Consider the following 62903-nt stretch of genomic DNA (forward strand, 5'->3'; position numbering starts at 1 on the left):
GTTACAAGTAAAGTAACTTTTTCAGTAACTTAGTTACTAATAACTAGTTACTACCCAACACTGGTAGTTAGTTAATCAGTTTAATCCTGTTTTATACCTTAAAAATTTGGAACCAATTGAATTCTGGTTAAAACGTATAAAGTTGCTAAAAGTTTAATTTATTTTAAACTCTTTACGCCTATGCTTACGCTAGTAAAAATGACTAATAGATGGTTTATATTACTTTTGAATTCGGTTTTTATTATTATTACGTAAAAAGAGCTACAAAATAAGTTATAAGAAAGAGTTGTACATAAAAATGTCTACATATTGTTTAAAATCCTACGTATCATTTATTTTTCAAAATGTCAAGGTTTTGAATTCTATACGGGATTTCAAGTGGATTCTCAAATGAGGTTTCCATAAGGTTTTAAAAGGATTTTAGTTGGATTTCGTTTTCATCAATAGTATCTATAATCCTCTAATAGCTTTCCATTTGGATTAGAAACTAATTTTTTTATCAAATTTTAATAGACACTATTATATGACTTATATGCATCCATTACCTAAATAGCACAACATATGACCCCAATATTACATGATAATTTTTACATCTTACATCTTATTGTATGATACCAAGTAAGTCACCTATTTTTGCAGAGTTGGATTGTTCTCGTACGATATCTAAATTCGATATAATGCCAGTACTGCGCCAGTTTCAAATTTCGCATTATTATTATTATTTATTTGAAATATATATATATATATAAGTCTTTTGTCTTTTATTGTCTTTTTGAGTACAGTATTAAAGAATCTGATATAATTAAAACATACAAATTATAAACAAGCATCTCTAATCCGCATTATAATAATAATAATAATTATTATTATTATTGTTATTATTATATTACTATCTTGAAACGAAAGATTGCGCAACGCTCTATATTAAATGTAAAGATAGAAGACTAAAAAAAGTATATTTGTACATATGAATATTAGTTTCTTTGAGCAATCTTTTCAAAAGCGGAATTTTTAGGATAAACATTTCTACTAAAAAGTAAAGAAACATTTTATTATATATATATATATATCTTATATTATACACTTTATATTGATAGATCCTATAGTCATATTATCCATAAGATATTTCGTCAACAATATTCTTAAAATACTTTGTCCGATTAAAGTACGTAAATTAGGGTGTGTAGCGAATAGCGGGCGGCAAAGACAATATCGTCATGGAATGTATAGAAAAGTTGCACCCGGCACACTGCAGCGTCTGTTGAAAAGGAAGTAGTGGTAATAGGCTGACTTGCAGAGTGCAAGAAAGATGAGTATATTAAGATAGAAAGTGGTTTGAATGAAAGAGAAAGATAACAAGATGGTACGTTTCTGGAGTCGTTGAGATGCCAAAAATAGCGTCCTAATACGATGACGCCCTGGTTGGTCCAATCCTAGATTTCAGTCTGTTTGCAAACTCGGACAGAAAAGAACGTCCTCTTTGCTCAATTATATCTTGATAAAAATTTAGTCTGTTACACGTTGAGTTTTTTTTTTAAAGAAGTGAAAAATATTTCGCTAATTTTTTGACAGTAAAGAAATTGTAATTGAAAAGAACTTTTGAAACATGGCGGACGTAGATAGTGTAGTGTACACGACAACGGAACGAAAAGTTCGTAAAGTGAAGAAAACTTCTAAGCGACGTGAAAGCCACGATCAGAATGCAGAAGTTACTATTACCGAGATGGAAAGTACACCGAATCATCACCGAGCCATAGAAGATGTGTATGTGCTGGCTGACAGATGATTGTTCGCCAATTTACTATTATATTTTTTTCAATAAAATAAGGATTTAAATTTTCTAAAGTAAAAGAACAATGGTTTCATTATTACAATATTTGTGTTCAAAGGAAACAAAAAGTATTATTTTCTAAATATATTCAAAATTAAATTATTTACTTCTAAAAGAACAGATACATATTTATTATTCAAAATCAGAGTTCAAAATAGAAAATTTACTGGATTGTTAAACAAACAAAAAATTTACCACATAGCAAAATTTCTTGTGTCTGAATACTGTGATACACTATTTGCAATATTATCGTGCAATATGCATGGCAATGGATTTTTGCTAAAGTATGAAGAACTGCTGTTTTTCGAATGATAAAAAATGAATTGATAAAATCTGAAGACTAAATAAATTTTAAAACTGAATATTTAATTCCCTGGAGTTGATAATGAAAAAAAGCTTAACTCAAAAGTTATTTGAAACTAAATTTTTGTCTTTTTTATTAATGATTTATGATTTCCACTTTTCAAAGACTAAAATGTGTTATATAAAATAAAGAAACTTATTTTACCCGCACATAATTGAATAATCATTTAAATGATTTGTTAAGACAACCAAATTTTTTTGGGTTCTGTGATGTCCAAATTTTAAATAGAAAATAATTACTTATACTTTTAAAAATTCTATTATTTTTGTTTTAGTATTATTTTTGTAAAACAAAAATTTGTCGAATTCGATTTTCTAATGTATTTTCATGTTTTTCAACCTCAGGAATCCAAAAAAAGAAATTACAACTTAACACTTTTTTTAAAAATTATTATAATACTAAAAAAATTACCATAAATTGGTCACAAAAAATTTCCATGAGAATAAACAAAGTGTTTATGAAATAAGCACAAAAAATTCATACTTTAACTTGGCAGCGGTTTTTTTAAAATTATGAATGTTAAAATAACTCAGGCGCGAATTTTCGGTCGGCCCAAATTTGGTCCAGCTTAATGTGTTAATAGTTTGTCCAACTAGAAAAATTATAATTTATTCCTTATTGTTGCCTGTTTTTCATCCAACTTTAAATATCTATGTACCAAAATTATTTAAAAGTTATAAACATTAAGTTAAATGTATATTTTAACATATTGGTTATTATAAAATATTTTCTACACACATAGGATAAATTATACAGTAGCCGGCCACTTAAGGAAATCTTTTCAATTAACGCTGTGTAAAAAGTGCAATTAATATTTTTTAATTTCTTATACGTGTGATTGTTCCTTATGATTATAGAAAACTACTAAACCAACCGGATTTGCAAATAAAAATTTTTTATTCTTTAAAAAAATTTGCAAAGAAACAAGTAAGAAAAAGTAGTCTGCCACCCAAAACAGATAGAATGACGGATACTTTCGAAAATCGTAGAAAATCTTTTATTTCACTTACAAAATCTTAGGCTTGTTTATGTTGGTATTAAAAATGTTTAGTAACAAACAAATTGTTTCTATCTCTCTTATAGTTTCGTTGTTATTCAAAATTGAAAAGTGACCGACTACTATGTCTGGTTTACCCTATTTAAAATATCTTACAATCGCAGGGATCGAACATCTTAACCTAACGCACCTAAACCTAAGAAGCTAACCATTACGCTACGCTTACAACAAATACAAAAGATAGAAATTCGTTTATATAACTTACAGCTGAGGAAAAGAAAAATTTATGAGGTCGACAATATGATTGAAGAAATAACAATTTATAATGTTGTTAATAATAATGATGATATTCATAACACTGAAAAAGTATGATTTTTACCTAGATAACTGTATAAAAATTATGTACGCAATAAATTTTATTCTAGTTGAGGGATCCACCGTCTATGCGTTTTAGCATTAGTCAAATTATCCGCAGCAAAAATTATACTAGGTTTTTTCTGTGAAATTAATAAATAGATCATTTTCTTATTAAAAAGATTTATTTTATTTATTTCTATGATTTAAGTTAAAAATTTTTCTAATGTATTTGATAATTCATTAAGGCTCACAAAGTTGGCTTATAAGATCGGCCCAACTTTAGACATTTATACATATGTAGTGGTAAAAGTTGGTCATCATCTTAACCCTGTTTATTTCTATCTACTAGTAATCTAAATTTATTATCTCTTCAGAACTCGTTCTACTGAAAAATCTCTTACCCCTATACCTCAAATTATTTTACCTCACCTTATTTGCCGCACTTACAATATAATTCTTTTACAACATCCACTTTTCATCACCAACGAAAAAACCTTTAAAATTTTAAATAGTTAAACTTATTTTACAATTCATAGAAGTATAGAAGATAAAATTTTTTGAAGAAAGTGACAAATGTTTAATTGTATATATTTTGCAAAATAATTAACATTTTTAAAAACATTTTAGCACACTGATTTATGATTCTAAACACTTTCAAACGTTAAAATTATGAACATAATTTATTCTCTACCAGTAAAATTTACCGTCGATATTTCTTTCAGCACTGTAAAACGAAAGGTATTATTTATTATTTTTATTAAAAAACAATAATATAATATATAATATTAAAATGAAATAATAATAATCGATATTAATTTTAATCTGATGTCGGAGGAATTCATCTGAGTATTTTTCATCGAGTCGGAAGGACGTTGGACATTCTATAATTAATAATACATTATTTGAAAGTTTTAATAGTAATATGCGTTTTCTTTATTAAAAAATTTTTTTCGTAAAGTTTAAAATTAATTTACTTGAAAATAAAGAATTTATAGGTAGAGAAAATATAGTTTAAAGTCATTTTTCATAGAAACTACATAACATTACCCTCCATTTAAAAATAAAAAATAAGCACACATGAGAATTTATTTTTTTTCACCAAAATTTTGTTTTTTAGAATATTATTTAAAATAATCTTTGATTTAATATGAGGGAAATATGTAAAGAATAAATGTACCATTTTTTCGATCAGCTGTTACAGCGGTTTTTATGTAATCGTCGTCACTGATTTTAAAAATATAGTTTCGAGAAAAATGCCTTTAAAGTTGAAGGACACCTTGCTTACTGTTGCGCTCGGAACAAAAAAAATTTAAAGCTCTGTATTTTCGTGTTCAGTGTCAGAATTGACTTAAAACTTCCAAGAAATGCTCTTAAAGTGTCCTACTTTAAGTACTGTGAACTTGTACCAAATGTAAATCAAAAGCCTTGCAAATTATCTTGTTTATTTTATTATCTTTATTATTTTGTTACTACTGTGAGTATTTTGCTACAAAAAAGCAAAAATAAATCCTCTATGTCTTTTTAGCGGAAATCAATTTATTTTAGTTTCTTTTTTTTAGTAAAAAATGTTAATATTAAAGATTAAAATCATTTAAAAAATAATAATATCAGCTTGTGTTAATTCTCAAGGAAATGGAGGTAAGTTGACCATACGTGTTAGTATAGGCCTTTCGAATTTTCGTCGAGTTATATAATAAGTTCCAGATAGCACGACTTTATATGGTTACGAATGTATTTTGACGTGCGACGATATTTTATATGACACAATTCTTACTAAAATTATCACTGAAATTTAATTTAAAGAAAATAGAGATATTTGTGTGTTTCGGGAAAAAGAACTCCTAAAATTTTCTCTTTTCAGGTAAGGTTTTTCATTTTTTTTTTAAATCAAATTTTCCACGTGATTTTGTCAGATTATAACCTAATATTTATTGTTTTAATAACTCAAAAATATCTCAAAGTAAGATGTCCTCCTTGGTGTGTGTAAGTTAGTAAACGTATCTTTTCATTACTGTCATAATTCTAGCTAACTTAACATTACGACCAGCCTATTAAAAGCTAACTAACAGTTGCAAACATTTTGAAATTGCTTATACTTGTTCCAAAATTTAGAGAATTTAAAATACTATTTTTGTTTATTATTGTACTTTACCTGCTTTTTTATTACTATATTCATAACTTTCCCTCTTACGCATTGTCTGAAAAGCAATGTTAAATCCAAAAAATATTATTAGACATTATTTATAAAAAACAAAATATTGGTAAGTCAAAATACATTTTTAACCATGACGTCGCGATATCTGGCACTCACATATAACGAAAAGTCGAGTGGCCTACTTACACGTATGGCCAACTTACTCGTACTTCTCAAAGATGACTCAAGCTGAAGTTACCATTTATATGATCTTGTTTTCTAACGTAATCATGATTTTCTAATATAAAACATAAGAAGTTAAATACCTATGCTCGAAACAATTGTTTTTGTTTTATATATATATAATATGGAATTTAAATCCTGCCAGGCGGTCAGACAGTGCACTGAAAATTGACTTGAAAATAAAATATGTTTTTCTACATGAAAAATAAGTAAACACATATTTTTCTAAATGTTGATTGAATGTTTTTTAAATTTTTAAAGAAATTTTCGAGATTTAAGAAATCAGCTCTTTATACAATTTTTATTAAAAATTTTCTCAATTTCCAACATTTTTATCTGTTTCTTGTACCACTTTCTTCTGCTTTCTAAACACTTAAAAAATATACAAGGAAAAATGAAGAATTTCGATTTTTTTTCTACCAATTTTCAAGTGATATCAAAAAGATCAAGCTTGCAAAAAGATTACAATTGACTTGCTTAGAGTGACAAAAAGAAATAATTAATTTTTAACTTCAATTTATTTTTTTTTCTATTTTAATTATTAATTTTCATGTTAACTATTAATATTACTTGGAAAAATCTTTGGGAATGTCAGGAATCGAACCAGGATTCGAGGCACGAAAGTTGAGAACACTACCCAATGGACACCAGGATGTCTAAAAGTCATCTTTTTTTCTCTGTGTATATCCTGGGCAAATAATGATAATGTCTCAGAGACATCATAAAGACAACTAAGGACAACTAAAAGACATTTTTTCGATGCAATAAAATTTCTATAAATTAATCACATATTTTTAATAATTTATTTTAATTTAAAAAATCTGACTTCAGATTCGTAATCAGTGACCAAAAAAATCCCTAGGTACCAAGTTCTATGCAAATATAATAATTTTTTGGCATTTTGAATTTTTCAAAACTTACCTAAAAAAAACTCCTATAACTCCTATAGTTAATCTAGGTCATTTTCTGGTTTACAGACTGAAATTTGTGATTTTTTTAATGAAATTTGTAATTTCAAACATTGATTCTAGACCTTAAAAATTTTTTAACCTTATATTTCCCTATAACTTTTCGGGACGCATGATTATGTTCTAAAAATCATTAGTCATAATTTACATTTTATCGAATTTTATTTGTCCTAATCAGTTTTGAGCCGAATTTTAATTTGTTCGAAATAACATTTGGCATAATTTTCATCAATCCGATTTTTTATATGGCAGAATTTTTATATAACGGAAAATTCAACTCACAGAATTTTTATTTCTTCGAATTTTTATTTGTCAGAATTTTTATTTGCTCGAATTTTCATTTAACATAATCGGCATTTTAAAGAATTTTTATTGGATAGAATTTCATTGAATAGAATTTTCATTTGTTCGAATTATTATTTGATATAATTTCCATATAATCGATTTCTCATACTACAGAATTTTTAATTAACCGACAAATCATTTAATAAAATTTCTAATTGATAGAATTTTCATTTGTCCGAATTTTCAAATGGCCGAACAAACAATCGACAGAAAGATTTCGGCGCGATTTTTAAAATCAACCAATCACAATTTTATGAATAATTTTTGATTGGTTGATTTTAAAAATCGCGCCGAAATCTTTCTGTCGATTGTTTGTTCGGCCATTTGAAAATTCGGACAAATAAAAATTCTATCAATTAGAAATTCTATTAAATGATTTGTCGGTTAATTAAAAATTCTGTAGTATGAAAAATCGATTATATGGAAATTATATCAAATAATAATTCGAACAAATGAAAATTCATCTAAATGAAAATTCTATTCAATGAAATTCTACCCAATAAAAATTCTTTAAAATGCCGATTATGTTAAATGAAAATTCGAGCAAATAAAAATTCTGACAAATAAAAATTCGAAGAAATAAAAGTTCTGTGAGTTGAATTTTCCGTTATATAAAAATTCTGCCATATAGAAAATCGGATTGATGAAAATTATGCCAAATGCTATTTCGAACAAATTAAAATTCGGCTCAAAACTGATTAGGACAAATAAAATTCGATAAAATGTAAATTATGACTAATGATTTTTAGAACATAATCATGCGTCCCAACTTTTCTCTATTCCGCTTTTATTAAGTTTTATTTTCGTCCAAGAATCATTCATTTTCGTTAATTCCTTCGAGAGATATTAGGTTTCAAACACAGTTTCAGAAAAAGTGCGACCTATTACGTCACACAATCTGTTTGTTTCATAAATCAAAATATTGTTGTTTTTATTTCAAGTATTGCAAAAGATTGTCATCTTTTGAAAAAATGTAACTTTGCTTTTCCTGAAGTTAAAATAGAATCGGGTTGCAATTTTTGTTGAAATCATTAAAACTGCAAAATTACTAAAACTTTTATTAAAATAAATGTTAAATAAATTTTCCTCAAAGGAAAAAAAATTACAAAGTAAAAATTTTATGGCAAACTGTACATTTTTTACATTTACGTTTAAAGTCTTGAAATTGAATATTAAACGCTAAATTATTAGTACATGGAATGCTAATTTGTTTCACGATGACACAAATAAAACTTCTAAACTTAATTTATATTTGCAAAAACAAATAACAAAATACCCAATACAACTATTTCACAGCCAGCACATACAGGAGAATTTAATTAAAGGTACATATAAATACATTAAAAAATATTAGTTTATGCAATAATAATATTTTATACAGTTTCTACACTGTCAAAACATTTTTTCATTATATACAAATTTCTATTTTGAATTCAAAGATTACTGATTTTTAAAAATTTTAATTTGTATGAAAAGTTTATAAGGGGGATTATTCCTCAATCGCCCCAGTAAAAAATTAAAAGTGGTTGGATGGACTTGATACATTGGTAAATTGTTGTCCTATGTGAAAGTAAAAAATTTATAAAATATTAACTCATTTTAAATTTTTTTTAGAAAGTTATAGGGGTTAAAGTTTTGACGTTTTGTGTGAAACTGTCATTTTCAAATTCATATAACTACGATAAAACTTTATGGATTTTAATATTGAAATAGGGTTTATGTGAAGGATTTATCGTCTACTTTTCGATGCCAAAAAAATTATCAAAAAAGAATATTACCTCCCTTTTAATCGAACTAAATCCTTTTTCAATTTTGAACCATTTTGGTATTTTAAAAATGGTTCTGTATTTATATTGAAAAGCAGAAAATTTTGTCGATAAAACGATCTAATTTCGAATAAAATGTAAAAATATAACAATTGATAAACCCTGATGTTTACTATTGTTGTTCCACTTGTATGTTTACATAGCTTATATGAAAAAACCTTAACTTTAGAATAAAAATAAAGAAAAATTAAATACTGAAATAGGTCAAAATTGACAAACAAGGGTTCATTTTAATTAAAAAGAGGTTAAAATTTTTTATTTTTTTTTCAAAAACTTTTTTTGTCACTGAAAAGTACTTAAAGAATCATTCAATACTCACTATTTGAAAATTAAAATCCATAACGTTTTGTTGTAGCTATACTGATTTCAAAATGACAGTGCCACCTAAAACGTCAAAAATTTAACCCTTACAACTTTACACAATTTTTTTAAACCAGTTAACATTTTACAAGCTTCATATATATATATATATATATATATATATATATATATATATAATAACAATTTACCAATGTATCAAGCCAATCCAAGTAAATTTTTTTATCATAATTTATTTATTTATTTATAATGAAGTTAAAGCGAATTTGACAGAGTATACTGATGTTTACATATCAATAAACTATCACTGATTATCAGCAAATTTTCTGCTGGTTTAATTAGAGATAAATTATGTAAGAAATTGTTTAAATATAAGTCTTGAATTATAATTCATATTAGTTGTGCATGTTACATTACACCGAAAAAAAAGTATTTTAAACTTAATGAATATACTTGGCACCTATTTTAGAATATTTTATACTTAATTTCAGTATGTAATATTCTTAAAATTAGAATATATTCTTAGTATTGAGTATATATTCTTAGCATTTAGAATATATACTAAGTACGAAGAATATATTCTAATTTTAAGAGTATTACACACTGAATTTAAGTATACAGTATTCTAAAATAGATGCCAAGCATATATTCTAGCTAAATTTCAGAATGTTTTTTTTCGGTATACATACCTCTTGTAGAGATGTTATAAAAGTGTGAAGAAAAGTTATTTTAATTAATTTAATTTCAGAATGAGGAAATTGAAATAACTGCTACTAATTTTTGTTTATTAAATATGCTTTCTTAACAAAATTATATTTATGTTCAATAAACGATATTCATACGTTTCTGTTGCATTGCGCTGATAGTTATTTATAATACAACCCATGTAGAAATTTTCTCAACGTTGACAATAAAAAATGAAATTGTTGAGTAGATTTTAATATTTAAACAACATGTTACAGAAAATAAACAAAATAAACTTGAGGTAATTACTCTATAAATAAGACGTTCTCTGAAAAAAAACTTTTTAGGCATTAAAAATTACATGAAAAACACTACTGATAAATTAAAATTCATAAACTGATGTTAAAAATATTCAGTTTTAAATCTAACAGCCACTTACGAAGTACTTAAATCCTATTTGTCATGGCACCACTAGAATTCATCAAGTTACTGGACAGTTTTTCTCGTGTTGGCTGATTCTAGCTAAACTTGCAAATTACTGTATAGTGGCTGACCAACACTCTTGGAAATAATTTAAGTTAAACTTGATATTTCCACGACTTAAAGCTATCCAGTTTTTTTAATGGCTTAAGTAAATTCTTAAGTACAGTGAAATATGTCAAGCATTTATTCTAATACCACTGATCAGAACGGCCGAGTTGCGTTAAGCGTGCATTTCTTTTGTTCCCGCCCAGCGGACCCGTGTTCGCTCCCCGGTACCCCCAAGATTTTTTCGTTGAAACTGCCAGAATTGTTTTAAGGTTCATGTTATGACACTCATGTTAATATAATAATTATAATTGTTTTCGGTGTTGTTAATAGTACAGTCAAGATGTGGATGTGTTGCTTCAATCGTTTCACTTATGTAATTTTTTTTAAAACCAGTTTAATTGTGAACCAAAAATTACATATAACGAATTACTATATTTAGTGCATTATATTTTGATAGAATAATTTTTGTTGATAATTGGAATTTATTTTAATTACATAAAATAAATGTGTTTACTACATTAAATCTTATTATTAAATTAATTCTAGAAATATTTAAAAGAATTAATTTGACTAGTTTTTCAAAAGTCCTATTGATCAATAATTATCAAGTTGTACTGGATAATAACTTAATAAAAATAGCGTGACATGACATTCGAGTTTTTAGCGAGCTTGCTAGTAAAGTAACTAGACGAATTCAAGCACGACTGGTCAGTTCTTTTATTACAGCTAGGACAAATTTCTACTAGGGATTCAAATCCGTATAACTTCTACAAAATTTTATGGATTTTAATTTATCAAGAGCGTTTGTTTTTACATTTTCTCTTGAACCTAATGTTGTTCCATTTTTATATTTATACAGTTTTCTTAGAAAAAATCTCAGCTTTCAAATAAAAATAGAAAAAAAGAAATTTTAAGTGAGAAAAAGGGGTTAAATATAAAAAATAAGGGTTAATATTTAAAAAAGGGTTAAAATCTTTTTTTTAAATACTTTTTTGGCATTAAAAAGTACATGAAAAACATAATAAAAAACTCTACTAGCAAATTAAAATTTATAAAGTTCTGTAGAAGTTATACGGATTTCAAAATAACCGTGTTATCTGAAAACACAAAACTTCAATCTCCTCTACATTTTATAATTGTTTAAATAATAAATTTATATTTTGAGGTTTTGTTACTTTAATGTAGGACAACAATTTACTAAAGTATCAAGCCAATTTCAGAGCTTGTTTGTGAGTAGCTTTTTTTAGAGAATACCTTAAATTTAAATTAGTATAATTTTGACTACTTTTTAATTATTACTTCAGTGGTTTATTAATAAATTAATAATTATTGTGCTCTATTTTTTAATGCATACAATTGATATTTTCTTCGTATATTTATAAATAAATTATTATATAACTTTTAAAGGAGTTTTTAAAAATTTTAAGATTGATGGCATAAAAAAAGTGTTAGGATAACTTATATTTTTTTCAAAGAACCCCGCACTAAATACACAAAAAATGGCTTACGGTTAAATTTGGCTATATTTTGAGAATTTTTAGTTGATAGTGTCCTGATTGAAAAAAAATTGTCCGGATGTCACTGAATAGTTTAGCTAAAAAAAAATGTCGAAACAACGCTACGCCTAATGAACTTGCGTATCTTGTAAGTGGGCTTGTTCGAAAGTCTTTGTTTCATCGAATATTATGAAAAACTATTATTAAAAAAATTAATTCAGTGACCTGGGGACAATTTTTTTTCAATCAGGACACTTTCAACTAAAAACTCTCAAAATATAGCCAAATTTAACTGTAAGCCATTTTCTGTGTATTTAGTGCGGGGTCCTTTCTACTGTTAGTCCCCTATATGTAGCTAAGACTTAAAACAATCCGCTGGCAATGCAATCGGAAGACGTAGTTTAAAAATGTTAAGTGCATGAAAGTTATTTATTTATAATTGTATACTTTTAATTGAATGAAATTAAATAATTTTGCACAAAAAATGAAAATCTATTTGTTGCCTAATTACTAAACTTTATTTTGAAGAAACTCATATATTTTAATATTAAGTAACACATTAGTAGCATTTAATATTAATTTAATTTTTAAATTATGTTTTAGTTGATTTTCAGTGATGACTATACAAAGGCAATGAATAAAGACTGGCATAGTGGACACTTTTGCTGCTGGCAATGCGATGAATCACTAACAGGACAACGATATGTCTTAAGAGATGAACATCCTTACTGCATAAAGTGTTATGAAAGCGTTTTTGCAAATGGATGCGAAGAATGTAATAAGATCATCGGAATCGATTCAAAGGTAATGTAAACAAATTACAAACACCATCAATTTTTAAACGCAAATTAGTGCTGCACAATTCTTTGTGACCCCTTTCAACTAATTCTATTTATTCAATATAATCATGTTTATGTTCTTCTTCTAAAAACCAATGTCCCAAGTAAAACAGTCTGTATAAAGTCTACAGACATTTCGAAAACTTCTTTATTTGAGGCCCAAAGTTTCTGTATTTTAAAGAATTTTGAACCTATCTACGTTGTTTATCAGTGGTTTACATAAATTGCCCTGGATAACACTCATTTTTCTTAATTTCACATTGGACAAAATTCTGGAAATTTCTTGCTACTTGTTGACATTTGAAATATAATTCTGATGGTGGTATAATGTCAAATATTTCCCTGTGTACATTTTCTATTCTGCAATTGTGCATCTTCACTGCAACTTCTGAATTACTCTTCATCCTCTTTCGGACATTTTCTTCAGTTATACGTACGTATACTCATGTACACAATCATGCGGCTGCACCCGAATTACGTGTGGTCCCTCGAATTGCGTCCCGAGAGGTAGCATTTAGATATTGAATTGCATGCCTTGGTCCAAATGGGTCAGGCGGAATTACGTGCGCGTTGTAAACTGTGAGCACCACTGGCTTTAAGACTTCGATACTTGTTGAAAATTTTAAGGTTTCTTTACAAAAAAAATTAAAAAATGAAATACAACGATGAGCATGCTCCAAAAAAATGTGCAAGGAATTCGATAAAATTAATAAAATAAGTATATGATATAGTTGAAAGTAATTTAAATCACAATCACGAACCAGACAGTGAGAAAACAATAAATCGGCAAAAATTAAGCAATAGTTTAAAGCGAAAAGCTGGCGACTTTAGATATAAAAACAAATAAAAATGAAAATTTCTTTATGGTACATGATAAGTCGAATAATATAGTTAAACTTTCAACTGCATTGTGATAAGCTGCCAGTCCTAAGCCTGGATGAATGCTGATTCCACTCTTACCAAATCGCTCCGTTTTTCCGTTAATGGACCGTTCACGAAGTTTCAGGTGAGTGTAGAATCAGTAAGAGTGTGAAGGGAAATAGTTGATAGTTGGCACGCAATTCGACATTTACCTGATACCCCTGGGCAAGCAATTCGATTGGGAGGGGATTATACCTGGGATTTGGCACGCAATTCGGGCTCACCGATACTCATGTACACGATCATGCATGTGACTTTTTTCAACAAATTATAACTGGTACTCGATAATACGTAACTCAAGAAAATATACACGATCTTGTACAAGAGCATGTACAGGAACTTATTGCAATTTGTGGTGTTGAACATGTAAAAATTCCTGTACACTGAAAGAAATTTCATAGGAAAAAATAACAAAATGCGTATTACATTTTAATATATTCTTTTAGAATTTAGGGAAAAGTGTACTTTTTATTAAAATTCAATATACTTTATATTAAAGTTCCAACTTAAAATCTTTTTTCAAATATTAATAATTATTGTAGAAAGAACGTAAAAAGATTACCAATATTTGAAAATATTATATTAAATTCTCATAGAGTTGTTGCATTATATGGAATGTAGCGTTCTAATATTTGTAAAACTTTATACGAAAAATTCAGAATGTCGGAAGAAAAGGGAAAAAAAGCGGAAACTGTCGGACGTTTGCGTTAATTCTCGGGAGGAAGAGGAGTGAGACTAGGAACAACACATTCACACTTATGATACAGGTTAATACACATACTAATGAACACGCACGTTCATTTCGCTTATATATACATAGACATTACACGATCGCAACGAAACCTACACTTACAATTCTATACGCATAACGATAAATTTCGCTGGGGGTCGGCATATATCGTTTTCTTATATACTAACTACTGAATATTTTTACCACTTGCGAGAAAGAAGTTTACTTATAATAACTTAATAATAAAAAGTAGTTTACTAGTGCCAATGGTGTAATTTTATAGAGGTTATGCTGGGTTCATTTTTATTATTAATTGTTTATATAGATTTTTCTTTTTTTTCAGATTAAAAATTATGATTGTTATAAAAATTTTTATTGCAAATAAAAATTAAATAATTGTAAAGATGACATCAAAAAATAAAAATTAATAAAAATAATAATAAATTTAATAATTAATAATAAATTTATTATTATTAAATAACTTTAATAAAACATTTTTTATAAATTGAAAATAAATTAGGTACGTTCTGCTGGTTAACAACACTTTCGAAAATCGGATCAAGTCGTAGAAGTTCGAGTACACGGAGAGAAGAGATTTAGTCTATTCTACTAAACACGTTTAGTCCAGATTCTACTAAACAGCGTAGTCAGAGGGACTACTATAGTTCTGTCACACAAAAAAAATTTACCGACAGAATAAAAATGCACAAATCTGATTGGTTGTCCACAATTAACCAGATTACGGACAACCAATCAGATTTCTACATTTCATTTCTGTCGGTAAATTTTTTTCTATCGATAATCGTGTAAATTTTTTTACTAAACAGTATCGTTCATTTAACTGAATGTTTAGTCCGTCCAAAATGAACGATACTGTTTAGTAGATTTAACTGAGATAGTAGTAAGATCTACTACGCCCTTCTCTCCGTGTAGGACACGAAGCCGCAAACAGACAGAACTTCGGTTAAATTCGTAGTCTCTCGGGAAAATCCGTGACTTTTAATATAAAGTTTTACAAAATGTGAAATAAATATACGGATATATGTTATTTTTCTTACTATTTTGTGAAATTATTTATTATAATATTTCGTATTCTGTGAATTCATAAAGAAAATACTAATTTTTAAAATAAATATACTAATTCTTATTTCTTAAAATAATAGTTACTCTTAAATTCATTATATATTTTCATAAAAACTGTAATAGTAATCAATATATAGGTGCACTTTTTCCCTAAATTGTAACATTTATATTAAACTCTAATATGAGTTTAATACTTAGTAGTATGAATTTTCTTTCAGTGTAAGGAACTGGTACGAGTTTAGCTACTGAAATTGTTCAGGAAGATGTACAAGATCATGTATACAGGGATTTTCAATAGAGTCCCGAACGGTTACATTTGCGATTGCATTGCGTGCCGTTTCCCAGCCCGCCTTCCGGAGGACTATGTGCTTAACGATTCCTACTTTTCCCTTTCAGAAATTTTCTTATGTACATAATTGATAATAAATTTAAAATCAGTTGTCAATAAACGTTTGTTGTATTTGTTAGGAATACTTTATTTTGTGTCTGTTTAAGTTATATTTTTGAAATGGATAAATTTTTCACTCATAGAGGTTTATAGAGGTTTTGTTAATAAAAGTTTTACTTTTACGTAATAAGAAATTTTATTTATTTAACAAATATCCAAAATTTTTATCGTTCTAAGTTTAATGAAAAAAGTCTTTTATTATTGTTTGTTTTTTAGTTTTACTATTCTTAACATAGATAGCAAACGAGTCAGGATTAGCGTGGATGTGTGTAAGGTCTTCGAAATAAATGTATATTTGAAAATATAATACAGTTTAATTAATGATTTGAAAAGTAGAATAATAACGCACAATTGTTTGTATTAAAATTAAGATTTGCACAACGCTCAGATCTTATAATCGCAGTAAATCAACCGCTCAAACACACTGTTATTTTGATTTTGATACTGACCGCAAGGGATCTACACTATAAAAAATTTTTTGGTTAAAATTCCCCAAAATTCTAGTGACGCAAATTTGCAGGACATTTTGTGGAAAATTCCCTAAAATTTTCTGGGGAAACTTTTCCCTAAAATTTTAGGGAATATTCCACAAATATTAGTGAATATTCCCAAAAATTAATATCAGTAGTTTAAAAAATTGAAATAAAAATTTTAAAATTTGATTCATGTACCATTTATATCTTACTTACATTATTTATTGGTACCTATTGATGAAAATTTGTTTTCTTGAAAATTATCAAATATTATCATGAAGTCTCAAACGTAAGCGTAATTAGGAGAGATTTAGAAGTCTAACGCTCTACTAACTACGCCACTGAGGCTCATGAAAATAAAATGATAATTTCAATATATAAGATGAAACTATGTAAACATGCTTTGTAACTTTAAAAAAAGGAAACAAACGTTGAAAATAGTTGTGACTTATGTTATATAATAAATAAAATAAGATCTTTTAAACAAATATTGATTAAATTTTAATTTAATTCTTTAGAAATATAAATTTTTGTCTACTTAAAAATACTTATTTAGTTAAGTTATAATAATTAACTTATCTATGAAATGAATAAATTATATTACAAGTTACGGGTGCAGTTCCGAATAGCACATACCTCCGATTTCGATAAAACTTGGTATCCCTACGTAATTTGGTGCGCTGATTACGAAAATCATAGTGAAAATTGGCGGAAATTTAATTATCATGGTAAAAACCATAAAAAACACCATAAAATCATGGTTTTTTACGATTATCTCGTAAAAAACAAAAAATTTCGAAAAAAGTTTTAGACAAAAGTTGTAGATCTCTAAAAAACACACATTTCATGTTTTATGCATTTTTTACCAAAAGTCATTATTTTTCGAGAAAAACGCAAAAAACTTCTAAAATACAATGAAAATTACGGAAACTGATATTATAACCCAATCTGATTTCATATTAACTTTAAAATTTTTTATTAAATAAAGGTTTAAGTTAGCCCTGAAAAGGGCTGATTGATAAATTGTTGACTCACTTGTTAGCCCTGAAAAGGGCTGATTGGTAGTTTATTGATCATGTAAAGTACTGACTCACTTTTTAGCCCTAAAAAGGGCTGATAGAAAAAATGTTAGTCCTCAAAAAGGCTGATTGTTTCTGATAAATCAGTTTATGTGGCCTGGATAACAGAATTTAATGTCCTTTAATAACTGAGAGAAGGGATCTATTTCTAGTTTTTTAATTCGTCGACGCCAAAGAAATTCGCATAAATGATCAGCTAACTTGTTTTTATGAACACCGCCGCGACTGAGAGATCGTCTCATCCAGCGCCAAGAAGACTCTATGTTTTGTGTGTGAGCTCCTGTTTCGTGGTTAACAAATTCTTCGGAATGGTTAACAGTTTTGTGGACATAACCTTCATTTTCCAGGTTTATGTAACCCTTCCAGCAATCGGTATGGATCTCTGTCCCGACAGCAACGTGCTTTTTAATCAAATCAATTAACGTAGTTTGATCACGTCTGTTGTCAGGACAGATTTCCAACCGATATTTGGAAGGATGTCCCCTGTGGATCATTCCCAAGATCCAAGAACCTTCAACTACACGACCTCTCTGATATTTTCGACGTCCGATCTTACATTCGTCGATTTCAACTATTTCACCGATGCCTCCAATTTTTCCCTCTTCTTCCAGTTGCTGATCAAGTGCAACCATGCAAATTTCTCGACAGAAAGAGAATCGATCAGCAACTGTCTCTCGTGACAATTGCTGACCTTCGATTATACTTGATTCTCTTAAAGTCTGCTCAAAACTAAAATTGATCGCAAAGCAATACGTCATCAAAATGCAAGATGCTGCAGAAATATGGGTATTCTCAAACCACGTGTTCTCTGCAACACTCACAGTGTGATTATATTTATTTTTTTTTTGGCACACGAATTGACCACATTGGTATTTATCCTCGTACAATTTCATATTTTTTTGGTGCTTAGTACAATACCTTTCGGATGGTATGAGCTCAAAATCCCGCAGCCATTGAAGTGTTCTTCCGCGATTTTGCAAAATTGAACTCAATTTGAAAATATTCCAGGTCTCGTCCATTGCTGCACTCTAAATAAAAGTATACGCTAAAATCAAGCGAAATAGGAAATCATATCCAACCAAAAACACCATGATAATGAAAACCTATACAACAGTCATGGTTAGACATATTATTTGACTCGCATATAGTATCATATTCACCATTACTCAGGATCCAACGAATTCCGCAAAATACTTTCGGCCATATCCACCCCCTCTCGCCAAGGTTTTTTTAAAAAGAAAAGCGAGCAGTACCTTACGCGGCCGAAGGCCGTGTTTACTATTTTGCGTTTACCGCTGCTGTAGACTCCACCATACAATTTCTGCAAAATACTTTCGGCCATATCCACCCCCTCTCGCCAAGGTTTTTTTAAAAAGAAAAGCGAGCAGTACCTTACGCGGCCGAAGGCCGTGTTTACTATTTTGCGTTTACCGCTGCTGTAGACTCCACCACACAATTTCTGCAAAATACTTTCGGCCATATCCACCCCCTCTCGCCAAGGTTTTTTTAAAAAGAAAAGCGAGCAGTACCTTACGCGGCCGAAGGCCGTGTTTACTATTTTGCGTTTACCGCTGCTGTAGACTCCACCCCACAATTTCTGCAAATTACTTTCGGACACATCCACCCCCTCTCGCCAAGATTTCTTAAAAAGAGAAGCGAGCAGTACCTTACGCGGCCGAAGGCCGTGTTTACTATTTTGCGTTTTTCTCGAAAAATAATGACTTTTGGTAAAAAATGCATAAAACATGAAATGTGTGTTTTTTAGAGATCTACAACTTTTGTCTAAAACTTTTTTCGAAATTTTTTGTTTTTTACGAGATAATCGTAAAAAACCATGATTTTATGGTGTTTTTTATGGTTTTTACCATGATAATTAAATTTCCGCCAATTTTCACTATGATTTTCGTAATCAGCGCACCAAATTACGTAGGGATACCAAGTTTTATCGAATAAAAAATTTTAAAGTTAATATGAAATCAGATTGGGTTATAATATCAGTTTCCGTAATTTTCATTGTATTTTAGAAGTTTTTTGCGTTTTTCTCGAAAAATAATGACTTTTGGTAAAAAATGCATAAAACATGAAATGTGTGTTTTTTAGAGATCTACAACTTTTGTCTAAAACTTTTTTCGAAATTTTTTGTTTTTTACGAGATAATCGTAAAAAACCATGATTTTATGGTGTTTTTTATGGTTTTTACCATGATAATTAAATTTCCGCCAATTTTCACTATGATTTTCGTAATCAGCGCACCAAATTACGTAGGGATACCAAGTTTTATCGAAATCGGAGGTATGTGCTATTCGGAACTATATCCCAAGTTACAAATAACTTTTTGTAACTTAAGTAAGTTTAAAGTTTAACTTTTTTGAAAAAGGATTTCAAAAAAATTGAGGAATATTCACCACTTGTTTTTGGGGAAAAATATATTCATTGGAATTTTGAGAAATTTTCACCAACTTTTTTTAGGGAAAATATATACATTAGAATTTTAGGGAATTTTTACCAAAATATAACGCACAATTGTTTGTATTAAAATTAAGATTTGCACAACGCTTAGATTTTATAATCGCAGTAAAGAAACTGCTCAAACACGCTGTTATTTTGATTTTGATACTGACCGCAAGAGATCTGCACGTTCACACTAATTTTTCGTATCATTTCAGTAATTTTCGTACTTATGAATTATGATTATTATTTCCCTCACGCACTCAAATGAGGTTCGCTATCAACATGTTTCTCAAGCTTATAAATTTTGTCCAAAACTGATTTATTAATATTCGTCAAAAAATTTGTGAATCGTCTCTAGTGCACTTAAAACTTCTTGTTGTTTTGGAATTAAAACTTACGTGATGGTCGAATTCTCGTCTTCTTCACTGCCATGCCACCATCATCAATATCAACATTGTTGTTTTTGTCAATAACACAATTTGCAACAATGTCGTCGTCTATCTGCTCTTCTGTGATAGGCACAATATCGTCAACTCGTAAAAAATCCTCGAATGTTATAACATTTTCTTCGTCAGACATATAAGAGTGTTCCACTCCGCGTTACTAGAAACAATTTCAACCACACTTTATTTTGGCCTCTATCCCGTTCTAGTCCAAAAACCAGCTTTTTTGAAGCAATTTTTTATGGTCACATCACTGATAGAAAACCACGCTTTTCTTAAAGTATGTTTGACTACTTTTATTCGGTAGTGGCGTTTAAAAGCGTCTTTACATTTTCTGAGAAAGAGCAAGTGAGCAGTAAACGAGACGCTATATGGAACGGTGAAATGAGAATATTACTACAATATAGCAAATAACTATTGGAGTTTTTAAATATTTTAATCCATTTAAATATTTGATGTAATTGGTTAGAAATTAATAACAAGAGATTGATGCATACTATTATATCGTCTTATAAATATAGTGTTTTAAATTAAGATATACGTGCTGAAATTATAACTTTCTTTTAGGATCTCTCTTATAAGGATAAACATTGGCATGAAGCTTGCTTCCTGTGTAATAAGTGCAGAGTATCTTTGGTTGATAAGCAATTTGGAAGCAAGGTAGATAAAATCTATTGCGGTAACTGTTATGATGCCCAATTTGCTAGTCGATGTGATGGTTGCGGTGAAATCTTCCGAGCTGGTAAGAAAAAATTTTAATTAAATATATTACCGTCAAAATATCTTCTAATTCAGAGTAACCAGGTAAAAATTTTAACTCGGTACTTCTAGATACTAAGCAGACAATCTGACAAGAAACTGGTTAAAATTATAACACGCTGCTTTCGCAGTCACTGGTTATATAGATCATTTGTCTATTGACTGGAAATTTTTCTGGTCAAAAATAACCCTTATGAAAAAGTCCTGACTAGTAAAATCCACATCGGAACATATGTATATTGAATTCCACGTGGGAATTCATAAAGATTCCTATATGAATATAATTTTTCAGAATTTGAAAATTAATCTAGTAATATTTTAATTAACATTTTTGAGATAATCAAAAAAATTTAATTTTCAAAATATCTTGAATCCTATATGGGATTTTATGTAGGATCCCATATGGAAACCAATAAGGGATTCCAAGTGGATTCTCACACGAAATTGTCTGAAATTCCGGTTTTTCCAATAGGTCGATTTACTGGGAATATTTGCTTTATTTAAATGAAATATTTAGAAATGGGTGTCAAAATATTTTAAATATGAAATAAAAGTTAACGTAACTACTACGGAAGTATCTAAAAAATTTAAATTAAATCTAAAAAGTGATTTTCCTCAAAACCGAAGTTATCGATGTTTGATTTTTTTTAATCCATTCTTTGATAAATAAGGAATTTTTTTCTCTGTTATGCGAAAGTTGTATTTTTTGCAGCAAAAATACCATTAAAATTAGAGGTTGTTCATAAGCTACGTATCACATTTTTTACCTTTTTTTGACCCCTCTCCTCCTCCATGTCATACACCAGCGTAACTTTTTCTGCTGGTTGTCACAAATTTACTGATCCCCTCCCCCATAAAGTGTGACATAATGTACCACTAATGTTTAAATCTTTATTAGATTAAAAATATTTTTAAAAAACTGCTTTTGATTTACCTAAGGGGTTATTACCACATCTCAGTGACTTTTCTTACACACTTTTTTTTATTACAAAATTTATTTTATTTACTTCAAACTTTTTATACCTGAAAGAAGGGGTTTTAAACTATTAAAAACACAGTATAAGGTATAAGGGTTTTCGGGTTTGCTGATTACGAATATAATGTTAGTTTCTCAAAATTCAAAATGGCGGATCCAATATGACTAACGAGTTTCTCAAAAAATTTATTTAAGCTCAAGAAATTAACTATTCAAGATTTTTTTAAATATACTGAATACGAAACTAATGTAAGTTTTTAAAAATTTAAATTAATTATTCCAAAATAGTGAAAAAAATTCAAAACTATATTTGAGATCGTAAATATCAATGTCTAAAAATTAACCATCTGTTTATTATTTAAATTTTAATCATAAAATAATAGAAAAAATGTTACTATTATTATTATTATTATTATTATTATTATTATTATTATTATTACGTTTAATTTCAATTTATTTAAATTATGTTAAATTAATATGTGACCTGGGCAGTTAAAAGGGACCTTATGTCCGAAAAAATAGATTTTCACTTTTTTGATGATTCTTATAGAAAAAGATGTGCTCTTTTCAATGCAACAAACCGCGCATCTCCAGCTTCATTAGTCTTTTTACGAATGCGCTTCAAATATGGACACAAATGGTTAAAAAAATCGTAAAAAATTTAAGTAGAAAATAGGTGAATAAAAATTGATCAAATTAGTTTAAAACTCTTTACTTGGAGGTTTATGAGGTCGCTGATTACATATCTGACATTAGATTTTCAAAATTCAAAATGGCGGTTAAAAAAATTAAAAATTAGTTGAATGTGCTTAAAACTTCTTACTCGGGGGGTTTTTCAGGTCGCTGATTACGAATTTAGCATCAGATTTTTAAACGAGTTTTAAGCAAATCCGATCAATTTTTAAATAATTTTTTTTAATAAATTGTTTATAAACAATTAAATTTTTTTACGTTCTGCGCCTTTAAAAATTCAAAAAAAATCCTAAAATATTCTAAAACTCTAAGGAATCGAAATCCATTGAGAAAATTTATGTTCAGTTATTATTTTAATAGTAATGATAAAAATTGTGTTGCGCGGCATACAGCATTGTCGTGACGCTCAACCGTATCTTTTGGCGTGCGCGTTTTCAATAAGTCAATTAATTTAATTAATAATTAATAAATAATTTTAAAAAATACAATTGCTTACTTATTTATCAGCGCATATAGATTTTTTTCCGATTTTTCGTTTTGTTATTGTTCATGCTATAGTAAATATTAGTAAAGTATAAGAATAATAGTATAAGTATAATAGTAGGTATAAGTATAATGGTATAAGAATAATAGTATAAGAATAAATTTAAGGTTATGTTGTCTAATATGCTTGAAAGTGTGCAGCAAAGAGTACTTTTCTGTTCACTTTTTACTTTGCTGCACACTTTATCAGAATGGAGAAATCAACAACTTTGTGCAGCATTTACACAAAATAATTTATATTTACAATTTTTGCCCGCGTTAATATTGAACATTCAAACAGATTCACACACAAAGTCATTCATTTATTCATTCATTCGCACACAAATATAATAATTTAGGACGTAAGCGTGAATTATACATAAAATAAATGGAAAAGTGTATTAAAATAGATATAAACAATTATGGAAATATAATACTCATCGCCTCATAGCCTTATCTTAAAACTTTATTTGTCCCTTCTTTTCGTTTGTTAGAAATCGATCGTCTAATTTTCCATACAGGATCCTTAATTTTGCCCTGACCAATTTCCGCGCATAGATTATAGAAAAACGCCACTCTTGAGGTCTACGGCGCCGGACTTTGCGTAAGGTGCGAAATTTTATATATAAATTTGAAAAGTAAATAAAAAAAAGAATTAGAGGGGCGATTATTTAATATCGTGACAAAATTTCCCCCAACTCAACCATTTCTCGGAGTCCACAACGCGTTTCCTCGAAATCTGTCGATTATCAAGCAACCAAACTGGTTGCCTACACACAGGCGCACCGATACATATAAACCCCATAATATAATCAAGGAATTTTTCTACACACTGCACTCTTTTTTACTAATATTACAATTTTTAGAAAAAAAAAACTAGTGGGAAAGAAAAAATTGTAAAACTTTGTAAAAAGTACACAATGGAGAAATAAAATCTAATCTAATCTAATCTACTAATATTACAATTATTACGTGTAATACATTGTATTACAAAAATAGTAGTGTATTACACTTTATTAAAATTAGGCTTTATTACTGTCTAAATTTGAATAAGTTAAAAATAACAATTACTAGTAAAATTATTGCTCAATTTTTGCTACAGCAATTAGTGAAATATAACTAATTAATAGTAAGAAATAACTAAAAAAAGAGTCTGATGTTATTAATTTACTAGTTAATTTATTTATTATCAGTATTATTGTTTATTTATTTAATTATTACTTAATTATTTATTTACTAATTACTAGAATTTCTACTTACATTTAATTTTCTTTATCGTAATCAAAAAATGGATTCATCTAATAAATTAATTATTTTTAACATAATAATTAGTGGAAATCTAAATTAAATCAGTGACTCACTTTCTGCATCAGAAATTTTATGGGGAGTAATCAGTGAAATTTTAACCCATCGAAATTTTTCTTGATTCGCAGTGTCAATTTACTTTCTGACACTATTACTTATTTGAAACTATTCAAACTATTCTCCCTCGGCCCTAAATTTGTTCTTTTTTGTTACGTAAAATACGTAATTTTTAATATCGAAGACGCTTCGATGCCTACACATTGTTTTTCATAAGAAACGAAAAATTCAATTTTTTAATGCCTATTTAAATTTTTTTTGCAAAATTCTTAGAAAAGTGTCCAGATTTAAAATATGAAAGAAATTTAACAGTGAGAGTACCTTTGGGTTAAAAGTGTTATAGGAATGTGTCTCACTGCTTTCCTACACAGAAAAAATAAAATCTCAAAATAAGACGATTTTTTTTCTTTATTTGAGAATATTCTGATTAAAAGATAACTTTTAATCATTCATCTTTGATTGAAATTTATCTTTTGTATTAAAAAATTTTTTTCTATAAAATTTAAATTATATGCCTCCCTAAATTGAAACATTCTTTTGATAGAATAAAGATTTTTTAACATTTTTAAATTAGTAATATAAACTCTTATCAAAGTGTTGTATAATTTTAAACATATATCTATTAACAAAATTTGAATCGACTTTATTATTTACAATTTATTTCGATTAAAATTTCATATTAATTTTTTAAATAATTTATCAAATATTAATTACAATTTAAATAACTACGCATCATTTAAGAAATTTGATACTCCAATGTGCCATAAAGAACTCAATATATATGCATGCTCGCCTTTTAACATCGACATACTTCCGTTTCTTGGTTACTTCAACTCAAACGAATAACAGTGTCCTTTCAGTGCCTTCCAAAGCTTCGACTGAAATACATGCGTGACGGTTTTTGACACAGTACGCACGTCGTGTGACAACATATAACAGTTTTATTTTTTTCTAAATAAATAAATATTTTTTGTTTTATATACTTTTTTGTTTCTGCATTCTTAGTGCGAAAAATGTTGATTAATAAAAAATAAATGTCATTCGCTGTGCGCGTAAATTTAAACAGTGTTAATTCAATAATAACTTAAAATGAGAATTGTTTTGAAAAAATATTTAAATAAATTTGATTTAAAAATAAATTAAGATAAAGTAACTTTAAGTTAGAGAGAAGTTATTGTATAATTATATAAAAAATTTCTTATAATGAGGAAAACATTTTTATTGCATTAACATGAAATTAAAGAATTAAAAATATTCAATTTCAAATTATGAAATTTTATTATTTATTATTATTAAAACTTTTGTGATATTCAAATTTACTTATCCACAGCACTAAAACCAGGCAGCAATATTGCAAACATTGCGTTAATATTAAAATATTTTTCAACATTGATGAAAAATTTGCAATGTTTCTGCAATTTAAAATAATGCTGCAGTCTTTTACTCTGTAGGGGTTATTATGTCTCAAATACATAAAAATAACGAAGAATGAATAACAATATATTAAAATATTTTTACATTTATTATCTAAAATAAATATCGAAGTGTAAAATTTAAATAGTTTCATTTATTGAATTAACAGACAATTTTATAAGACTATTATATTGTCAAGAAAAAATGGCTACCGGTGCTCTAAGTGATTGTTCTTCTAGAACGGGAAATGAGAAACAGATGATAAAAATGGGAGAAAAACGAATTAAAAAAGTCCAGGAAAATGACGATGTCGCTATAATCAGTATGATACCAATCAATGGTGATGTAAAATTTCGGTGTTTCTTAGGAAGGGATTGCAAATTACGAGATTGGAAGAAAGCAGAACCAGGTGAAATGACTTCCAAAAAAATGATTTATTTATCACCTGTAGTTATTACAATTAAATACACTAAATTTATAAATTGTTTAAGAAAATCAAAATTTTATTATAAAATATTTGTAATTTTAATAATGTTCTAATATCTAATTAAGAGCAAATAAATGGATAATATAATAATAATTAAAAATTTTAAAATAAAAATTTTTTGACATAAATGAATTTGATGACTTTAATTTAACTTTTAGTATATAAAATTTATTAAGTTTCTAATTTTAATATAATTTGACAGTATTTTTTAGTATAAAATTAATAGTTAAAAATTCATTGGTAAATTTGACAAAAATATAAAAGCAGAAGAATTAATTTGAACACTGCGTTCGCAAATTAATGTATATGTTTTTTTCTATTAGTTATAATTTCTATTTATTTCATTCTAAAACTGTACTAGTCGGCTAGAATTACATGAAAATTATAATATATTAACTTAAAACAATTAATCAGATCAAGTTTATTCAATCATTTTATACCAATAAATATATACTTTTTAAACGCATTTAAGTAACTTACGAAGGCGAGCTGTTTGGAAAATTTGCTTAAGGTTAACACCAATTGGTTATAAGACGTAGGCAGAGACAGGTTATCATTAAATTTCTATATATGTATGTAGATGAGTTGGATATATAAAGGCACTTATAATGTTGTCTAACCTTATTGGAATGAAGAAGCATGGTCACAATCTTATTTTTAAGCGTGTTCATTTATGGAATTTTGCTTGTTGTGTATTTCTTTTTTAAAAATGTACAAATAAAATTTTTCAATGTCTATTAATTTAATAAATAATCTCCATTTTTCTTCCTTATAAATATTAAATGAAAATAAAATTAATTAATTAATTAATTAAATTAATAATTCTATTTATTTCACTTTTTTTCATTTTCATCATGTTAGAAGGTAATTGGTCGAAAATTCACTCTTGCTAATGCTATTAAATCTTCGCGTTTTAATGTGTCTTAAGTCAGAAAATTATGATATTGCGTCGGTGACTGTTTGTAGTAAGTAAGATAATTTAAATGAAATAAAGTAATAGATAAGATAACAAAATAATTATTTTAGATAATTCAGATAAAATGAAATTATTTTTAAAATAATTGAATTAAACTAGGTAATTAATTTCATTAGCAATGAATACGGATGTAAAAAGTCTCATCTCACTAAAGAACAATATTTAAATTGCATAAAGCATTTAAAATATTCATAAATAGTGCGAAATAAAAATAGATAGTGCGTATTAGAATTAAAAACTGTTAAATGTGATGTGAGGCACAACTTCTGGAGCATAACTCCCCATTTTCTACATTTTCAAAATAGTCATAAAATAATTGATAGATCGAATGTTTATGCGAATTTTTTTTGTGCGTTGATTAAACATTGTGATCACTTTGAAAAAATTAGTGAAAATGATTTATACATGATGAGTCAAAAAATCTTCTAGAAAAAAATTTTAACTCACTATCTGAAAAAAACAGGAAAAATGCTTGCAAAGATGACGGGTACCACTTAAAAAGTTAGTTCTTAACAAGAAAAGAATATGCCCCTAGTAAATATTTTTAAAAATAAATCTTGTTACTTAACATCCCGGTAAGAAGCGATGGATAGAGAAAGATTGAAATTTTGCATATATTAAGCATAAGTTGATCATTTTCAATAATTCTAAATAGCAGGCTTCGAACTCTTCAACTAAAAGCTACTATTTGCTACTTTTTGGCTACTTTTTTCAACCTTAGGCTACTAAAAGCTACTTTTTCACTATTTAGACAACTTTTTTTTACTTTTTTTACTTTTCAGGATACTTTTTGCTACTATTTTTTTACTGACTAATGAGTGCGAACACTGGAATAGGCGAAAGTACGTTTTTACCCAATTCCCCAGTGAACATCTAATTATCAAAAAAATGAATTTTTTCTATTCCCAGTACAGATAAGTCAATAGAAAAGAATTCAAATTTCTTATTTTTCTTAATGCGCAAAGTTTTTTATTTTCAAACTTTTTGGAAGCGAATAGAAAAAAATTTAATGTTTGGAGAGTAAATTTTAAATGTCTATTCCTTTCAATCGCCAGCTTTAAAATTTCCAAAGCGTATTGAAAGGAATAAGAAATTTAAAAAGTGATGTAGATGTGGTTATTTCTATAAATTGACTATACGTCAGGCCATTTGGAGCGCATTTAGAGGAATATAGAAAATGTGGAGAATAAATGAGGCATTGCTATGTTTTACAATTGACTGCGTCAGGTTGTTAAGAAAAATATGTATAATTTAGAGTATAAATTTTGGCTAAGTCAATTAAGAAGAATAGATTTTTTTACTTTTTTTTTGCAAGGAAAAAGGAATCGAGGAATGGAATAAAAACGTAAATTCAAATTTAAAAAAAGAAATAAACATTAGCAACAAAACTGATTTTATCCATATTTTTAACTAAACATTTTATAAAATAGAAGAATGCTTCCTCTTCTATAAATTAATTTGAATTAGTGAGGATTCCATCACTAATTAAAATTAGTAGAAATTTTCACTAATTTCAATTAGTGAAAAAATTCTCACTAATTTAAATTTAGAGATTTGAATAAAACTCGAAAAAACAGCATCTCGAAAGGTGATCAATACTTAATATTTATTATTTTTAGATAATAATTATGAATTTATTATGTAATGTTAATTGAAGTTTTTGACTTTTAATGGATTACTTAAAAGTCAATAAATAATTAAATAATTAGTGAAAGAATTTAAATTTATAAAATTAATAAGTTAAATATGATATTTTAAATAATAGTTAATACATTTTTCTATCATTACAAAAAAATATGTTTTTAGATACCTAATTCCATCGAGATCTTGAATATGACGTAACAAGAGATTTAAAATGCAAAACAGCTGTGATTCATAACAAACAAAATGAGATATTTACATTTAGTTTTTTCTAAACGGAAATTTTATCTAATTAAAGAGGTATATTTTTCTTCATTTTTTAACAGTAACTACTTCCAATTTTCCTTTTGTTGTACATTTTCAAAGTATTAATAATATTGTAGGAAATAAATATATATAGATGAATTGAAAATACAATTTACAGAAAATAGCTTTTTTAATACATTTAGTTTGATAAATCAAAATTAATCATATCATTCGACGGACCCTACTGGAAAAACCCACATGAGATTTCACATTTCACATTCCATATAGGAATCCATGAAGGTCCCCGTTTCCATCTGGGATTCCCTATAATATTCTACTTAGAATCCAATATAGTATTCAAAAAATTTTATTTTACGAAAAATAAATTTTTTTAGATATCTCGAAAACAGTATGCGTACACAAAATCTGACAAAATTTTGTGTTCACTCCATAAAGTAAAAATGTTCACTACTAGTAAATTAAAATATTACTATGTTAAATTTCAAATTTTGAAAAATTTTAATACTAAAATTTTTTTTATTTAAATAAAAAAATCCATGTAGGATTTCATATTGAATCCTATACCCACGTACATAAGACAATACATTGCAGTAATGTTATCGTCTCATTATTTGTATGGATTGTAATATTATATCGTAAGCTGGTAGTTAACTTAACCCTCTGCCTTTCCAACTGACCGTTACGTTAAAAAACGATAATTCGGTCACCTGGTGGAGACTATGGAAAAAATATATTTTATAGCGCTGGACTGGGGATAACCCAACATAGACAGAGTGTGAAGGTCGACTTGCACCCTGATAATAATATTATATGTAAAGGTTGCAGTAAGGTCGTGATAAATTAAAATTGTAAGATTACTGAAGGTTCTTCTAAACTTGATGTTAGGTTACTATAAGTTTATAATAATTATTCAAATCACAAAGTAGTATAAGGAGACTTAACGGTCATGCCAATCTAAAGAAAACTTGGCCCCAGAATACGGCAATACATATCTCGAGTGTTCCGGTAGTCGACTGTTCAGCGCGACCTCGGTGGGAAAATGTAGAATCAAATCGTGTCGTCTGCCTCTAATGCACTGCAAAATTTTTAAATGTGCATGTGATAACTTAAATATTTAATTATTGATTATTGATGGGAGTAAAATAAGGCGATATGAAAGTATGTATGAAAATTTCTTTCAAAATAGTTTACAGTATTTATTTATTTATCAGCGAACATGTTTTTATTGTTTTCAGGTTTATTGTTATCAGTTATGTTTATGTTAAAGGATGCCAAACAATACTGTTATTTAACTTTTCAAGGAGTAACAAATATTAATCGTTTTCAATTATATTTATTATTGAAAGAAAGACAAAGAATCATGGAGTAAACGATGGAGAAACTTACATTTAAAGCGTTAAGAATAAATGTATGAAATTACAATTGCCTTATGACAAGTGGCATCATGTGACAAGAAACAAAGATTTTATTGCACTACACAAATAACATGCATACACAATGCAATGCATGTCAATTGTCGTTACTTTTTATAAACATTTTGTCAAAGATTATATGTATTTATTCCAATTGTTTTCAATTCAAATGTGCAGCGGCGTTGTTGCAAACGACACGATTTAATTCTACATTTTCCCGCGGAGGTCGCGCTGAATGGTCGACTACCGGAAAACTCGAGATAGGTATTGCCGTATTCTGAGGCCAGGTTTTCCAAATCCATCAAGTCTCCTTATACTACTTCGTGATTAAAATATAATTCTATTAACATATACAATAGGTACAAATTTTTTATAAAATTTTCATATTTTGTAAAGAAGTATAAAGACCTCCTAAGGATTTGTGGAAAAAAATTTACTGCGCATTTGTAGATATGGCGGATTGTGGAAACTGAGAATTTGACTGAACTCGGTCAAGTTTCGGTTCGGTTGAGTTTCAGGCAATATATTGCAAAAAATAATTAAAATATTGGAAAATTTGCTATTTAGAAGTATAAATTAATTATTTTTTAGTTGATTTACATAATACCCTGCAAGAAATAAAATCAGAAATCAGTCTCAAAACATCAGAAATCCTGACGTTTTGAGACTATTTTGATGTTTTGTGATGCTGCTGACTAATTCTGACTAAAATGGTTTTTATGGGCCGCACGTTTTCTGAAAAGTGACTATTTCTTACTACATTTTATTTTTTTGTAAAAAGGGTTTCAAGAGAGGTACCAAGGCCACTCAGACCAACCATATAACTTTATTATGTTAAGAAAGCCATTAAATTTGTAAAAAAAAAATTTCTATATTTTTGGTATTATTGATATGAAAATGAGATATTTGGAAGATTCAATTTTTCAGGATTCTAGACATCCAAAAAAATTCTATAAATAGTTAAAAATTAAAAAATTAAATAGTTAATTTCTGTGAAAATTTTAAATATGTATTTGAAATCCTCAGGACAATTTTTTTTATTTCTTTCAAACCACTTATTTACTTTTACCCAGTACAATTTACCTATTTTTTATATATTCCCTTCTTCCAATAAAATGGTCCTTTCGAGGGTCCTTCAGTAGGTTTCATGACTTTTTAACACAAAATATAAAAAATTATTTAAATTTAAAAAAATATTTTTTTAAATGTTATATTTTATAATTTTTAGATTTTAACGATTTCAATGATATAAAACTTTATTTAAAAACTTTAAAATTACATGATGATTATACAACAATCTACTCCATTAATTAACATTAATTTTCAATAATTTAAAAATATTTGCAACAAATTATAAATCGTAATTGTATTAACATGTACATTACAAATATAGTATTTAAAAATTATTTTTTTCAAATGCACCAATTTTTAATTTTGCAATGAAAAACCATAAAAGATCCTTCTGGCCTATACTTTTCTTTTTGTCATTTTCTAACGTAGGTATTATATATAGAATCACGTTGGTAAGAAAAGGACTGAAAAGGGAAGGCGTCAATGACTACGACTATATTATTACAGTAACTACTTCAAATTTGTATTTATTATTTTATAGTAAGCTAGTTTACTTACATTTAGTTATAAGAAAGCAACATATGTTGAAAACTTATTCTTACCACTTTGTTGGCTATTTATACATATTTTTGAAAAAAATTAGAAATCGCCTGCTATTTCACTTAAAAGTTCATTTTTTTACAACTAGATGAGCAAAAAACTTCTGGTCTCTTGTTAAATAGAATATATGAATTGAGGATCCCGATCAAATAACTCGACCGACGCTCGGACGAACGCTCTATTATCAGTCAAGTAGCAGTGACAGCCAGTGGGCGGCTCACTGCTACCCGACTACCATTAGAGCGTTCGTCTGACCGTCGGTCGAGTTATTTGATCGGGACCCTCAATTGATCGTTCAATCAATCTCTGAGCGAATTTTATCAAGTTTTCACTCAATATAAGTTTGATTTGAACCAAATATTGCATCTAATTATAGTGCAGTATATGCTAAAAGGAGAAAATAAAATTAGTAATTATATTTAGTTGATTTGTTGAAGAATTAAGTTAAATTAAATTTTAATAATATACTAATTAATATGTGCATATTAATTAATTATAAAAGTATAATGAATGTGCTAAAACTTGATCGAAAAACCTGATAAAATTCGCTCAGAGTTTACTTGAGACAATTCGACAGTGTCTTATTATAATCTACACGGAGAGAAAAGTCTAGCTTTAATAGCATGAAAAAAATTCCTATCATTAAAGCATGAATTTTTCCTACAAAGAAAGCAAGAATTCATACGTTCTTAGTATGTTTGAGAAATAAGCTTTCGTAGTATGTATTTAATACTTTAAATAAATAAGCGCCACCCGTAAATTGTTTGAAATCAAAACCTACTACTATTGCAGGAGTCTCATGCTTTTTCGGTATTAGAGTCCTGCAACTGTCGATCACCAAGTTTGAGTCAAGTTAAAGTGGGCGTGGCTTAATTGCCAGTTGCAGGACTCGAATACCGAAAAAGCATGAGACTCCTGCAATAGTAGTAGGTTTCAGTTTCATACGATTTGCGCGTGGCGTTTATGCATTTACAGTATTAAATACATACTACGAAAGCATGTTTCTCAAACCTTATAACAATGGACACCAATCATACTAATAACTTATGAATTCTGACTAATATTACTAGAATTTCTCTACTACAATAGCATGGAAAAGATTCATGCCTCAAACGTATGCCTTATCATGCTATAAAAGCTAGATTTTTCTCTCCGTGTAGACTATTTTATTTTTATTACACATATTCTTTTAAGTTTGAATTCAAACAATATTTACATACAAATTTTTTGTTTAATTAAATACCTATTTACTGATGCAAATTTTATTAATTGAATACATTAATATGTGGCAATCTTGCAGGGCAACGTTAGCGCAAGCTTACTGCAAGTTTGCAAAACTTCATACGATGCTGATTTTATATTTGATGCTCTTATTAAGGCATTAGATAAACATACTCCTCTTCGTACAAGTGTAAAAAGGAAAAAAATATGCCCCTGGATGACGGAATTTATTAGTAACTTAATACGTCAAAGAGATTCTGCTTTTCGAGCTTGGAAGAGGGTTGGGGGAGAGTTGAAACGTAATAAGTATAGGGTGCTTAGAAATAGAGTAAAATTGTTGATGGGGGAGGCGCGTGATGAGTACAACGCTGGTAGGCTTGCGGAAGTTAATGATTCGAGAAAACTTTGGAGTGAACTTAGACGTATAGGTCTAGCAAAAAGCAAAAAGGATGATTCTCCACTAAATTTTCATGTAAATGAAATCAATGATTATTTCTTATCTGTTTGTGGTAACTCGTCCTTTAATGTAACGCCTCCATTTCTTTTGGATCTGTTTAAAGATGATGAGTTTGATGATAATCTTTTCTATTTCAAAGACATATGTCCTTCTTTGCTGATGAGGGCTTTAAAAAGCATTAAAACAGAGGCACAAGGAATTGATGGTGTATCTATTAGTGCAATCATGAAGGCAATGCCGGCGTTGTTTTCTCACGTGCTTGATCTTTTCAATTTTTCCCTTCAAAGATCTATTTTTCCTAAAGAATGGAAAAGGGTTGTCATTAAGCCTGTGCCTAAGGTAAAGTTACTGCAGCAGCCTGGTGATCACAGACCGGTGGCTATATTATGTTCCTTATCAAAGGCTTTGGAAAAAACTGTTCATTATCAATTGATTGAATTTATTGAATCTAATAATGTTTTGAATCCTTTTCAGTCTGGCTACAGAAAAGGATTTAGCACGCAAACTCTTTTTGTTGGTGCAACAGATGATATATGTAGAGCAATTGATCAAAAGATGGTAACAATAATTAACTTCTTTGACTTTAGTAAGGCCTTTGACATGGTACCTCATACATTATTGCTCTTGAAACTTAAAACTTTTGGTCTGTCCAATTCTGTCTTAAAATGGTTTGCTTCATACCTGTCTGGGAGACGGCAGGCTGTTGTGGGACAGAGTGGAGAATTGTCTGATTGGGGTTGTATCGGAACGGGGGTACCTCAGGGATCAGTGCTTGGCCCTTTGTTGTTTAACCTTTTTACGAATGATTTGAGAGATGTTTTAAAATATTCAAAACACATGTACTTTGTGGATGATCTGCAAATTTATATTCATTCTAGTTTGGATGATTTAAAAGACAATCGTACTTTAATGAATGAAGATGTACAGTCAGTACTGAATTGGGCAACAGCAAATATTCTCAAAATAAATATTGACAAAACCTATTCTATGATAATTGGATCGACTTGGTACATAAATAATATAAATTTAAGTGATTACTCGTCAATTAAAATTAATGATATGATTGTTCCATTTGTTGATTCTGTTAGAAATTTGGGTGTCATTTTTAGACCAACTCTTTCTTGGGACAAACAAGTTGGTAAAATTTGTAAGAGTGTGTATGCAACTCTATCACAATTTAAAATAACCAAGAAAGCTTTAACTTTTGAGATTAAGAAAATACTTGTTACTTCGTTGATTTTTCCACATTTTGATTATTGTTGTGTTGTGTATAATGATTTAACTGATGAATTAAATTATAAACTTGAGAGTCTTTTCAATATGTGTATAAGGTTTATATTCAATTCTCTATGAATACTTATTTTTATTGGATGAGTAGAATCTCTTTGCGTAGAGTCTTGTCATTGATGACATTTTGTTTCTTTATCTGTGATAATATATATAATTTATTCGAATTTTGTTATTACTAAAAATCTACTGAATACTATTTTAATACCTGTTTATAAATTTTGTAATTTGAATGTACATTGTATTTGAATTGTTGTTCTCAAGGCTTACCTAGGACAAAATAAATAAATACTAAATACTAAACGGAAGCTCCTACGACTGCGCAATAAATTATTTAACCTCCAAATAAGGGTGCTCTTTATGTTTATTTAGTAACAAATTGTTTCGAAAAATTTTTTTAGTATTATACAAGCTTTCAGAAAGCTTTTTGCAAGTTTGATGCAAGCTTGCTTAACTGCCTCGCCACAAGAAGACATTTTGTTACTTGCACATAACTTGCTACATGTTTGCACTGCAATCTTGCACGACAAACTTAATGCAAGTTTGCTGCAAATTTTCGTGCTGATTGGGTAATTAATGAATATACATTTTTTTCCTGTAGTCTGATTAACATTTTCATCATCACTATTTTTTTTAAGATTTTGAATTTTTACATTAACTGTTGATTTTCATTTTCTTTTCATCACTTTGAACAATAATTTCGACAGCTTTAATATTTTCTGCATCTATATCAATTTCCATTGTTCGATAATTATCTGGATCTAAATTAAACAGACTGGATTTTTCTTTTGCTAATAAATTTTCATAAAATACTTTTAACGTTAGACTAAGAATATGAAGAATAGATAAGAGGTTACTTTTTTTCTCTTTTGCAATGAGAAGATCACCGGTGTAACAAAATTCCATCTTCTTATTTAGCTCAAAATCCGACATTCCCCTTCTTCGCAGATTTATTATTTGAAAATTGTCGGATAAACTAGTTTTATAGTAAACTAAACCTTGAGTTTTTGTATATCGAAGCCACTTAACTTCAGTCATAGGGAAAGTTTTTTTGTGTTAATTTGTGTTGCATAACGAGAGGTTGTTTTAATAGTTTTTCAAAATCGTAAAAATTTTCTTTGAATATTAATTTAACGTCAAATGGCTACTTAGATGTTACGCTTTGAACCAAATCATACCAATCATTCCATCATTGTAAAAAAAAGTACTAAAACAGTACCGATTTTAGGTATCAAAATAGAACCAAATGACAATTTCGTACCTGAAGTCGGTATTAAATTAATACCTTTCTTTTTACAGTGATGTGTGTCCAGGAACAAGAAACTTCTGATCTAGAGTTTCCAAGCTAGAGTATTTTGAAACAGCATATGAGAGAATAACAATATTAACAAAAAGCAATATTATTAGCACCCCTGTTTTCAGTTCCTTCACGCCACATGCAGCAAGTAGTGGATTTTAAAATGCTATTGCTATAATTAATAGATTATAGGTCCACAAACTTTGTTTATAAAACATGACTGACGTTTGGCCAAAAGAAGTAGGCAATCATTAGCTTACTAAAAACTCGCCTGATGTTGTGGAAAAAGTAGATTGAGCCTTTGCACCATTGAATAGATGATATGAGACACGGTGTTCATTGCAGACATTATCTAAGGAAGACGGCTTTTAAAAGCAAGGTCAGGAAACGTAAAATCAAAGACAGTCAAATCACTACGAGAATTGTTCAATGCATCAGTGTATATATAAAACGAGTTGGAGTGTTTCTGTTTAAGGAAGGTATTTAACATCACATTAGAGTTCAGAGATCTTTTCAGATCTAACCCTAAGGCTTAATTGTGAATAAGATTAAATAATTCTTCCAACTCGCTGGAAATGTTCCTATCATAAAAAATTTGTTAAATATCCTTAGAAAAAACATGCAGGAATTTTTTGGGAGTTTTTGTTCAGCAGATGAAATTTTAATATAATATTTCCAACAGTGGCGCAACCTGTACTAGTGGTTCGATCTCTCACAATTCTAAACTCGAAAAATACAGTCTAATTTTCCAGCCACATGAGGTCTCCTTCAGACGTAATCACATGAAGGCGTAAAGTGTAAAGAAGAAAATCATGATAGTGAGGAATAGTAATTTGTAAGACTACATTTTTTATACTTATGATTTTCTGCTTTATGATTTCCGAATAACGCCTCCATGTGACTTCATCCTTGTACTACTTTGTGACCAAAATAATGTGTAGCAACATTATATCTGAAAAGTTAAAATTTCAAACAGTACTAACGATTTTTCTATATTACATAACATTGATTATGTCCGTCTTGAGGTAATATTGACAAGTAATATTGAGGTAGCATTGTCTGGCAATGGAATGGAACAGTATGGTCAATATTGTCCTTACATTACCTCAGTATTGTTAGACAGTATTGCCTCAAAGTGGATACAATCAGTGTAAACAGTAATATTGCCTCAAGGTAGACATAAACAATGATACAACAACATCGACTCAATATTGTCGTGCCAAAATTATTTGGGAAAATAGTATCATCGCTGTTCTATAAATGAATTTTTTTTCAAACGTTTTGGTTACTTAATGTTTGAAGTTTTTTCATCACTCTTTTAGGGCTTCGTGGCCTTGAACTATTATAACGAGGCTTTGAACTCCGTACGGATAGATGTATAATCGATATCATAACAACTGTTGCTATGCAGTTATTACAAGTTATTGCAATGATGATTTAAATAAATGACATTGATATTGGCCGCAATCAGATACTATAATTTTAGTACTAATAAAAATTATTTAAAAATTTAAGTAATGCTATCCAGATACATCGGATTTTCATTGCCAATACACTAGAACGTCAATCGAGAACACGTCAGTCGAGAACAGAGCAAGGGAACACTTGAAGGGAAGTGGGGAAGCGGGTAGAATTTAGGTTATGACTGACGCCAAAGTCGTACTTGTGATTTTTAAATTTAAGGTGGATTCAGTGCCCCACTAGTGAAAATCCCCTAGATAGAATTCACATTGTTGCGTAAGGCCCTTCATACGGCCCTGAGTGTTTTTATTTTCGAGCGATAAAAATCGCGTCAATCGAGAACAGCACTGCACATTCGTCTGTTCTCGATTGACGTTTTAGTGTATCTTGAAATCCGATATATGAAGGTTTTACCGTAAAAAAATGATAACAGCATTCAATTAATGTAATAGCTACAATTAGAAGCGCTACGTCCCTACTTCTCGTGCTATTTTTTCATTTCAAAAATTCTTTACAAAAAATTTTACATAATTAAAGTAAGAAAACTCCAAATAATTTTATGACAAAAAAACCTATTAAATTTATATATGGACCCTTAACCTCTTCCCAGTCCAGTGAAAATATAGTTTTTGTGTCATAAATGTTCAATAAAATTTTTTTTAAAAACGAGACATTATCATATTGTATGTTTTTGGGGTCGCTGAATCCGAATTTTTGGTCGAAAATAAAAAAATAAAAATGGCAGCTACAAAATGGCTACCAACAAAATTTAAAAGTTAACGATGTTACATCCGGAGATATAACATAATTAATTTAAAATTGATTAATTTTTAAGTCTAGACTTTCGTCCAATAACTTGGGAATCTTTTCGATTGGATTATTGTTGAAAAAAAAATTTAAGAAGGTTATGAAGTGATTTTAAAAGGAATTGAGAAAATAATTTGGTAACACTAAAATTTCTCGAAAAGATTTTCAATAATTGTGAAAAAAAATAAAAATTTATAATTTGGAATTAGACAAAATATCGCGCACCATAGCACGAAATTTATCGGAATTGAGAGATGGGTAAAATTGAAAGTTGAGAAAGAAAGAAATAATAAATTTTAAATATAAACTTACTTTTTTATTTTTCAATTAATACATTTTCTAATGATGCAAAATTAAGAGACGTCCTTCTTAGAATTTAAATTTGATTGATTGGACAGCGCTCGGAACAAACAGTAACTCGTAGAATAAATTTGATGTTGAATTTTGAAGAATTGAATTTAAACAAAATTTTAAATTCGGAAAATAACTTTGGTAATAACTTGACACTGAATGTAAAATTTTTCTAAATGATTTTTGAGAATAACTTTTTAATTAAAGAAATTGAAATTCTATAAATTTTAGAATGACTTTTGTTACTGCGTATGCCTTAAAAACATTTTTTAACACTAAAAAAGAGTTATAAATGTATTTTTTTTTATTTATCGAAATCTCTCGCTGTTTCGTTTTGGCATGTTTAGAAAAATATAATTTTTACTAGTACATTCAGGTAAAAACATGTGCCATCCGCAAGGGTTGTAAGCCGTTTATGACTTACGGTCTCAATAACTACGCACTGTAGATTAAAGGTAATAAACCTATGTACCTAGCAAACATTTTTGCAACCAATATTCTTTCGAATTTCGAAAATCATCTAGACATTGTTGCCATATTTTCTAAACAGGAAAACAGCGTTGCCAAACTTATTTTATTTCTTATTTTATTTCCTAAACTCCGATAAACTAAACGTGAGATATCAACTTTTAAATTTTGAAAACTTAGAATGTTGAACAATTTTTTAGAAATCTTTTAAAAGATTAAAAGAATTTAAAAATGATTTTAGAATTTGTTGGTAGACATTTGAATGTAGAAATAAATGAAGATTTTAGGAAAACATACGTTTTTAAAGGTTTGTCCCCACTACCAATTTTGAGTTTTGGGGTAGATTTTGAAGAAGGGAGAGATTTTTTGTAGAAAAGAAAATTTCTTGTAGGCGGAGAAAAAAGGGACTTGAGAAAACTCATTTACATTTTCTTCCTATTGGGCCTCACTGACCCAACCCTTAGAGTAGGTCGGAACTTGTGGATTGTCCTTCAGGGACACAGTTTTCCAAAAGTAGGAATAAATTCTTAAAGAAGGGAAGATCGTCCATATTTTGGATCTTTTAGGCTGCTCGCACAAGAAAAGACGGAGCAGTGTACAGGATGTGTTTCAAATAAGATAGAAAAAGACAGGAATATCGCTCTTTCCTTTTCTTACTCATTTGAAACACATCCTGTACACTGCTCCGTCTTTTCTTGTGCGAACGCCCTTACAATTAAGCTAAATTTTTATTATTAACAATGATTATTTTTATTATTATTTATTATTAACAATTATTAATAATTTAATTTATTTAATTTATTTAATTTATTTTACATATTCGTTTTTGAATTTTAATTGTATGATGATTTTTAAGAAAGATACAATTTATAAATTTAATTTGTTTATAATTTTTAATAATAATTATTATTTTTCACTAATTTATATAGTAACCTAATCTAATTTTCTGAACAGAAGTCGAATTTTTTAAAAATATTAATTATTTATAATTTATTGTTTAATATCGATATAATTCAATTATGGTTAGTTATTATCTATTTTTAGTTAATTATTTAATAATTTTATAAATTCCCTAATTTTTATTATTAATTTTAATTATATTAATAATTTTAAACATTACTTAATTATAATTTTTAACATTTTTATCAAAATTAACTATTAGTTGTTAAAGAAAATGACATTAAAATTTATTTAACAATAATTGTAGTTTAAAACTAATTATTAAATTTATTTAATATTTATTTTTATTCAAATTATCTAATATTTATTTATTGCATTCATTCATGTTGGGAAAGGCATATTTACAGTATACATATATATATATATATATATATATATATACTCTGTTCCAGGAGAGATCGATATTTTTCAGGACGAATTTGGGCCCTTTACGCGCAGAAAACTATAAAAGGAGGCGTACATTATTTTCCGTTTCAGCAAATAAGCTTTCTTTTTCAATTTCTTTTAAATTTGAAGAAACATGTGTATTGACAACTAAATTTTTTTTATCCATTTTAGGGTCGTTTAGATTTTATGGCATTTTGGTGCAAAATAAAAAATATTTAAATCCAAAGAAATAATTTTTTAAATATTAAATTTACCATTTGCAGATTTTGACGATTCCAACGATATAAATTTTTACGTCTAAATATTAAAATTTGCTTTTGGAAAAGTTATATAATTTCAAGATTTACATATGTACAAACTCTAATCTTATAGTATTTGCAAAAAATTTTATACCGTTGTAATTGTTTTAACCTGTAAATTATAGTATAATAATCTTTGTATTCATTCCGTCAGTCATTCACATTTTCTTAGTACTTGAATTTTCTCATTATTATTAGATTATATATACATATTATATCTTTACTTTGATAATTAGGGTTCTCGAAGGTTTCTACCTGAAATTTTTGTTGTCAAAACAGCTTTTGGTTGAGGGTTCATAAGATGGTCGATGACCTTTTAAATACTGTAATGAAAGGGGTCGCTGAAACCGTATATGACCATGAAAATTTTTTTTGACGACCCATTTTCCCGCAACCACCCCCTTGCACCTACTCACGGGGGTTGGAGTTTCAAAAAAAAAAAATCGAGTAGTGTGTCAATTCCAATGTTTTTTGGGTCGCTTAATCCGAAAAATACCACTAAAAACAAATCCTTAACCCCCTACAACCCCTGGGAGGGGGTTGGAATTTCATTGTTCACGAAAAGTCGAGTACGGTGTTTAATCCTATGTTTTTTGGGCCGCTTAATCCGAAAAATACCACTAAAAACAAAAAAATCGAGTAGTGTGTCAATTCCAATGTTTTTTGGGTCGCTTAATCCGAAAAATACCACTAAAAACAAATCCTTAACCCCCTATAACCCTCTGAGAAGGGGTTGGAATTTCAATTTTTACAAAAAGTCGAGTACGGTATCTATTCCTATGTTTTTTTGGTCGCTGAAATCAAAAAACACCAACAAAAACACATTCTTTACCCTTTTAACCCCCTACAACCCCTGGAGGGGGTTGGAATTTCATTGTTCACGAAAAGTCGAGTACGGTGTTTAATCCTATGTTTTTTGGGTCGCTTAATCCGAAAAATACCACTAAAAACAAAAAAATCGAGTAGTGTGTCAATTCCAATGTTTTTTGGGTCGCTTAATCCGAAAAATACCACTAAAAACAAATCCTTAACCCCCTATAACCCCCTGAGAAGGGGTTGGAATTTCAATTTTTACAAAAAGTCGAGTACGGTATCTATTCCTATGTTTTTTTGGTCGCTGAAATCAAAAAACACCAACAAAAACACATTCTTTACCCTTTTAACCCCCTACAACCCCTGGAGGGGGTTGGAATTTCATTTTTCACGAAAAGTCGAGTACGGTGTCTAATCTTATGTTTTTTGGGTCGCTGAAACCAAAAAACATCACCAACAATAAAGTTTTCTAGAAAGTTACCTATGATAACACAAATACGCACCTACAAAGTCTTAAGGAAATTTATTTTTCTACACTTAGCGGCGTGAAAAATGATATTCCAACCCCCTCCCAGGGGTTCTAGCGGGTTAAGGGGGTAAAGAATTTGTTTTTGGTGGTGTTTTTTGATTTCAGCGCCCCAAGAAACGTAGGATTAGACACCGAACTTGACTTTTTGTGAAATTTAAAATTTTAACCCTCTCCCAGAGGGTTGTACGGGGTTAAGGAAAGAAAGGATTTGTTTTCAATGGTGTTTTTGGGATGAAGCGACCCAAAAAAACATTGGAATAGACACCATACTCAATTTTTTTTTAATTTGAAACTCCAACCCCCGTGAGTAGGTGCAAGGGGTGGTTGCGGGAAAATGGGTCGTCAAAAAAATTGTTAATGGTCATATTCGGTTTCAGCGACCACAAAAACATAGGAATATGGGGTTGTGTTTTTTGGGACCTGAATTTTTTTTGTGCCTGTGTTATTATTGGAGCAATATATGATCGAAATCGTGAACTTCTGAGGAAAACGAATATGTCAAAATAAATTAAACAGTGTTTATATTTAAAAATTTTATAATTTTTTTGAAAAACTCATTAAGCGTCATAAAATAATATTGTCATTAAGCCCGAGAACGTCATACAGGCCCCCGCTGTAATTGACTTACTCGAGGTCTGAGCCCGGGACAGGCCGATAGAATGAAGATATACCACTTCCCTTTTCAGGACCCAATCCGTGATCGCTCGATTCGTCCTAACAGTCTTGGGTTGAGGGAAATTTTTTTATTATTGTATATGCGATATAGATGATAACCGTTTAATCCCAGTGAGTGGAAGTGGTGTATTCATACTTAACTTACCAACACCTATCCCCGAGGATGCCACTCAGGCCTACCGTAATATCTGCCACTCGCGAGAACTTAATATAGGCCCAGATTGGTAGAGTGGGGGTATAACACTTCTCCTCAATGGAGTGAAACGGCTACTGCTGATGTAAGATAAACATAGAGCAACCGACTACCGTTTCAACAACATTGTAGTAGTGTTGCTAAAAAAAGATTCTAATAGTCTCAGGTAACTTAACTTGATTATTATAAAGTTTATAATATTTTTCTGCAATTTGTCGATCAATAACTTACTGCAGGTGTTGAATCTTCTTATATTATATTTGTCTTTTTCATTTTTGTATTGGGCCCAAAAAATATATTCCTATTTTTGTATAGTATTAATAATTATATATGTATTTTAAAGATAAATATGGATATGGCATGATATTGGTATTGAAGATATTTGTTTCTTTTGGTTGTCTTAAATGTTTCATATAAAAAATACTTCAATCCATTTAGTTTTTTTGGTATTAAATAACATTGGCATTAAAGATATTACGATTTTGAGGATAAAGAAAGATATTGGATAACATTAGTATTGAATATATTTTAATAATGCAACAAAAATATTGATTGTTTTATAATAGTGGAAGCTGTCTTTTGGAAAAAATTTTTGGTATTGGGTAATTTTGGCATTAAAGATATTTGGATTTTGAGGATAATAAAATATGATATTGGATAACATTGGCATTGAATATATTTCGATATTGAAAAAAAAATATTGACTGTTTGAGAATAGAGGATGCTGGCTTTTGGAAAAGTATTTAAATAGATAGAAAGAGGTTTGAATATTGTTTTAAGGGTTAAAATTGTTTTATGGGTTAAATAATAGTTTGTGAGTTGAATATTGATTTGAATATTAATAAAAAGTGCAGAGGAAAATAAGTTCAATAATAATCATTATCGAAAATTATGTGATGTGGAAAAAGATTAAACAACGCTAATTCACGTTCATAAAAGACTATCATTGTTGCATTAGTTAGATGAATTATAGTTAATGCAATATTTTATAGGTGAAACACATGTAAGTAAATTTTTTAAAGCAATAAACTAAAATAAACGATTTGTTTTGAAAATTGGCTTTATCAACAGTTTGAAAGTTGAAGAAGGATACCATGTCGAACATAGAAGAGTATTTTATTTTAAGTAATGAAGATTTTAAAATTATTGAAAATGTAAATGAAATGTTAAATGATATGAACATGTATAAATTTCAAGAATTATCAAAAAATGATTCAAATTCTTTTTTCATTATGCAAAGTACTTTGTATTTACAAATGCTTGATTTAATTGTTCCAATTAGAGAAAGAGTTAAACATATTCAAATAGTTTTTAGCGGTAATAACAATGCTGGTCATTGGATTTGTGTTTATTACGATGGAGTAAGACTTTATATTTTTGATAGCCTTAATGCAGGGTGTTTGAATATTCACCAAATAGAATATTTAATTAGATTGTTCCCTTTCAAACCAACAGAATTTTTTGTAGATGTTGATCAACAACCGATTGGTACAGTTAAGTGTAAAGTATAATGCAATAGCATTTGCAACATCTGTATTGGTTAACAGTGTAAATTAAAAGATTAATTTATGAAACTGATAATAATATAATGAGCAAGCATTTGATATCATTTTTTGAAAACAATTAATTAAATAATTTTCCGGCAGTTAGAATGTCTAATATTAGGATTTCGATTTGTAGAGAATGATTGGAATTGTCTTTTCATAAATCGAGCTAAAGAAGTTGAAAATGGTGAACTAAACCTTTCATATTTTTTAAAGACTTTTCCCAGTAAAAATGACAACAGAGTTCTGTCTACTCAAACTGAGAATGAAAAGAAAATACCCAAAGAAAAAAGTTTGTCCTGTAAGATGAAGAAATTATCTACAGAAATTGAAGAGGGATTTACATGTTGATGTAAATTCAGTATGCACAACAGAAAATAATAAGAAAATAATTTCTAGTCTTATTGTTAGGGAAAATTTTGATCCTATGACATATCCTACAATGTTTCCTTATGGTGATCCTGGATGGACTGTTAACCTTAAGCATACTCAAGGTACTTGTAATTTTATTCATTTACAATTTTATATGTATCGTCTTTCATAGAGAAGAAAAAAGCGTGGATTGACACATGTGCGTTTAACTATTTGTTTACGTACACAAATTTGCGATTCAGAAACTTTAAATAAAATGATATGTGCTGAAATCACAGACGAAATAAAGAATCCAGAACTTTTTAACATTGTAAAGCGATTTTAAGTTCATGGGCCTTGTGGTAAACAAAATAGGAATTCACCTTGCATGGATCCTGAGATGGGTCATTTAAATGTATTGCTGACAATTCGACGATCGTAGCATTGTATAATCTTTATTTGAGTACAAAATTTAAAGGTCATATTGACTGGGCAATAATAGGTATTATATTATTATAACACCATAATGTTGAAATAGTAATACAGTAACGATTACAAAAATAATATTATTATTTTTGTGAGATCAAAATTCCAAAAAGTGTCCGTCAAATAAAAATAAATTTTTCATAAAAAATTGCAGATATCTCGCGCGTTTACGCGCGTTTCTTTTAGCTAGTTGCAAATATAATATTTATACAATTATTTTTTTAAATTCCAACAATTTTTAATTTTGCAATGAAAAGCCATAAAACCATAAAAGACCCTTCCGACTGCCTTTTGGAGACCAGTCTCGCAGGTCACAAAATTTTTAAATATGTTTGCTTGATTATAGTTATAGGAAAAGCAACACATGTTACAATCCTTTTCATATCATTGGCTATGTTTTTCAGAAAAAAATCTAGAAAACGCCTTTGTCACTTAAAAATACACCCTTTTACAACAAGATGCGCAGAAAAATATCGATCTCTCCTGGAACAGGGTATATATGTTTTAACATGTGCATTTTTGGTATACATATATATATGTTCGAAACCTAGACTAATATTATTGCTACCAGAAGGGTACGCTGGCGACAGGGACTGTAAGACTTGTCGTGAAAACCGAATATGAAATGAAAAGTACCCCAGCGGTCGACATTTTGGTTGTATTTTGTAATTTTATTGCTTACGAATGTTAAGATTTTTGGAAAAAGGTGCATTCTGTATATGTGGACCACTAAGGTATTTCGCTAGATTTTGAGCTGCAAAAACTAATGCTTTTTTCATTTTGATCTAGCTCAAATCTGGACCGCGTTATAGTGCCCAGCTCATGGCGATACATTTTTGAAGCACTCCGCCATATCATCTGTCAGACTGATATTTTTGAAAAAAAATATAAATAAATTTTTTTTTTCATTTCGAGAGTAGTATAATACCCTACTGTATTTTAATATTCTTAATAAAATTTCTATTCTTCAATAAAAATTGTTGAAAAAGCGTATTTTTTGGTCGGGTCAAAGTGGTGTAACCCCTTACTATTAAGCCAACACAGAAAAAAACTGAACTCAGAATGAGCCGCCTAGGCGACTCATTTTGATGTGCGACAAAAATGAACCAGGTTGGTGGCGCCACTGTCTATGTCGTTTAGCATTGGCTCATTTTGATTTGCAACAAAAATGAGACTAGGTTTTTTCTGGGAAAATATAAAAACCCATATAAAATAGATCTGAATTAAGATCATACTTTTGACAAAAAGTCGTCGATTAAATTTCTTACAATATATCACCGTCAGACAAAATTCAACTTTTTTTTAACTCACAAAAAAATCCAACATTTTTAGAAATTAGGACCAAAAAACCCGTGTCTGGCCGTTTTGCTAGATCAAGTCATTTGTGGTTTTAAGGGGTGAAAACAACCCTTAAATGAAAAATGACAAGATATCTTTTAAAAATTATTAATATTTTATAAAACTTGGTATCTGGGGGTTTTCGGGGTCGCTGATTATTAATCTGATGTTAGATTTCCAAAATTCGAAATGGCAGATCCAATATGACGGTCAAAAATTTTAAAAGTTATTAATTTTTTATTTTATATCCGCCATTTTGATTTTTGAAAATTTGACATCAGATTCGTCATGAGCGACCCCAAAAACTCCTGGATTCCAAGTTTTATAAAAAATTAATAACTTTTTAAAAACTTGATCGCCATATTGGATTCGCCATTTTGAATTTTGAAAATCTGACATCAGATTAATAATCAGCGACACCGAAAACCCCAAATAACAAGTTTTATAAAATATTAATAATTTTTAAAAGATATCTTATCACTTTTCATTCAGGGGTTGTTGTCACCCCTAAAAATCACAAAACGACTTGATCTAGCAAAACGGCCAGACACAGGTATTTTTTTTTGGTCCTAGTTTCCGAAAATGTTGGATTTTTTTGTGGGTCAAAAATCGTGTCGGACGGTGTATTTCTTATTTTAGACGGAAATTTAATAAAGATTTTAAATTAAATATTTATATATTATTGCAGGTACTAAGAAAATGGAATATAAGACACGACAGTGGCATGAAAAATGTTTTTGTTGCGTTGTTTGTAAAAATCCTATTGGTACAAAAAGTTTTATTCCACGTGAACAAGAAATCTATTGCGCTGGATGTTATGAAGACAAATTCGCCACTCGATGTGTTAAATGCAACAAGGTTAGTTTTTTAATACAAATTTTACTCTAAATAATCTAATTATTCACTTTAAGAAATTTTTCCAGTGATGAATTTTTTAAGATTTCTATAATACTATAGTAGAATAATTATTCTCCGTAGCTGTAAATTATATTTTTGTCAAAAAACTTTAATCGGATTTAATTTAATGCTCTCTAAATCTGAATAAGTGAAATTTCACTTAAAATGTGTCAAAAGTCTTCCACGTAGAAAAATAAGTGTATATGCACTTTAAAATAAGTGGTTTTCACTCAAAAATAAGTGAAGTTTCACATATTTTAAAGTGCATATACACTTATTTTTCTACGTGGAAGACTTTTGACACATTTTAAGTGAAATTTCACTTATTCAGATTTAGAGAGTGAGTACAAAAAAACAAAATTTTTTTCTAGATATAGTCATTTGTTTAAAAAACATCATTTTTTAAAAATTGTTAATAAATTATTATGAATAGTTATATGAATATTTTTGTAATGCCTTTGATTGCTGTTGGGGCATAAAATACTTTTGAATGGCAGTATATATCCAAAACATTGCTAAATGTTGCAATTAAAATAAAAAAATAGGTAGTCAGTTCATCGATAAAATAAGATGAACCACTCACTGATTCATTTTTCTACTACTGACGTAAACTTTGTGACGAATTGTTGAATAAACATTATTACATCATTTATAAGTTTTCTCGAGAAGTTAAAAATATTTCGACTTATTCTGTATAGTCTTGGCGTAATTTCTATTTTGATAAGTTATAGTTTTTAAAAAGATAAGATACGAGATCAGAGAGATCAGAGTTAGTAATATAACACTGTGTTACAAAAAAATTGAAAAACACTTTTTATCGTACCTACTAGAGGATGTAGTTAACAAAAAACTAAGAAGAATGGTATATTAATTTCCCTAACACCCCTAAATTTTTATTTTAGAGCCAAAAAACCGTTTTCACGTATATTTATGAATATAATCCCTTGTAACTTTTTTATTTTTGCACCGATTTAAAAGTTTTTTTTTTCATTTTGAAGCTGAAAAGCAGAGCTTTTCAACCCACATAGAGTTTTTTTTAAAAGTAATATTTACAAGAGAAAAGGTACAAGAAAGTTCGGAAATTGTCAATTTTTCAACTTTAACTGATGTTTACGCCATAAATTATATTTTAAACATTTTTTTTTAAATAAGGTTAACGTAGAGTTGAAAAGATGAATGTTTTCATCATAACAGAGGCACATTAGATTAATAGAGTTACACATATTGTAAATTGGAGTATGAAAAACCTATGTTCGAGCGTGGCATTGGAAGGAGAAAGGGCTGATAGTATCGCTTTACTGCTCTTGGAATTTTGAAATTGATTCGAGATAGTAAACTTGGACAGTTGACTGAATCGTTAATTAGTTTGAAAATGAACAGAGATTGGTTTATAAAACGTCGTTCAGCTAATGTAAGAAAACCAAATTCTTTACACAAAGCATAATAATCAGATCCTTGGGGCGGATAGAATCCTGTTCTACGAAACACTCAAAACTTTAGAAACCTTTTCTTAATTTTTTCTAAGGCTTGAATGTATATATTAAACATAGGATTCCAGATTATTGATGCGTAATTGAATTTAGATAGTACAAAGGCATTAAATAACAAAATAAACGTTTCAGGATTAGTAAAACCCCTAGTGTTCCGAAAGAGGCAACCCAGTGCTCTAGATGCATCTGATTCAACCATTTGAATATGTGATTTAAATGTGAGTCTGGAGTCAAAGTTCATACCCAAATCAACAACAAAGTTATTAGTTTCAAGAATGAAATTGCAACATCTATAAAAATTCATTTTTTCACTTCCATTTGGACTTCTTTTCCGTTAGGGAAATTTTTAATATACCCCAAGTAGAAATTTGCCACTGGCACTGTACTGATCCAACACTGCCAGTCAGTATAACAGTACTGACCGTCGTACTGGGCCAGCCCTGGCTGGTAACGCTGTACAGTACTGATTTTGTCCCGCTCACCAGTACTAAGGTAGTACTGGAATAATACTGGTAAAGTACTCATCCGGAGATAAAATCTCATTTTTTTTACAAAATGCTATATAATACTCTTTCCATTGCGAATTTCATCCTTATAAGCTTATTACTCCCATTTTTACCACGAAAAGGTAATGTGAGGGTAATAATAGTTAATTTGATTTAGAATATATAAACTATTATTAATAATAAATAATTAAAATAATAATTATCATTTATGTTAATTAAATTATATTATTTTTAATAAATTAATTTACAAAAAATATTTTTGTGTTGTAATTTTTTTTTCAATTCATACTATTTAATTTTTTTTACTTTGCACTTATACTTAATTAATTAATTATTTAATAAGCCTACAAATTTTAGACCCAGAAACCGGAATAGTCATTTCTGATGTAATTTATCACGCTAAATCCAAAAATGACAAGCAAATTTCTCTATCCCGTCAGAATTTTGAGATATTCTAACCTAAAAGTGTAAAAAATGCCGTTTTTTGGCAATATTTGATACTCTATAAAATCGACAAAATTTTTATTTAATCATTCGTCCAAATTTCAAAAGAAAGTATTATATTTCCCCTTTCAAAATTTTCTTGGCTCGATCTGATCCAATTTTTTTTCTCTGAGATACAACCATTTGCGTTTTACATTGCATGAACTAAAATCCCTTTAAAAAAGAAAAATAAATTGCGAAGTACTCATGGCAGTGAAAATTGTTACTCAGGGGGTTTTAAAATCGCTAATTACGAATGTGATATCAGATTCAAAAATCTGACATTTAATTCGTAATCAGCGACCCTAAAAACCCCCAAGTAATTAATGACAAGCGAATTCGTTAAATTTTTTAAAAAGTGTCCGCCATATGGGATTCGACATTTTGAAATTCAAAAATCTGACGTCAGATTCGTAATTAGCGACCTCAAAAATACCCGTGAAATAAGTTTCAGTGATATGAGTACTTTGCAATTTATTTTTCTTTTTGAAAGGGATTTTAGTTCATGTAATGTAAAACTTAAATGGTTGTATCTCAGAGAAAAAAATTGGATCAGATCGAACCTAGAAAATTTTGAAAGGAGAAATATAATACTTTCTTTTGAAATTTGGACCAATGATTAAAAAAATTTTTTGTCGATTTCATAGAGTGTCAAATATTACCAAAAACTTCATTTTTCACGCTTTTAGGTTAGAATATCTCAAAATGCTGACGTGATAGAGTAATTTCCTTGTCATTTTTGGATTCAGCGTGACAAATTACATCGAAAATGACTATTCCAGTTTCTGGGTCTGACAAAATCCAAAATTTTGTAGGCCTGTGTTATAATTAATATTACAGATAAACAAATATTGTACTTATAACACTTAAAACTAAGAATGAAAAATCTCGCACACATGAGGGATCGAACCCTAACCCTAAGAACGCTAGTCGGATACGCATACCGCACAGCCGCGCTGGCTTGAAGTGCTGACTTGAAGTACTTTACCCTAATGCAACATTTTTGGATTTTGAAGACCGTATTACTTATTGATCACGAAAAAGAAATGTATTTATTCTTGAATTTTTTTATCTCACAAAATTTTTAACTTATACAAAAATAAATATATTTTATATAATATATATATATATATATATATATATATATATATATATATATATATATACATTACAATTACATCAAAAATTTTGAGAGAAAGTATTGGAAATAAATTAATAAACATATTTTTTAATAAAAAATCATCGTTTTCTATCTATTGGAATAATTTAAAGACTTTTTCATTTAATGTTTTTTTACCACTGACATAGTACTGATTCGGTGTGAATTCCAGTGTTCTGCCAGTACTGGTTGTAATATTTGTTTACCTCCGATATAGTACTGATTCGGTGTATTAGTCAGTACACTGCCAGTACTGAATGACAATACCGATGACCAGTATTGGATCAGTACCATACCGGTGTTTAATTACGGCGAGCTACGGACATTTCTACTTGGGACCATTCTTCTTAGTTTTTTGTTAACTACAACCTTTAGTACGTTCTATAAAAAGTGTTGTTTGGCTATCACACAAGGTAATATTAGTTTCGAGTTTAAATTTTTATTTATTCAGTTAAATAAAAATTCGTAACAATTATTATTTATATTTCTTCTGATATTGATAAAAAGAGTATACTTGAACCCATATAAGTGTTAACAGTATGTAAATTCTGTTTTCTTAAATTTTGGTGTAAAGGGTTCTTTATTATAAGATTCATTAAAAGCCATTAAAACAGTTTTTTTATTCAAAGATGTTTTTTTGTTATATGTTTCGACCCTTTTGAGTCCTTTTCAGGTTTACATAAAGTTTTTAAATTAATTAAGATATATTTCGGATTGACACTATTTGAGAGGTCTGAAAGAAATATAAAAGAAGGGTATCAGAAGAATGATAAAAAAGAGTAACGAAAATAATTATAAATAAACAAATAATAAACGAAAATAAAGTAGTATTTTTTAATATTTCCTAAATGTATTCACAACAAATACAAATACATTTCTAATTAGACAATATTTAACTCTAAAACATTTAAAAATTATAATTTTGCTTCCTCGTGGAGGAAGCTTTGTAGTCCTTTCATTTATAAAACTTTTCAAAGTGGCGGAAACAAATTTTTTTCTTTATAGAAACATGTTATATGAGATCCTGATCAATTGTCCGGATGTATGTATGTGTGTGTGTATGTGTGTGTGTGTGTGTGTGGATCCCTTTTTTGTTTAGAAGATAACTTTAACAGGTTTTAATGGATTTAGATAAAATTTGGTAGGCTCATTTATCATATTAATATCTCAAATCTGACCAAAGGATTTTGAAAAATATCCCAAAAAAAAAATTTTATCGTCTTTTTTCCAAAAATTTTTTTTTAATCGAAAAAATTTTTAAATAAAAAAATTTAAGGTTATATATAATAAAATCGTTTTCCTTATGTCAAGACGAATCGATCGATATATATAAAGTATACATTTAAGGTAAATTTAAAGAATTAATGAAAGTAAAAAAATCAAAATTTCACATTTAGGCTATAAAATTTTGTGATTTTTTAAATTGAAGTTTATATATGAAATAATTGTATTCCTTACGTCAAGACGAATTGATCGATATATATATAAAGTATACATTTGAAGTAAATTTAAAGAATTAATGAAAGTTAAAAAATCAAAAATTGACATTTTGGCAATAAAATTTTGCTTTCTCCACGAGGAAGCAAATTTTTTTGCTGATCGTAAAGAGGAAGCAAAATGTTCATGTAATGAACATCTGAATTTACAACTTGTTTTATTTAATTATATTTAGTATTTAGTCAATGTCTAAAAAAACAAATATCCAATTTTAATCAATAATTAAATTTCTCCCCAAATAAATTTTGGAACAAAGAATGTTGTTTGCTCACTAGATTACTTTCTATTTAAAAAAATTTTTAATTTCAAATTCCTTTACCTTTTAATAATTAATAACAAAACTATTGTTTAAACATTACTATTAATTTTATTTGTATACTCTGAAATTATTTTTCTGACGTAAATCTCTTATTTTGTCATCTATATTTCCCGAGTTATTACAATTGAGTATACAAAATAAAAGTGTCCTTGATTAACTGTTTCTTAGCTAACAAGAGGACGCTCAAATACGATCAATATGAGTTTCTTATAAGTAGTTTTTTTGTAACAGATTATTACTGCTGGTGGTGTGACGTACAAGAATGAACCATGGCATAGAGATTGCTTCACATGCAGTCATTGCAACAATTCGTTAGCAGGTCAACGATTTACATCACGAGACGATAAACCCTATTGCGCTGAATGCTTTGGTGAGCTCTTCGCTAAAAGATGCACAGCATGCAGTAAACCAATTACAGGTAAATATACTAAATGTATATTTATGAATGTCATAATATTACACAAAATGGAATTTAATTTATTAAATACATCACAAACTATTAGCGAACTTTGTTTCTCTGGTCAGATAGACCCATGATGTCACATTTAGCATGGTTTAACTTCAGTAAGATGTCTCATTCTGAACTTTAAACACCAAAATTTAAGCTTTTATTCAAACCACATTAGAATATATCACAGTGTGCTTGCTTTTTACAGTGATTGAAAGATGCTAAAAATACAAATGAGTCGCCGGAAAGTAAATCCACACATAAAATTCTGACTCCCATTGAATTAACATGGCCGTCAGAATTTTATGTGTGGTTTTACTTTCCGGCGACTCAAATGTTTATCTTATGTTGCAAGTTTGGTGGAAGCGACAAAATATCCTCTTACGGCAAGGCAATTATGCAATCTTGCTGCGAACTTGCAAAAAGCTTATATAACACTGACGACATGAATTTTGATTCTCAAAAAAATTCATAATTTTTGGAAACTAAGACCCAAAAAAATACCTGTGTCCGTCCGTTTTGCTAGATCAAGTCGTTTGTGGTTTTTAGGGGTGAAAACAACCCCTAAATGAAAAGTGACAAGATATCTTTTAAAAATTATTAATATTTTATAAAACTTGTTATCTGGGGGTTTTCGGGGTCGCTGATTATTAATCTGATGTCAGATTTTCAAAATTTAAAATGGCGGATCCAATATGGCGATCAAATTTTTAAAAAGTTATTAATTTTTTATTTTATATCCGCCATTTTGAATTTTGAAAATTTAACATCAGATTCGACATCAGCGACCCCAAAAACCCCTGCATACAAAATTTTTTAAAAAATTAACAACTTCTTAAAATTTTGACCGCCATATTGGATACGCCATTTTGAATTTTGAAAATCTGACATCAGATTAATAATCAACGACCCAGAAAACCCCTAGATACCAAGTTTTATAAAAAATTAATAATTTTCAAAAGACATCTTGTTACTTTTTATTTAGGGGTTGTTTTCACCCATAAAAATCACAAACGACTTGATCTAGCAAAACGGCCAGACACGGGTAATTTTTTTTTGGTCCTAGTTTCCGAAAATGTTGGATTTTTTTGTGGGTCAAAAAAAAGTTGAATTTTGTTGGACGGTGTAATATTTAAAAAAAAAATTAGAAACAAGTTGTTTCTAAATAAACATATAGGGCACCCTAATTTGGATGTTAAAAAATTTATTGCGCAACCGTAGGAGCTTCCGTTTATAACAGCGCATCGTGTTGTTTTGCAAACTTGCAACAAGGTTGCCCTGCAAGTTTGCTGTAAGAGGACATTTTGTTGCTTGCACCAAACTTGCTACATGTTTGCACAGCAAGCTGCCTGCAAGTTTCTGTCCTGACACATACGCACAGTGGTTTGAAATCAAAAAGTAGGGTTCAAAACAGTCCAGAGCCTACAAATCGCAACCGAGTTTGGAATTTTTTTTTTTAATAATCTTTAATAAAATTGTAAGAGATCCCTCGAGCCCGATTTTTGATTTTCAATTTGCATAAATAATTATATTAATATAAACAAATAAAAAAAAGTACTTTTTTACATATTACTCTTATTTTCAAAAAAATATGTAAAATTTTAATGTTAGGTATTTAAATTTACTCCTCTGCATCTCTGAATTGTAGAATGATGATATAGACCCATTAGTAAATTTTTATAAATAAATTGTTAATTTGAGCAATGATTTCAATTAACTTAAATGAAACTGATTACTTAGGGATTTTCGGGGTCGCTGATCCCGAATTCGATGTCAGTTTTTCAAAATTCAAAATGGCAGATCCAAAATCACGAACGAATTTTTAAAAATTCATTGTATTCCCTTAAAAAAGTTTTCTTAGAAGACATTTAAAATTTTTAAAACACTGACGTATAATTTATAAACAGTAACAAAAAGACCTAAATAAATTTCGTGATCAGCGACCACAAAAACCCCCGAGTAACCAGATTCAAGCGAATTTAAGCGATTTTTAAAATTTTGTCCGCCATATTGAATTTTGAAAAACTGATATCGAATTCGTGGTCAGCGACCCCAAAAACCCCCGAGTAACCAGATTCAAGCGAATTTAAGCGATTTTTAAAATTTTGTCCGCTATATTGGATCCGCCATTTTGAATTTTAAAAAACTGACATCGAATTCGTGATCAGCGACCCCGAAAATCCCTGAGTAATCAGTTTCATTTAAGTTAATTGAAATCATTGCCCAAATTAACAATTTATTTATAAAAATATACTAATGGGTCTATATCATCATTCTACAATTCAGAGATCCAGAGGAGTAAATTTAAATACCTAACAATAAAAACTTTACATATTTTTTTGAAAATAAGAGTAATATGTAAAAAATTACGTTTTTTTATTTGTTTATATTAATATAATTATTTATGCAAATTGAAAATCAAAAATCGGATTGGAGGGATCTCTTACAATTTTATTAAAGATCATTTAAAAAAAAAATTCCAAAATCGGTTGTTATTTGTAGGCTCTAGACTGTTTTGAACAATACTTTTTGATTTCAAACCACTGTGATACGCTGTGTCGTGTGAAATTAGGGGCTCAAACTGTGAGTGACACATACGTTGTACCGTGATCATCTTAACACAAAATAAATGAAATTTTTTATTTAAGTTGTAAAATGAATTCTTTTATATCATAATTCGCACACTACAGGTATCAATGGTATTTACTTAAGTAATAAATAAATAATTATTTATTATTTCTAACTAATAAAAAATTAAAAAACAATAAAAAATAACGAAATTTTTTTTTAATTTAGAGACCCCGAAAACTCTTTTATACTAACAATAAGTTTCATAAAAATTTGTCGTCCAGAATTTGTAGGACATTTTGGTAAAAGTATTAATTTTTTCTCTTACTGTGAAGGGGTTAATATAATTCTATATTAATTTTAATTAAAATTTATTTTTTAATTCTATATTCTAATTTTTTTAATATAACAGTGATTTTTAGGAAATTTATTTAATTCACAGGCACACAAAAAATAAAAAGCTGTTTGGCCGAGACACAACACTAGTCTATTTCCATGTATTTTTTCACGCTGAATCCGAATCCGAAGTCAGAATTATCAGATTGGCTTTTATTTTTGAGATAAACTCAAAAAACTGCTCAGAAAGAAAAATATAATCAAAAAGTTAAAAAAATTTTGAATGTCACTGCGATAGTGTAATTCCATGTATTTTTTGTCGCTGAATACGAATCCAATGTCAGAATTGTTAGATTCGCTCAAATTTTTGAGATAATAGCAAAAAAACGCAAGTAACAAAAAACTCAAATAACTCAAAATCAATTTTTTGGAATTATCTTCAAAATTTGAGCCAATCTGTCAATTCTGACTTCGAATTCGGATTCAGCGTGAAAAAATACATAAAAATGCACTATCGTAGTGTTTCGGCAAAAAAAATTTCTTTGAGCTAAAATCGCCAAAAACTGATAAAAATTCTGAATTAGGGGCACAGATAATTTTTTTTGCCGAAATACTACGATAGTGCATTTTCATGTATTTTTTCACGCTGAATCCGAATTCGAAGTCAGAATTGACAGATTGGCTCAAATTTAGAAGATAATTCCAAAAAATTGATTTTGAGTTATTTGAGTTTTTTGTTACTTGCGTTTTTTTGCTATTATCTCAAAAATTTGATCGAATCTAACAATTTTGACATTGGATTCGTATTCAGCGACAAAAAATACATGGAATTACACTATCGCAGTGACATTCAAAAATTTTTTAACTTTTTGATTATATTTTTCTTTCTGAGCAGTTTTTTGAGTTTATCTCAAAAATAAAAGCCAATCTGATAATTCTGACTTCGGATTCGGATTCAGCGTGAAAAAATACATGGAAATAGACTAGTGTTGTGTCTCGGTCAAACAGCTTTTTATTTTTTGTGTGCCTGTGTTACCATTAATGGAAAATGCAAAGTGAAAGTTTTTTTAAAAAAATGGATATATCTACTTTTGCCGCTTACTCCTCAAATGTTAATAGTTTTTTTTAATTAGTTGCGATATGTTATTTTCTTTTAATGAATCCTGATCGGTCGAATTAATCAGACATTTTGATTATTACATTTCAATGCCAATTTTAGGACAATCCATCTTACTTGATGTTGAGCTGTTAGTACATTTTGCTATTTTAGCATGTTTGCTGTAAGCAGGGATGCCACAAGCCACAAAATTTGTAATATTTTTTTATTTCCTATTTACATTAAATATTAAAATTTGTTTATTTTCAGGAATTGGTGGAACACGTTTCATTTCCTTTGAAGACAGACATTGGCACAACGATTGTTTTATTTGTGCAGGGTGCAATACTTCTTTGGTTGGTCGTGGATTCATCACCGACGCTGAAGATATTATTTGTCCTGAATGTGCTAAACAGAAATTGATGTAAATTATTCATGTTAATTGATGTATAAAATGCAGATGAGAGTAACGTTAAATAAATATAGTTGACATCCTCTCACAGCAACCGGATATTCAACAGATATTAAAGTACGTCCCTACGATATCCTTTAATATTTTGTGACATCGTGACACAAAAATATCTTGCATACTCTAACGACGTGCGAGTATCAGTCCACACTGAAAAAATTAGGTATCGCTGCCTTCTCTGCCAGTACTGCTGCTGTGGAATTCAAGATATAGCTGTTCTCTTCGATTTCGGTACAGATACTTTATTTTATTGGAACGCTGTCACATTGTGAAGAAAAGCAGCAATACTATTTTATCGGTAAAGCAGCTGTCCTGAAATAAGAGAGATCGCTGCTAACCCTCGTGATGCGTCTGCGCACCCGAATACTGAACAGCATCAACACTCAAGGCCAGGGAGTGCAGCGCTACGACCACTCAGCTGTCAGAAACACCTAATTTTTTCAGTGCAATATTATCTGAATATCTGTTTTCTGTTAAGGTCTTTTTTCTTTTAAATTCAATAACCAAGAGGATTCCCACAAAGTACAAAATATTGAGTCAACATTGCTAACATTTTTCAATATTCTCGATATGTCAGCTTCTGTCAATATTACCGTGAAATGTTGACATTGTGTTGCCTTGTAAGGATGTTATTATGATCCATGTTACAGTCGACAGAACATCAACAGTAAAAATAACATAAAAAATTTAATTATAAATTTAATTTACTTAAACGAATGTAATTAAGCGAGAAGAATAATAACATTAAATCGTATACATTTTACTGAAATATTTACACAAAATGACGTGAAAAAAGTACTTAAATATTGTAGCAATGTTTACACAACACAACCTACTATGTGGATTAAAGTGAAAAGATCTCATTCATTTGTAACAAGCACTGCAATTTTATTTAAAGCTTTTCAAGAATGTACTTTTTAAAAAAATCACTAGAGTTCCTTGCTTTTGATTTGTTTTTAATAACCTAAGACACCTCGTGCCACATTCTCATAATATATGATGAGATTTATTTCGATAATTTCAATATTTATGAATAAATTAATAAGTTAAAAAAGGTAGTCTATCATCATAATTCATATTTAGTAAAAGTTGTATAATAGTTTTATTCTTCTGAGCAAAAAGTATGTATTTTAAATTATACAAAATAACTGAGCTTTCGCTCTATGATGCAGAGACTCCTCAGAGTATTAACAAACTATTAAACGTAGGATTTCTAAGATTTTTTCTTTTGCAGAGTATATTTAAAAATTTCAGAAATCCAATCTAAAAGTCACCTATAATGTGTTAAAATTCAAAATCGTTGCAAAAAATTATGTACATTTCTTAGAAAGATTGATTGTAAAACTACAAAACATAATTTTGTAATTTTTGAAAATATTACAAAACATTTTACAAATATATTTATGTATAAATATATGAGGAGGTGCTTGTAAGAAAAGTCATTAAATAAAATATAGAACAACAATATTGTGCACTATTTCTATTTTTTAATACGCAGTAAAAAGAAGACTCCAAACAATAAAATGAAGAAACAAGAACAATGAAAGTCAAGTACGAAATTTTAATTGCACTCTTTTTACTAAAAATAAAATTAAAAAACTTTGACTTTATTTAACCATTTATTGAAGTGTGCCTCAAAGAGTTAACTAATTTTTTAAGTATCATAAAATTATGTAGTTCTTAGATTTTAATGCTTTATTATTGTCATTAAATGTCACAAAATTATGTATGTATTTAGTGTTTAATGCTTCATTACGTTTCAATACACTGCTTCTGACAAAGAATGAACATACTTGTTTTGTTTGCAAATTAACCAACAATTACAATGTAGTATAAGTTTAAAACGCTAAATTATCTACTATTGGATTACGAGTGCAATAAGTACTTTAAGTTTCAGTAGTACACAGGAAAATATTGATACTAGACCGGCACCTTAATTTTGCATGAGGTTCACTGGTTAACACAGTGGCCCAACGATATATTTCGCTGCATAAGTTTGAAAAACCTTAAAACTATGCGCAGTTGAATTTTATGGCAATTTAATGGCTGCGCAGTACTTTTTTTACCTCACAGATATAATGATCTGTACATGTTCAAAAATAAGTTATATCTCAAAAGCAAAATTTAATTTGACGTAATTATAAAATTTAATTGACGTTGCAATCGGACATTTTCTTACTTGCTACATACTTGCCACAAGCTTGCACTCCTTGTAAAGCAAGCTTGTTGCAAGTATGTTGCAAGCTTATGTGATGATTGGGTTACAATTATTATTGCAAAAATCATCTTATTTGCGTAAGCATGAAAATGCTCGCATATGAAAAAATATTTAATATAAAACTTGATCGAAAATTACACGAAAAATTTCAGCCAATATTGACTTACATTAGTCTTTGATAAAAATAAGTGTTTTTACTGGTCTTTTGCTTTTGTCTTTCCAAGAAAGACCTCTTTAGAAAATACCCTTTCATAATTTAATCAAACTAAAAATAACCATGTCAGGTATATATATATAAGTACTGTTATAGTTAATAATATAAAATATAATAATAATAATATAAAATAATATTATTATTATTATATATATTATTTTAGTCAACACCAGAATACATCTTTTCTAAAATTGACTTACAATATTGAGGCGATAATGAGAAAATACTGCATTAATGTTGACATAGTTACAAAAATTTCTTATATTCATGGAAATATGCATTACGTCAATACTGCTTTATGATTGTAGGTCAACATTGACTAAACATTTATTGAACATTGATGCGTAATTTTCGATCTATTTGCGTGTAAAATATTTCCTCGCATGCCAATAAGGAGAAATTTTAAATTCATAGAAATATTTCTTGAGATTTACATTGAATATTCCAAAGTTTGCATTGGAAAATTTTAGTAACGTGTAAGATTTTGTATTTGTTACGAAATATTTATTTTAATTATGCTTACTTCATAATGTGAATTAAAATAATTCTATATGATAAAATTAAGTAATTCCGGTAAATAACGGCAATAAAATTTTAAGTTTTTGTTTTTACTACGTATTTATCACAAATTAAAGCGTTATTGATGCTTTGCTACAATTCTAAATATATCTAATCTTAATTAAATTTGTAATCCTACTGTCGAAATATTTACAAAAATCTGTAAATGTGAGAACACTAAATAAATTACTATTATTATATTACAATTTTTATCATTTTTAAAAATCTGCAATTGGATGGGTATTCGTAATCTAAAAAACCCTCCGTCAGTCGCATGGTGAGAGAACCCCTCACCCAGTTGCATTTTTCATTTATTTTTCTTATATCACATAAAATTATTATCATTGCATAATTTCAGTTTCTTTTTACAGCAGTGGGATTACTAATAGCGCTAGTCGCTATGTAGCGCTTTTTGTTATTTAGAATTAAAAACTTACATATTTTTAGTGAAATTTGTTCCAAATCATGGCCAAAATAAAATACCGTTGACAATTTCTTTAAAGCTTAAACTGCAAGATAGTAATTTAGAAGAAACTATAAACATAACCCCTCTAAATAAGGACATTGACATAGAATTCATGTCAATTTCCTAAAATATTTTATCTACGTAGCAAACAAATACAACATGAAGGTGGAATCAATTCTCTAACTTCATGTTTGCCAACTGTTAGTTTCAAATAAAATAATTAACTAGTGACGAAATAAATCATACTTTAATATTGCAAATAACCTATTAATTTAATAAACAACAACTTTAAAAATAAATTTTCTAGTTTAATGTTAAAATAATTTATAAAGGGAAATAAATTTTTTTAATTTAATTTAATAAATAAAAATTAAGAAAATTAATCTTATTGCAAGAATTAAAAATAATAATTGCATAAGATTTAAAATTAGGATATTCTTTACCAGCCTAAATTTAAAAATTGATAAATTTTTTAAATTAAATTAATTATTTTTTAATTAAATTAATTTAAATTT

General features: G+C 28.6%; 1 protein-coding gene across 2 annotated transcripts; it reads left to right on the top strand.

The window, feature by feature from the left end:
- Positions 1-1426: 1426 nt before the first annotated feature.
- On the top strand, positions 1427-60397 carry LOC127282293 (four and a half LIM domains protein 2). 2 transcript variants are annotated; one of them, XM_051306463.1, is made up of 6 exons: positions 1427-1764; positions 12709-12898; positions 21129-21303; positions 48353-48522; positions 54247-54433; positions 58734-60397. In XM_051306463.1, the coding sequence occupies exons 1-6, from the start codon at positions 1607-1609 to the stop codon at positions 58889-58891; spliced, it is 1038 nt and encodes a 345-aa protein (XP_051162420.1). In that variant the 5' UTR covers positions 1427-1606; the 3' UTR covers positions 58892-60397. The 2 variants fall into 2 exon arrangements, with proteins under 2 accessions (XP_051162420.1, XP_051162421.1); XM_051306464.1 differs by having other exon boundaries at positions 1625-1764; positions 12698-12898.
- Positions 60398-62903: the final 2506 nt, after the last annotated feature.

The sequence above is a fragment of the Leptopilina boulardi genome, unplaced genomic scaffold (assembly GCF_019393585.1).
Source record: "Leptopilina boulardi isolate dan_hultmark-lab unplaced genomic scaffold, ZJU_Lbou_2.1 LbouV2_292, whole genome shotgun sequence".
NCBI lineage: Eukaryota > Metazoa > Arthropoda > Insecta > Hymenoptera > Figitidae > Leptopilina > Leptopilina boulardi.

Bases quoted from the DNA above. Each gene is read 5' to 3' on its own strand.
- LOC127282293 (XM_051306463.1), top strand. From the start codon at position 1,607: ATGGCGGACGTAGATAGTGTAGTGTACACGACAACGGAACGAAAAGTT. The intron at 1,765-12,708 runs GTATGTGCTGGC...GTTGATTTTCAG, and splicing joins CACCGAGCCATAGAAGATGT to TGATGACTATACAAAGGCAA. The intron at 21,304-48,352 runs GTAAGAAAAAAT...ATATTATTGCAG, and splicing joins CGGTGAAATCTTCCGAGCTG to GTACTAAGAAAATGGAATAT.